A 60,948-nucleotide genomic window follows, 5' to 3' on the forward strand; every position below is an offset into this window, starting at 1 on the left:
TTAATTTGGTTTGAACCTATGGAATAACAAGGGAATAGAGATGAAATGTCTAAAAATATTGTGTCCTCTGTAGGTATGTAATAGTTATCATATCGTAAGTTAGATAAGATTGGAACAATAAAAACTATGAAAAGAGTTTATCGTCCAATATGTCATTTATCCTTTAGCATCAGTGAGTTAAGTTCATTTTCAAAGGTTACTTTTAGATTTTTAGTAGAATTTGTAAACCTATGTTCAGCTCAACTCCATTTTCCACCACTAAAAGGAGAATACCTCCCTCCCTGAATTCCAAACCATCCCACTTGGCTAACAACATGAGAGGCGAGTCTGGATATAGAACCTTAACATAATAAACGAGAGAGTCTAGAATCCTAACACATTATAGAGTCTAGAGAACTTATACTTTTGCGGAATTAGGGTTATATACCACTTATTTCGTGTACACCTATTCGTCGTGGGACTCTATCGCAACATGGCCTACTGTCGAGATTCACATAGAATGGGTGTTGTTGGGATTAATTGAGTATAATTAATTTATGCGCCCATAATGAGCTATAACAGAATGACGGTTATAGGAGGAAGGTTACCGGTGGTTATCAAAGAGAGATTACCAAAGCCGGTTATTTTGAATAAGAGATAAGTTTGAGGTGGGGAACGTAAGTCTGTTCCTAATGTCGGTTTCTCCCTCTCCAAAAAATCTCTTAAGAACAACGCTCTCGAAACTCCCTTGCACTAGTTTGGACGACTGATTCTCGCAAGACCGTTAGTCGGAGGCTCTTAATCTGTAGACATCGGGTACGTTCTCTTGTGTGATCGTACTCCGATCGGTGATACAAGTTATTGATTCATTGGGCATGTTATAGTATGTTTTCTACACGTGTTTCGTATAGAAACAAGGATTTAGTATCCTTCATTGGTATAAGACCGAGTTATACTTATTTTTCTGATCGTAATACATCGTATGAACTGAATTCATCAACTCTTGAGAACTTCGGTGGCTTCAGCTTCAAAAACTGCTCCACCAAATTATGCATTTAGTGACCACCATTCCCGCTTCTAGCCAAGAGGTCTTCATGTGCAGCGGCAGCAGCAGTAGTAGCTTGATTCCTTACTTGCTACCCTACGATATCTCTCAAGGACTCCAATGCCTACGAGAATCCCGTCCACTCGGGATCCTCCCGAGTTACCCTTCCTTTAGGCACTCTCGAATTACAATTTGTCATCCTGCGGGTACCTTACGGAGCTCTGCTCACTCTAGAGACAACACGTAATGAGAACTTAGGGCAACAACTAAAACTCAACTAACAAACACAAGCACGGAATTTTCATCCTCTAACTATCCCAAAACCCAGTGCACCTTATCACTCTAAATTATGACCAAATGAATTAGACTGACCTTGCTTTGATACCAATCTTGGGTAGGGTTGTCACGCCCCGATTTCCGAGTATGTAGCAACCCTACCAAAAGCCTCAAATCATTTAATGGCGACGTCCTAGACACGTTGTCGACCCATTCATTTTATCTTTGATTAAGCGCATGCGGAACGTTCTACTTCCCAGGACAACAATATAAACAATAGGGATAGAACAATAGGCAACCAAATCACAACATCAACAAAAGACCATTTATATTTATATATATTTGTTAACCCCTAGGAAGCAAATACATCTATAAACCCACTCTTCAGGGCTGCTTCTTACGACCACAAAAAAGATACTAGGTTAAGGTAGGGTCAACACTACATCCACGAACTCCAAAAGAGAAGCTAACGTCACCACCGTATTCAACTCCAACAAAAAGGGTCTCTACCTCTAATCTAATGCCTTGAAAACAATTAACAACAACTGGTGAAATATAAAATCTCCGGGAGTCAACGTCTAAGTCTGAACAGGGAGTTGATTCGCTCGAGACAGCCTAAACACACGGGTCAATGTTGATAACGGATCAATAGCGTGCGACTTTCGCAACGCTCTAGCTACTACATCAACAGGCACAATTAAATAGTCAACCATCAATCACATGCGAGCTTACCCCACCTTGGTTCACGAATTACACAGTACTCAATATGGCATTCAACCACACACCAATCAAGGCACACAACCGGAACACTCATCACAAACTTTCATGCACAATACATCACACGTGTTCCAATTATTAATGGCCACTCGGCCCACCACACTAGACAGTTATTGCTCTTCCTACATGACTGAGCTTCATCCCATTCCTTTGGCGACGAAGACCGATAAGCCATGTGAATTCAAACTCCCACCGACATGTACATATTAGACATTCTAATAAGGAGCGTCGGTCCGCAACTTGCCTTGGCCGGCATCCGATCACTCGTGTTATTCTGAACTCCCACCAAGTCTGATTGTCATGCATATAATAAGTAGTGTGATTCCGAGCTCCCGCCAGTACGGATATATCAGGCTCGACTCCAAATACCCAAGGGTGTCGACTTCATCACCAAGTTGAGCAATGGTAACCATCATGTGACCATACAAGTACGCCGGCCCATCAAGCTAGTTGATAGCTTTGCATTTAGTCTAATGCACACACCGTTGTGCTCAAAACTTGGCTCAATGCCATTTTTCATGCTTAAAATATAATGAGCGATTCACACATGGTCACATGAATATACATTATCCATCACACTTTGCATTTTAATAATGATGATTAATTGTCATATTCATATACATATATACACAATCAAGGCATATAGCAATCACCGGACAATCACCCAATAATAATTAATTTAAAATAATTAATTATTCCAACCAAAGTTAATTAGCATAACTGTAATTAATTAACCCAATTATAATTAATTAATTCCATCTTAATTAATTAATCCGACTATAACCAGTCAACTCATCTCAATTAATTTACCCGACCATAGTTTATTAGCACCATAATAATTAGCTAACTCAACCTTAATTGATTATTCCAATCACGATTAATTAAAGTAACGAAGATTAAATAAAGTAACTACGGTTAAACCAAAGTAACTATGGTTAATAATAAGATAACTACAGTTAATTAAAAGTAACCATGGTTACTGAAAAGTAATTATAGTTAGTTAACCCAATCAAGGTTAACTTTACCTAACCATGGTTAATTAATTTAACATAGTCACGGTTAATTAATTTAACCTAACCACGCTTAAACTAACCCAACCACCATTATTCTAAACTAACCACAATTAGCTTAAACCAATCTACTCTTAAATGTAATGAACGTCATAATCAGAGATTAAGGATTAACTCACAAACTCGACGGTCGGTGACGATGGCGGCGGCGGCGGCGATGATGCCGATGACGGCGGCAGCAGCAGCGACTTGGGTGTGACAATGACAGCGACTCGGGGGCGCGGCGATAGCACGGGGCTTACTGGTTTGTGGCTAGGGGTTCGGGTTGGCAGTGGTGCAGCGAAGGGGCAGCAGATCTCGAGCCGCTCGGCGGTTGGGGTGGCGAGAGCTACATGGAAGTCGGGCTAGTGGACAACTGAGGGTCGGGGGTGGATGACGTAGGTGATGGCTCGAGGGTGGCTGTAGGGCTGTCACGGGCGGTGGGTTACGCGGAGGGGCTCGGGTAGATGGCGGGTCTCTTGGGTGAGGGTGGTTTGGGTCGGGGATCCCCGTGGCGTCCCCGGTCACCACATTCTAACACGTTATAGTTTGTCCACGATTAGTCCAACTTAGAATAAAATAGTACATGTAGGATTTATAACATTTCTTGACCCGTCATCCGACCTATGTAAACTATATGGACTCAAAGCTAGAATTCAAAGTAAAAGGTTCTCTAGAAAAGTCCACTTCTATATCAGATTCATTTACAACAGTCATTATGACTTCCAAAAAAATCTTCAGCATAGCTGGGAGGTTTGGGATGACTACTCCTCTTTATTTACTTACTGTCGAACTCAAAAGACGTCATACGAACTATTTCCCTCCAGCACTAGTCCCCCTTCAAAGCATCTCCCTCGGAAGTGTCGCTTGCCTGCTCAAGGTTCCCTGGGTCAAGTGGTTCATCTACGTCGTCCGGAGCATAGTACGGGAACGGACCTATAAGCTGCCCGCCTATAGGTATGTAAACAACATGAAAAATGTAAGGAACTATGCCAGACACAAAGCCCCCGTCCACTCACAAGGTGAACTCATATACTACTAGCTTCGGTTCTGGCGCATCTAAGTGGATCATGTCTTAGTTCTTCACTTCGTATTCTAAGGGGACTCCGAAGTGACCTGCTGGAGGGGTTGCCATTGTTTTCTAATCTGAAAAGAGAAAATAACACAAGAGTGAGCTCTAGGCCCAGCAAGAAAAACGTCCAATCTCGTGTTGTTCCTAAGCTTATCCCTTAATAGCTAGATCAATTGACTCAAGGCGACAAGGTAACAAACATATTTATATGCAATTTTTCCAATAACAAACGAGTTATTTCAAATCCAAATAATGAATTTCATTGCACGAGAATCACTTGTAAAAAGTTATGCATATGTAGTCGAAATGAGTGATGAATATGTTTGTACATGATATCATGAACGCGAGTTCATCTCGACCGATCCCTTCACCATCCACAAAATTGATTTAGTGTTGTGACGCCTTCCTCCGAGGCAAACGCCTCCCTCCGAGGCCTTCTTGCAATGGCCACGGCATCCCCGCACACAGCTCGGGGTTAACACAACTCTTTTTCCAAGGCATTCCGAATTCCACGTAGAGATTACTCATGTCAACCAAATTGCTACTCTATGCCATGATATACGTGAATTTATAATGCGTGAGATATTTTAAATCCAGAACTTCTTTCCTTATGTTGCAATTTCTTCTTATGTTAGTCAACAAATTCAAACCATCTTCAACAATAGTAACGCAAGAACTAAAATCTAAGTTACCTTCTTATTTGTACATCCTTACCTAAGAGACTTATCGTACTGACCTGGTTCTTTGGTGCTCGATCAGCCCCTGAAGGTACATAGCTCTATTAGTTCCCCATACACGCATTCTTTTCTCCCCGAAGACCCTTGGAGGCGTTTTTAATTAATCAACCCGTATTCGGAAAGAACATCATAGCAATAAGAATAACCAACAATACAATACTACAAGCTGCTCAAAGCCTCAATCAATAATTTGTGCATTAGGATAGTAAGCAAGTCATTGGGTTCTATTTGTTTCCCCTAACTGCAGTTCACGGTCCACAATCGGTTATTGTCTATGGTTTCATAGTCCTCATTCACCAACAAGACAATTCCTCATTCCCTTAACCTCCACCGAACATCATTCCTCTCTAAGTCTTACCATTTCTAGCCAAATACTATTGTGGCATTCCCTAATCGGTTGCTCATCAAATCCTATGACTAAGGTCCGTAATCTTCCTCTCTCAATTTCATCCCAAATCAGTACCCTCCAAAACTCAAGCCCTTTAGCTACTTTTCGCCCAACTTAACATCATTTAATCTACTCTGTTCAAACCTCCTAGCAACACTACAAGACATGATTGAATGAGTTTCTTTCCTTAGTTTCAAGGATGAATAGGAACCAGCCGCTTAATCTTTCCTATCTTCTTCACGGTCACTTGCGTCGTCCAAGAGAGCGTCGACGGAGCTGCCCCAAACCCAGCGCTCTCTCCTCTCTCTTTCTCTCTCTCTCTCTCTCTCTCTCTCTCTCTCTCTCTCTCTCCCTCTCTTCCTTTTTCGAGTGGGTCTTCGACGTGAATGACAAGGAAGATGGGAAGGAGGACTCTTCCTTGTACATGTGTCCTTGTGCATGTAGTAGAGGTTTGGTGGCTAATTCCCCGATTGCCACACTCCTCCACTAATCTTCCTTCTCATTTGCCATAGATACCGCGTGTTTAAGGAAGGAGTAGCTCATTGGGATTAGCTACATGCTTTCCACGTCCCAAGAGGCATTGCCAATGTCATATATTATTTACATAGTCTTTTTAATAAAGTTTAATAACCAGCCCCTCCCAACTCTCGAGGAGTACTACCACTAAGGGTCTTTAATCTTTTGTACGAGCCCTTATAATATGATATGGATTCAGCTTTGCCGATACTGCATATCCTCGACGTTTGCACCTTTCCATCTAATTTTAGACCTTGCGCCACAATCCTTAGCTAGACTACTCTTGCATGCATAATCTGTTGACCCCAAACTAACCTTTATATACACATACCACGGACATTCTTCATAACTTTAATTTAGTCCCTTGCACTTGCCGAAATCCATCATCACGTGGCCGGATACGCAAGCCCCAAAATGCTCGATAATTGTAACATGGGGCTTCCCTTGCGTACGAACAAGTAATTGCACACGTATTCAAAGTTCCCTACCCTACACGGTTTGGGCGGCTACGTCCTCAACTCACTTCCCTCTTCACGTGAATTTCCTCATCACAAGTCAGCCTTCAACCTATTTCGGTTCTCTTGACCATTTGGAATCTATCAAAAGTGGGATGTCATAGTTCCTCCCACCCGATAAAATTTCGCCCTCGAAATTGGAGTATGATTATGAGATTGGAGGCTAGTAAGAAAATCTCTTCCCTCCGGATGAGTTTATTGTTGTATTAGCAGTGACTATCATGTCTGCTTTTTAAGGAAGTTCTTGTTCCCTCCTTATAGTAATTCCTCATAGGAGCTAATAAGGAGATACTGCAATGCCGAATCAACTATAGAAATGCACTAGTAGATCACCAACAATTTTTGTACTTAAACCAAGAGGATGAAAAAAGAAAGCATTGAAGTGATAATGCACCATGTCTAATCAAGAGTTAAAGGCCCGACTTATGATTCAAACAGATGAGGATATCGTTGTTTCATTGATTCTTCGAGTTCCCAGGTGGCTTCTTCCATGCCATGGTACCGCCACAATATCTTTACCAATGGGATGACTCGATTTCTTAAGACTTGCTCCTTACGATCTAGAACTTGTACTGGTTCCTTGATATACTTAACTTTTTTGTCCACTTCTATTGTCTCATAATCCAGCACATGGTTAGGATCAGGTTGGTACCTCCTTAACATAGATACATGGAAGACATCGTGTACATTGGATAGCTTTGGTGGCAAAGCTATTCGATAGGCCATATCTCCTACCCTTTCTAGGATCTCAAAAGGTCCAACATATATGGGACTTAACTTCCCCTTCTTCCCAAATCTTGATATGCCTCTGGTTGGCGAGACCTTCAAGAATACATGATCACCCATTGTGAATTCAAGAGGCCTTCGACGCTTGTTAGCGTAACTTTTCTCGACGGCTTTGGGCGTTTTGAGTTTATCTCGTACTACTTGTATCACCTCGGTCGTGACTTGCACAAGTTTTGGTTCCGTAATTTTTGGTTCTCCTACTTCATCCCAACATATAGGCGTTCGGCACCCCCATCCATACGGTGCTTCAAATGGTGCCATGTCAATGCTTTGTTGGTAACTATTGTTATAAGCAAATTCCGCCAAGTGTAACTTGTCATCCTAGTTACCTTTAAAATCCAATATGCACGCTCGTAACATATCTTCTAGGATTTGTATAACTCTTTTCGTCTGCCCATCTGTTTGAGGGTGAAAGGCTATACTAAACTGAAGTTTAGTTCCTAAGGCATCCTGAAGTCCTTTCCAGAGTTTTGTCGTAAATCTTGGATCCCCGTCCGAGGTGATGCTTACCGGTACTCCATACAATTTTACTATATACTGGACATACAAGTCTGCTAGTTTCTCTAAGGAGTAATTTATTCTTATGGCCAGGAAATGAGCGGATTTAGTTAAATGGTCGACCACAACCCAAATGGAATCATACCCTCTTGAAGTCCTTGGCAACCCTTGTATGAAATCCATGGTAACATGTTCCCATTTTCATTTGGGAATCTCTAGGGGTTTTAACATTCCTGCTATCTTAAGGTGTTCGACCTTCACTTGTCGACAAGTTAAACATTTAGAGACATATCTAGCAATATCTCTCTTCATTCCGTTCCACCAACAGTTTTCTCGGAGATTTCGATTCATCTTAGTACTTCCAGGGTGGATGCTGTAGTTACTTCGATGAGCTTCTACTAAGATTTCTTTCTTCAGATTTTCATCTGCAGGCATGCAGAGACGTCCTCGAAATTTAACAACTCCATCTTCCGACACATGAAAGTCTGGTTTCTTACCTTCTAATGCCTCATTTCGGATATTGGAGATCTCGGGATCTGATTGTTGTAACGTCCTAATTCTTTGCACTAATTCATGTTCGATTTTAAGCGTAGCAAAAATACCTATAAGTCCATCCACTTCAACCTTAAACTCTGAATTTGAGATCTCGCTTAATAATGTCCATTCCTTACCCATCATATTAGCCATATACAGTGTAGATTTCCTATTAAGAGCATCGACCACCTTGTTTGCCTTACTAGGGTGATATAAGATCTCACAATCATAGTCCTTTAATAACTCCATCCAGCGTCGCTGTCTCATGTTCAAGTCCTTCTGTGAAAATAAGTATTTTAGGCTCTTGTGATCTGTATAGATTTGCAATTTTTCTCCATATAGGTAGTGCCTCCACATTTTCAATGTGAAAATAACAGCCACCAGTTCCAAATCATGCATCGGGTAATTCAATTCATAGGGTATTAGTTGTTTCGAGGCATATGCAACCACTTTCCCGTGTTGCATCAAGACGTAGCCTAAACCTTTGTGTGATGCGTCACTATATACCACGAATCCTCCGGATCCCGATGGTATTGTTAATATTGGGGCAGAAGTTAACCTCTTCTTGAGTTCTTGAAAACTTTGCTCACACTTCTCTGTCCATTCAATCTTGACTCCTTTTCGTGTTAGTTGAGTCAATGGACCAGCGATACGAGAAAATCCTTCCACAAATCTTCGATAATATCCTGCGACCCCTAAGAAACTTTGGATTTCTGTAATCGTCGTTGGTCGAGGCCAATTCACTATTGCCTCTATCTTAGCCGGATCAACCGAGATTCCCTCTCCAATTATCATATGTCCGAGAAATATGACCCGATCCAGCCAAAATTCACACTTGCTAAATTTGGCATATAACTTGTGCTCCTTTAGCTTCGTAGCGCCATTCTCGAGGTGTTCCTCGTGTTCGTTAGGTCCTTTAGAATATACCAGTATATCGTCGACGAACACTATAACAAATTGATCCAGATAAGGCTTAAACACCATGTTCATTAGATCCATGAATGCAGCTGGAGCATTTGTTAGACCAAAAGGCATGACTACAAACTCATAGTGACTATATCTTGTCCGAAAAGCTGTCATAGGAATATCCTCTTCCTTAATTCCTAATTGATGATAGCTCGATCTCAAATCAATCTTCAAGAAGACCGAGGCTCCTTGCAACCGATCAAACAAGTCATCAATTCTCGGCAAAGGGTATTTATTCTTTATGGTCACTTGATTTAGTTGTCTGTAATCAATACAGAGACGAAGCATTCCGTCCTTTTTCTTGACAAACAACACCGGTGCACCCCATGGTGACATACTTGGCCTAATAAAACCTTTATCTAGTAATTCTTGCAATTGTACTTTTAATTCTTTAAGCTCCGCGAATGCCATCCAAGACGGAGCTTTAGAAATCGGTTCTGTTCTTGGAGCTAGTTCAATCGTGAATTCAACTTCTTGCTTAGGAGGTAAACCTGGCAATTCTTCGAGAAAGACAACTAAAAATTCCTGAACTATCAGAATATCTTCTATCTTGTCTTCCTTTAACACACGCCAGGTACCCTTGACACCCATCACCAAGGAGTTTACGGACTTCAATTACAGAAAGTAGAGGTACTGGCACCTTCGCTCCTCCTCCTAAGAATTCAAAGTTATTCTCGTTTGCGGGACTAAACCGAATCACCCTTTTAAAACAATCTACATTGGCTCGCATTTTACGTAGTCAATCCATACCTATGATAACATCGAAGTCAACTAGATCTATCATTACCAAGCCAATCATCTGGTCCTACCCTTCTATAACAATTTTACAATCCTGGCATACTAGAGTGGTTATCACCTTATCCCTCAGTGGAGTAGACACACTAAGCGGCACCTAAAGTAGTTTAGATTTTAATCCACATAACTCCACGAATTTGGTAGATACGAAAGAATGTGTCGCACCCGTATCGAATAGGACATATGCATTTCTATTGCATAAGGAGACCGTACCTGTGATTGTAGTCTTGGAGGTCTCTGCCTCCTCCCGAGTCATTGCCTGAATCCCGCCTTGAGTTGGGGGCCTTCGTTTACTTCTAGAAATTTGGTTCTACCTCCTTGGGGTTGTTGGGTCGATGCAGTATGCTGAAGCTGTTGCCTCCCTTGTGGGCAATCCTTTATCAAGTGTCCTACTTGTCCGCAACCAAAACATTCCCTTCCTATAGGACAAGGTGCATTACCATGTGTCTTGCCACATCGACGACAGGTTCCATTCGGGCGTGAAGCCTATCCTGTCTCTTGATTGCCTTTGGCCCCTCTATAATGTCCAAAGTTATTCCTCTTATTAGGACCATTGAATGTTCCGCCAAATAACCTTGGCCTCCTATTATCACGCCTCATATAATCCTGCGAGGTTTGGTGACTTGATCCCACCTTCTGTTCAGCCTCAGTCCTTTCTTTTAATAACACTTGCTCCACCAGCTGAGCTCGTTCATAGAGTTCGGGGTACTCTCGAATCCTCAAAGGAGCTAACCGCTTTTGGATCTCAATCTTTAGTCCATTCAAAAACCTCTTACACCGACGCTCTTGTGTCTCAATCAACTGAGGAGCAAACCTAGAAAGCTCAGAAAATTTTGCCTCATATTGAACCACAATCATGTCACTTTGAGTTAGATTCATAAATTCAACTATTTTTTTTTATCTCTAGCACAATCAGAAAAATATTGCCCATAGAAGGCATTGACAAAGACCTCCCAAGTTACCTCCACACCTTGGGAAAATACGGTGTCCTTGCTTGCATACCACCAATGTTGGGTGTTGTCCTCCAATTGATATTCGGCCAGAGCTACTCTGTCCACATAATTGCAATTTAGCAATCTAAAGATCTTTTCCATACTCTTAATCCACCTCTCGGCATCCTCGGGGTGTCCTAATCCTGTAAACTTTGGTGGTTTTAACTTTAAGAACTATTCCACTAAGCCCCGCAAACGGTATTCACCTCCTCCAACATTTGTAGCAGCTTGTGGTTGCTGCGCTTGAGCTCCTATCGCCGCGCCCAAATTAGCCAAAGCTTGCAAGACTTTGTCAATCCGGTTGTCTGCTCTTGCATTCCCGCCTCCACCTGTTGATGACCCTCCGGTCCTTACCATTGTGAACTTTTAGTCCTCTGCATATTGATCCATGCCCAATCATGGTTACTATGATAAGCCTTATAAGTAACATATGTTACTAAAGCCTATGAGTGACCTAATAGTTACTTATTTCGCAAACAAATACGACAATCACAAGCATTAGTGTTTTAATCGCACATGCGTCTTAGTACCCTAAATGCTTTCGTACCTTATCACTCCGGGTAAACCTATGCTCTGATACCAAAAGAGCTGTGGCGTCCCAGGTTGCCACATTCTAACACGTTATAGTTTATTCACGATTAGTCCAACTTAGGATAAAATAGTACATGTAGGATTTATAAAATTTCGTGACTTGTCATCCGACATATGTAAACTATATGGACTCAAAGCTAGAATTCAAAGTAAAAGGTTCTCTAGAAAAGTCCGCTTCTATATCATATTCATTTACAACAGTCATTATGACTTCCAAAAAAATCTTCGGCATAGTTGGGAGGTTTGGGATGACTACTCTTCTTTATTTACTTACCGCCGAACTCAAAAGACGTCATACGAACTATTTCCCTCCAGCACTAGTCCCCCTCCGAAGCATCTCCCTCAGAAGTGTCGCTTGCCCGCTCAAGGTTCCCCGGGTCAAGTGGTTAATCTACGTCACCCAGAGCATAGTACGGGAACGGCCTATAAGCTGCCCGCCTACGGGTATGTAAACAGCATGAAAAATGTGAGGAACTATGCCGGACACAAAGCCCTCGTCCACCCACAAGGTAAACTCATTTACTACTAGCTTCGGTTCCGGCGCATCTAAGTGGATCATGTCGTAGTTCTTCACTTCGTATTCTGAGGGGACTCCGAGGCGACCTGCTGGAGGGGTTGCCATTGTTTTCTAATCCGAAAAGAGAAAATAACACAAGAGTGAGCTCTAGGCCCAGCAAGAAAAACGTCCACTCTTGTGTTGTTCCTAAGCTCATCCCTTAATAGCTAAATCAATTGACTCAAGGCGACAAGATAACAAACATATTTATATGCAATTTTTCCAATAACAAACGAGTTATTTCAAATCCAAATAATGAATTTCATTGCGCGAGAATCACTTGTAAAAAGTTATGCATATGTAGTCGAAATGAGTGATGAATATGTTTGTACATGATATCATGAACGCGAGTTCATCTCGACCGATCCTTTCACCATCCACAAAATTGATTTAGCGTTGTGACGCCTCCCTCCGAGGCCTTCTTGCAGTGGCCACGGTATCCCCGCACACGCCTCGGGGTTAACGCAACTCTTTTTTCAAGGCATCCCGAATTCCATGTAGAGATTACTCATGTCAACCACATTGCTACTCTATGCCATGATATACGTGAATGTATAATGCGTGAGATATTTTAAATCCAGAACTTCTTTCCTTATGTTGCAATTTCTTCTTATGTTAGTCAACAAATTCAAACCAACTTCAACAATAGTAACGCAAGAACTAAAATCTAAGTTACCTTCTTATTTGTACATCCTTACCTAAGAGACTTATCGTATCGACCTGGTTCTTTGGTGCTCGATCAGCCCCCGAAGGTACATAGCTCTATTAGTTCCCCATACACGTATTCTTTTCTACCCGAAGACCCTTGGAGGCGTTTTTAATTAATCAGCCCGTATCCGGAAAGAACAGCATAGCAATAAGAATAACCAACAATACAATACTACAAGCTGCTCAAAGCCTCAATCAATAATTTGTGCATTAGGATAGTAAGCAAGTCATTGGGTTCTATTTGTTTCCCGTAATCGTAGTTCACGGTCCACAATCGGTTATTGTCTATGGTTTCATAGTCCTCATTCACCAACAAGACAATTCCTCGTTTCCTTAACCTCCACCAAACAGCATTCCTCTCTAAGTCTTACCATTTCTAGTCAAATACTATTGTGGCGTTCCCTAATCGGTTGCTCATCAAATCCTACGACTAAGGTCAGTAGTCTTTCTCTCTCAATTTCATCCCAAATCAGTACCCTCTAAAACTCAAGCCCTCTAGCTACTTTCCGCCCAACCTAACATCATTTAATCTACTCTGTTCAAACCTCCTAGCAACACTACAAGATAGTATTTAATGAGTTTCTTGCCTTAGTTTCAAGGATGAATAGAAGCCAGCTGCTTAATCTTTCCTATCTTCTTCACGGTCACTTGCGTCGTCCAAGAGAGTGTCGACGGAGCTGCCCCAAACCCAGCGTTCTCTCCTCTCTCTCTCTCTCTCTCTCTCTCTCTCTCTCTCTCTTTTCCTTTTTCGAGTGGGTCTTCGACGTGAATGACAAGGAAGATGGGAAGGAGGACTCTTCCCTATACATGTGTCCTTGTGCATTTAGTAGAGGTTTGGTGGCTAATTCCCCGATTGCCACACTCCTCCACTAATCTTCCTTCTCATTTGCCATGGATGCCACGTGTTTAAGGAGCAGCTCATTGGGATTAGCTACAAGCTTTCCACGTCCCAAGAGGCATTGCCAATGTCATATATTATTTACATAGTCTTTTTAATAAAGTTTAATAACCAGCCCCTCCCAACTCTCGAGGAGTACTACCACTAAGGTTTCTTTAATCTTTTGTACGAACCCTTATAATATGATATGGATTCAGCTTTGCCGATACTGCATATCCTCGACGTTTGCACCTTTCCATCTAATTTTAGACCTTGTGCCACAATCCTTAGCTAGACTACTCTTGCACGCATAATCTGTTGACCCCAAACTAACCTTTATATACACATACCACGGACATTCTTCATAACTTTAATTTAGTCCCTTGCACTTGCCGAAATCCATCATCACGTGGCCGGATACGCAAGCCCCAAAATGCTCGATAATTGTAACGTGGGGCTTCCCATGCGTATGAACAAGTAATTGCACACGTATTCAAAGTTCCTTACCTTACACGGTTTGGGCGGCTACGTCCTCAACTCACTTCCCTCTTCACGTGAATTTCCTCATCACAAGTCAGCCTTCAACCTATTTTGGTTCTCTTAACCATTTGGAATCTATCAAAAGTGGGATGTCACAATCCCAGCCTCGGCGAGGGGTGGCACGAGTGGAGGGCATGGGTGGCTTGGGAGATGGACGGTGGAAGAGCGACGGTGAACAACGTTCGGCGGAGCTTGAGGTGCGGTAACTGTGGAGGTTTTGGGGTGGAGGTAGTAATGGTGAGGGGTGGTTTGCCGAAAAAGAAAAGGGAAAGGAGAAGGGGGGTCGGCCATGGAGTGGGGGTGAGGGGGAAGGAGAGAGAAGAGAGAGAGAAAAGATGGTGATTTGAGGGGCATTAAGGAGGGTGTGATCCATTTATCAAGTCTACTAATGATTTTCGTCTTTTATGGATAATGTCAAGGGCATTTTGGTGATTTATTGGTGGAGGGTAGATTAGTCTTTTGGCACTAATGACTGAGGGTATTTTGGCTCTTTTACATCTAGGGTTCGATCGGGGCTAGGTTCGAGTGCGAAGGGTCTCTGTACAACGATGCGAAGGTCGATTACTCGGGCTTGATTTCTCTCGATCGATGTCTTAGAATAATCCAATATCCATTCCAAATGAATAAATCGACATTCAGTTATTGTCCCTTGATCCTAAAAAATCCAATATTATTTACTAGGCTGGAATTCATGGTTAAAATCCATTGAATCCAGTCATCTTACAAACATCAAAATTTCAGGATGTTACGGTGTTTGTTTATGCGATCAGAAACCTTTCTTAATTGGCAATCTATGCTTGACCATATCTCTACCCAACCCAGGTATTTCATTGCAATTCCAAGAGAAACAATCTTTATATTTTTTTAACAACTCCACAAATTACTCTTTGAAGCTGCTCTCTAATGAAGCACTTACATACAAAGACCAGTGGCATTGTTTGTCTCCCACATCGACTTCTTCCGATGGGTCTTGAACTTGAATGGCTTTGTCATCTTTTTTGATGGGTGAATCCTTAAACTTCGCTATGCAATTATGTCCTTTAACAGCTCAACATGCTCAACCCTATAGGGTGTATACCTCTCATCCATGTCTTTTAATAATGTAAGGCTTTCCATGTACAACCTCACTCAACTATCCCACCAATTCACTCTTGGGGTTCTATTCGATACCTCCCTCATCGAAACGGCAGAATGTTACATTTTTGGGGTTAACATTTGATGGCTTAATAATGTAGGTATTACTATGTGCCCGATTGCGCCGGCTTTGATTGACTCTGAGTATATGGGCCCAAGTAGCTTGTGTTTTTGTATTGGCTTTGACATATTCGACTTTATTGCCATTGCAAAAAGCTAACATCTAGTGTAGGGTCTTTACCCAAAAAAAAAATATATATCCGGTGTAGGGTAGACGGTATACATTGATTTTTGTGAATCCAATCTCTTTCGAGCGGCAAACTATATGATCCATCAACATCTACTATGCAATAAGGCTTTAGATGTCTTGGATCCTACGGTTAAATTTGCTACAAATATCCCTCTTGCTTCGTTGACTTCCCCTATGAAATCGATAAGTTGAATATTTGAAAGGATTATCTCAGCATCCTTTTTCCCCAACTTCTTGAAGTACTTGTAGGAAATGAGGTTCAAAGTAGAACCCCCATAAACTAACACCTTGATACAGGTCGGCCGTTGACTCTTGCATTGATGTTAAGAGCTCGGAGATGTCTTGAATCTTATATGGATGGCTTTTTGAACATCATCATTTCTTCATCACCAAACTGGGACTTCGTTCTGTTTTGTTTTTTTATCAGTGCCTGTGTTTGTTCCTAAATCAACTCTCATTGAAGATGCTTTGAAGTTTGAAGATAACTTGAACCATGCATGATGTTGCAGGGTACTCGATTGGGATGAGAGTGCCGGTTTAAATTTTGACTTGCGGTCAGCAGTAGACTCTATCACCTCTAACTCCTTTTCACTTTGGACAATCTCCTCTTCTTGGTTTTTTTTTTTTTCCTTTTTCCAAACCAAGTTTGGAGACCTAATCCTCTTGGGTATATGGGAGGTGACCAAAGCTAGTTGAACTTGGGTGATCTGTACCTGACCCACAAAACGTTGAAGTTCTGACATCTTCTTCTTCCTCAAGATCCTTCTTTTCTGGATCCTTTATGAAGTATCCTTGGTTTGAAGACTTCTCCTATCACGAGCCATTGATTTTTTGGTGGATCATGAAGCACCTTAACGGTCCTCTTTCAATCAAAGGTCTTCGAAAGGTATGCTTCTGTATGAGGTAATTCAATCACATCTTTACACCAATTTCGATGCCCATGCACTTCGTTGTCAAGCTTGTTCTTCTAGGGTTGCCTTCTAGGGTAAGTAATGATGCCCGGAAATTTCTCGTGCTAGAAAATTAAAAATAAAGTAATATTTCTTGACTTGACCAACAAATCACTTTGAAACTTCTTGAGTAAGCAACCTTTGTTTTAATGATTAAGCTAATTCATAACTTAATAAAGAAGTAATCCTATAGCTTGTCGAAGAAGTTTCCTTAGCTTAGTGAGGCAGAAATATTATGGCTTCTAGAAGAAGCTAATTCTCTAGCTTAACAAGTATGTAACCTCGTAGCGTCTCACGGAAGCTATCCGGTAGCTTCTCGAGTAAGCCATCCTCTACTTACTTAGGAAGTTAACTTAATGGTAGTTATAAATGAGATCATGAATTGATCGAGGATCGATCACGAGTTGACTGTAGACAGAACGAACGAATCGACGAATCGATTGAAGGAATCAACAAAGGATTAGGCGAGGATCGGGCAAAGAGCAATGACCGGGGTGTAAGGCACGCCTAGCCAGAGACTAACATGGATGGCGCTCGGCTAGTTCCCGCCTAGCTAGCGTGTAGCCAAGTCGAGATGCACCGGTAGGCCGCACTATATGGGGCAGCTGAGCCCGGCTCAAGTTGCCGCCCGAGGCGGTACCGTTTGGTTGGTACCGGCAACGGCCGGCACCTCCGACCGTCGCAATCCATCGAGATTCAACCCATCCAACTCCGCCGTCTACGATCGATTGTCCATCGTTTTTGGCTTTCGGATTATTCTAAAATATAGGATTGATTAGATATTTTTGAAGTAATCATTATGGTCTAAATATTTTATTAACAAATAATGATTACAATCAAGATATATAGTATGAACAAATCTTCTTATAACACATGAACCAATCAAATAAGGATATGAACCTACTCTAGAGATCTAGAGAACACTTTACCCGCATTAGGCCTTACACTTGGATCGATAGGGAATTGCCACAAACTTAATCTAGATTTCAGATAACACCTCACTAGATAAGGAGTTTCCTTATTTTAACATACTGCTCTTCCTTTCTCTCTCTGCCTATCCCTCATAGACTCTCTTTCTCTCTTTCTTGTTGCCTCTTCTAGCCGCTGCCTCATGCCTTACGCCTCACGCCATTGCCACTATCATTTCCTCCCTCTCGCCACACACTTCCATAGTAGGTTTGAACCTTTGTATTCGATTAAATGTAAATGGGTTTACTAGTTCTAAGATGGTAATGTCTATTTATTACTTCAATAAAGTGTTGCATTAATGTGTGACATTGAACGCGTGATTCCATGTGCGGATATGTGTTATTGCATTAAGTCACGTTGGTTAGACTTCTACGAAGGAGCAGAAAACGCCAAATGAGGACCAATTGAGGCAAAAGTCAAGCCGAGCAAGGCTAATTGGAACCGAAATCGGTTCGACAAAAATCTAGTTGGGACAAATTACCATCCTGGATTAGCCAGATCGGGTTTGACCCCTTTGGGTCTCATTCGGTTTGGTTCTAGGCTAATTGGTATTGGATGGCTTAGTCTGGGTGTCGCCTGGGCTGGTTTATTTGGACGGGAGGTAACTCGGGCGGCTTCTCACATGGTTTGATTCCGTTGATCCAACCTACATGGTACATATTAAAATAAAATAATAAATTGGCACATTCGCTTGTAGAGGTGCCACTATATGCAAAGACAAGAAATGATTAGATGCTTATTGTCACCTGAGGAACGATGTGATTGGAAGCCGGAGTGAGCTTGATTATGGACCCGGATTGGGATTTACTATGAGAAATGATTACGAGCTATCGTTCCCGTGAATGTAGCAATGGGGACGGGAGATTGCTCTTGAAGCGACATTAGGCCTACGAGAAAGCTTTCTTGGAAAACGATTATAAGATTATGAGAGTGAGCTTATGAGCTTACGACCTTCACAAGTAAAGAAGTTATATGATGAAATTATTGCACGTTGCATACTTAATTTATGTGATGCATGACATTTTCACAGTGGAATACGGGACGGCTTTGTCTGATATATTAACGACGCTACTGCATTGAGTACTAGGTAGGCATTCTCGCTTTAGGCCTAGTAATTTCATTTACTAGGCTATTTGTTCATTCCTTTATTTTTAGAAAATTGAGATGGATCTGTTGCACGCCCCATTATTTGGTCTATCGACCCACTAGTAGCTCTCATGCCCCACTATTTGGTCTATCGACCCATATGGAGCTCTCACCCAGCGAAAGTAACGGACGTAGAGATGGATGTTATATATGCAAGAATTAGTCGTATGGATAGATGTTGGAATGGGGCCACCAATTCCTCTTATCTTTGTTACCTGGCACTAGAACGTTGATGGTGTACTCGTTGACCCTCTACGTAACTTTGATGGGCCGCCGGGTTTCCAGGACGGGATGATGTCGCAGGATAATGATCAAGCTATGATGGAAGAGGTGTCTTAGAAGCATAACAGTAGTAAGGAGTGGTAATATGGTAGTCATCGGCGTTTCCTTCCAAAATTTTGAATGTACATAGTAAATGGAAGGTTAGGGTATATTGTAAGATATATGGTGCATATAATAAAATAGTTCGTGTCGTTAGAAATGTCTTAGAAGCTGTTATGTCTATTTGGTTGAGTTGCTTTTCCATAGCGCTTTCACGTTTCAGGAAATAGAAGAAAAGAAAAACGCGTTTGCGGGGTGATGTGCCTGGGACGTCACATAAGCCATCCTATTTAATACACTTGGACGATCCTTTGATCTTGGAACATAATAATTTTTGCCTGCGTGAAAGTTATCATGCATCCTAAATAGTTATCATGGTAGCCTTTTTCGGAATAGAGGATGATAAACCTTGCCAATCTTTTGCTTGCAATACAAATATAGGTTTTGATTAAACTCTCCAATTTCTCCTTGGTTGTGTCTTGCTGCAGGTCCTTCAAGAGCTGTTTTTGACCCTTTGGACATATGCGTTTGGTAAGTCCTTTTCTTGCCTGCTTGGTGGCTTAGAACACTATTACCTTCTCCAATGCTTACTCGGAGATCTTTTCGATGTTCATCCACTAAAACCGATCAACGGTTTCAAACAATTTCTCGTTTTGAACAGCAACATAAGCTCGGCTGGTGGAATTAGTTTTTTTGAGGCCCGATCGACACCATCCTTGTCTTCATATGAAATGGTTTAGCATCGATTCCCATGTACTCTCTTCTCTCTCTTCTGAAAACTTAATCTTGTTTTGCCCGATTGCTTTTCGTATGGTTTTCCTAAACACAATGCAATCAATTGCATTATGGCTTCACAATTGATCCCATTTGTAATGCTTCTTTCCAACCAGCTCTTCTTTGCTGGGAATGACTTGATTCTCTATAAGCTTTATCAACCCGTAGAACTGCGTATGCTTTGCCTTAAACATGATGCTTTCTTTGAACTTCTCTTTCCCTTTTACAGGCTTCAAAGTTTGACAGATATTAGGCCTGTTAATTACCATCCTGGCCACAACTACTTCAATGTAATATGGCTGGCCGAGCTCATCTCGATACTCATAAACATCAAAGAAATCCACATCATGCTTACTGTATTTTTTTCTCCTTTTTCCTTCAAAATTACTTCATGCTTAGAAGCAGTCAATACTAGTTGAAAGAGGTCGTTGAAATTTTAATCGGCTATCCTGTCTCACGGATTAGACTTGAGACCACTTAGAACGAGATCTGCAAATGTCATTTCAAGCAATGATACCAAACATTTGTTCTTAGGTTTCTTGAATCGAATAATGAAGTGATCTATCGATTCATTATTCTCTTGTTTCTTGGCCGCTAAGGATGCTACTATCACTTTGGATAGAACTCTTTGGAACCGACCATGAAACATCATTTCCATTTGAAGCCAGGTGTTTATTGAATTGGGCGCCAGTGAAGTGTACCAAGCAAAGGCCGTTTTCGATAATGACAATGGAAACAACCTTAACTTCCAAAGGTCAGCATGACCAGCATTGGTGCACATGGAAACAAACCTGTTCACGTGCTTCTATGTTGATTGATCATCTTTTCTTGTGAATAGAGTAAACTTGGGGATCTTAAATCCTATTAGATAACCAATCTCATCTGTTTATTATGATGGTTATGGTTTACGATACTCATTGATTCCATCTACTTCCATCCCACACCGCCTTGGTGCCGGAGCGTATATGGCTTGATTCTGATAAAGAGCTTGCACGACGGGCTATGGCATAGGCCGGACTCCATAACCCTATTAAATTATAGCAAGTTGCACATACAATCTCGGGCGTTGGGGTTGCTGTATGAAATTCTAGTACAAGTTCTGTGGATATGGTTGAGGGACTTGTTGAAAAATGTTATGAGGAGCGTTTTATGGGATAAGTTGTTAAATGTTTTGCGAGATAGCCTGTGGAATGGATTGTGGAAGGTTTTGTGGAATAAGTTGTGAAATGGATTGTTGAATGTTTTGTGGAATGGGCTTAGTAATTAGTGGTATTACGTTTTGATAGATGTTTTGGCCTGCTTGATTGTTTTTCCCATTACCATTCACACCAACTTGGACTCCAACAATTGGTGTTGCTCTCTCTATGGGTGTTGCGCCAATGGCTTCGCTTCTTTGGAGAATTCTTCTTGGAGAGACTGGAGGCACTATCTGAACAGGATTCCTATAAGTGGCTATAACATTAGCAAACTAAGGAACATAATTGGAGGTCATCGGCACATTGATGTGCTAACCATATATTGGGCCAGGGTAACTTGATGACTCTCGCCTTTGATTGCTTTCCATAGTCATGTTGATTATCAAGAGTTTGATCGTTTCTGTCACCTGTCCGATCACATAATTGGCCAACTTATTCTAAATCTCTTTGAATATCCTCCATATTAATAGTCGGATTTACATCCATTTGTACCCTATGGTCATTTGTAAGCTACCTCGGGGATATTGGTTTTGACAACTTGCACTTGGTCTACAAGTGGTTGAAGATTTGATGGCTTTGGTACACATACTCGATCACTAGGGGGTGATGGAGAAGTATCACGACCAAGGTTATCTGGATTTCTTTGATTTCCGGTACTCATTGACATACTCCTTGGATCAACCACATAGACCCACTAGGCGTGCTAAAAAGATGTTTCGCCAAAAAAAATTTGCGGCAAAATATCTTTCACCAAAATTCATTCTTCTACTTTAAAAAGTGATAAAGGATTCTATGACGACCTTAGACATCAGTGTTCTAGATAGTCAAAAAATCAACGCGTGAAGTTTGCAAAGATTCCGATGGAATTGCACAAACATAGACCAAACCAAAGTTTGACTCGATGGTCTAGCTTGGCAAGCACAATTCCCTCTAAAGGACAATGAACCAACGCACCCAAAACAGAGTTAGAGTTTGGCTCGATGGCAAAGCCTTGAACACACTTCGATAGTACACTAGAGTTTGACTCGATGGTGCAGTATCTAGAATAAAGATAAACACTGGAGGTTTGACTCAACGATGAGAATTTAAAAGCTACAATTAAGTAAAGTATTGCAGTATGATAAGTAAAGATAAGATAAATTTGTTGATTTTTTCGGAGGCTTCCTTTGTGATTACCTGGTGGTATTTATACTGGTTGGAGAAATAACTGCACTTCAACGGTCGTGGTTTTAGCGTGCCAAAAGCTGCCACGTCCTTTTTCTTCTTCAAATGCTTTAGACAGCGTCTTCAAGTAGTTATTTAAATTTAAATAATTGATGACATTAGTGCCTTAGTTTAACCCTTTTACCAAGGCCAGTCGTGCCATGTTCTCCACTTCTTGAGACTTTTAAGTAAAAAAATCCCATTAAATGTTGATAAGTACTCCTATTGGTCTTCTTTCGATCATGTGAGATATGTTCAAATCCTCCACGTTTCACGAACTTTTCACCGTATTCTTAGGGACTTATTCCAACTTTACTTGCCCAAAACTACTTTCCTGCCAAGGAATTCAACGGGGAAAACTTTCGTATTCTTTGGCACTCCTTGAAAAGATTTTGAATTTTTTGTGGGATTACTCCTCGCTGGTATCCACGTTAATAGCTAGCTTGACGCTCCTATCTATGGACAATTATTAGTCTCTTCACATGCTCCGTGCATGCCTTCTTCATCCCATGTCGAAACGTCTTCTCCACACGTGTCTATCACGTGTACCGATTCTTTGCATTTTCTACTTGAGTATCGTCTTCTCACGTGTTGACTCCTCATGTGTTTTGCATGTGTATCGATTTCTCACATGCACAACACGTGTTTTGGCGAGCGGATTATTTTGAGTGCTAACAGTTTAAATTTTATATCTTAAAAATCTTTGAAAAAATCATTTAAACTCTTAAATTATTAGAGGTATTTTACACATTTAAAATGCGAATATGTGTTTCGAGCATATGCGATCGATTCTATTGGATAGCTCGTAAATCGAACTGGACAAGTCGGTGCAGTTCTAAGAACCTTAGGTCTAGTCCCCAGTTCCATAAACTAGGAAATGGTCCCTTCAGTTCGGTTTGTCGCAACCCTAAAATTCGGTTGTATTCGGGTTAATGTATTATTAGGTTAATTAGATGAATTAACTAACCTAATACGGACTCTCCCAAGCCCTACCAATTCACAACTTAGGTTTTATTCGAATGTTTTTTAATTTAGGAGCCGCCACTAATCTTTTTTAGTAGATAGATTAGATTTCTAAATAAAGTATGAGAGAATACTTTGTTTTCTATAAACCAGAGATTTAGGTTCGGGGGCTTGATTATGCTAATTTTTCAATTAACACCATTTCGGTACCATTCTTGTGAAAAATTTTCTCGATTGGCCAATTCAATTGATTTTACTCGAAGACCATGGTGCAATTATTTTTTGGGGGTTTTCTTTATTAAATGCATGCCATGCAAGTGCAACTATATGACATGAATAATGATGACATTGGGAAAATGAGTTTTGATGCATATAAAATATGATTTCTAACTAAATGACAGATGAGAATGCCCTATGACATGCGAAAATCATGCTAATCTACGTGACAGTAAAAAATGATTTATCTAACGTAAACGCCATGGAAAAAACAATGCATGATAAAAATTGATTTTTGATGCAAAAGCAAATATGAGCTCAAATTATATGCAATATGGACCATACTAATTACATGAGAAATGCATGAATGACATATAAGAATGCATGATAAATTAAACTATATGGTATGGAAATGAGATGTCATAACTTTTAATGAATTTCTGGTTTTGATCATAGATTACCCCGACAATTAATACAAATCGATTAATTAAAATCCAATTTATATTAAGAGTCGTCTTTAAATGTAATTTTCAAAAAATTCATTTAGAGTATAATAAACCTTGAGAATAATACATCTTTATATTTGAAATTTTCGATGAATTCGCTACGTACCTTGGAGGTGGGGTCAGAAGGTAATTTATTCACGTCGTACCCCGTGGTGGGGTTAGATAGTGAATTTATGTATTATGAAATTTATTGGTCCGGTCCCAAAATTATGAGATAGGGTAGACAATTTTATTGTGCAGATGACGTCGTACTTCGGGGGTGAAATCAAATAGCCATCCATAATGCACATATTTCGAGGGACAAGGCACAAGGGAGTATGTATTAAACTCAAGGGAGATTATAAAAATATTAGATTTAGACTATACTATAAAAAGGAATGAATTTCTCGGCCAACTATGGGTAGGTGCCAAATTTTAAAGGATATAAGACCCTATCCACAAAGGATATCCATGTCTTTTAAACTTTGGAAGGTTATCTCTTGAAAATTTCAAAGTATATCAGATAATTCTCAAAGTTTTAAAGATATGATCAGATTTTCTAGAGGATGTCAATTCAAACCGCAAGAAAAACCTAAACATCCAAAGATATGCCACCTATTCAAGATAATATGCTCAAGATATGCACAATTTTGAAAATCATGTGGTAATATCAGAGAAAAAATTATCTTGGCTTATTTGTCAAATCTCAATTTTTTTTTGGATGAGGAGCATTATCTCACGGAGATTTCAAAAGATTAGGATAAATCCCAATTTAATTTGTGAACATATCAAATCTAATCGAAACCAACCCAAATAAGCAATTCACTCACAAATTTCGCGAGAACGCAAGGCATCTTACCAATTGAGTATTATTTTGTCCAAGCTCAAAATTATCCAGTTAACTTTTGAATCATGGAAACCAATTCATAAATTAACTAGGACAAGCAATTTCATGATAATGCGAGCATCAATTTAGGACAAATAATTCAATCAATCAAAATTCGCAAACAAATAATCATAATATCCAAGTTAGGTGATTTACCTTGATTGCGAACTTTGCGCTTTCCTCTCTCTTTCGAACTTAAGTGAAAATTACGTGCCCAATCTGAATCTTTGAGACCGACTGGTGAGGATTGCACAAAGAAAAAACTTTGGGACCAAATCAGCAACAAAGGCACGACAGGGCCTGTTCGTATGTCCCTTTTCGTGGACTGTGCGAAGTCACAAAACTCACAGTAGCTTTGTTAGGGGAGGACAACACCAAAAGAAGACAAAACCAGAATTTAAGCTTGATCGGTAGGAACTCCAGTTGCTTTCTTTCACCGAGAACTTCAAGGAGGTAAGGACACCACTTCATACATGTAGAACACTTGTGATAGTGGATGTCTGCAGTAAAATGCCAACAGCTCGTTGTGGGATATGAGCAAAAATCTCTGGGAAGCGACGAGATCCTGACGTTTATCTGCTGGGCGCCGAAGGACTGCTTTGTCGAGAAAGAACAGCTCGCAGGTCAGAGGGCTGGTGATGATGTTGCGATGCAGAACCAGTATAGATTTGCAGCACAATCTCGGGTCACAGGAGAGCTCCTCTGCCAAAGCTGTCACTCCTCTTCTCACGTGTATCGCTCTCTAATTTTCTGATTTTTCTGAATGAAAGTCCTCCCCCCAACCCTGGACAATGCTATGTATTTATAGATTGCAACTTTGCAAGTTGGGGCTTAAAGTTTTAAATTATCGCAAAATAAAGCCCCATAATAAAATATGACTTAAGATAACATCCCAAGGGTCCAATTTTACACAAATTTAGTGAAAAATGATCAGAAATTCGACTGGCCTTATTCCAAAGGCATTGCCGAATTCTGCTAGGCCCAGATGGGCTTGTCTCTTCCCTTTCTTTTCTTTTTTTAATCCTAATCCCCCCTTCCCCTTTTTAATTAGCTGATTTAGTAAAAAGCCTTCATGGTTAACACGAGTGGGCTGATTTGAACTTAAAACATGCCCCAATGGCCTCGTGATTTCGGAACCCTCCTCCTGGCCGAATTCTTCGTGATAGGTTCTCGTCCAATCACCTGTCATTTTAAGCTTAATTTTTCTGCCATCGGTGCAAATGAGTACTAATGTAATGCCTAAAAAATTGATTTGATTTTTTTTGTTTAGAACTAAAATTAGCTCTAATTTTTTATGCAAAAATAACTAAAAAGGAAAGTCAAAACTTATGTGTCAACAGCTCCCGGTGCCAAGGTAAAATCGGATCGGATCTTACCGAAAACCGATCAACCCTAGACACAAGGCGAATCTCTCCAGAAACTTTTTTAAAAAAAGGATCCCACGTGGAAATTAATTCAAATCAAATTAAAAATTCATCCATCGTGTTCTTCAATCTTTAGTTCGTATAACTAAATTAAATGTCATCATCTTAATTCTGATCAAAGGACGGGCTCGAGCATGTGACTTCATGTTGCGAGTTCCGTCCTCTTTGTCCGGCGAGTGCTGCCAATTCCTTGTGGGTAAGAACTTACCATTTCATTGTCCAAACTCGAAGTTATTTGTCCAAGACGGTAAGAGTTTATCAGGCTTGTTGATCAATTATGCACAACAAGAAAAAAGGCATTTTGAATTTTCATTTATTCCAAAAAGAGGAGGTGTATAATATAGCACATGAAGCATTACAAATCATAGCAAATTGACGCTTAATTATACCATGGTCTGTTCATTATCACGGACCATTACTATGGAGATGCCATAGACTCCCACAACATACCACTCGAATCAGCTTTATTACAACTAAAAAGCCAAAATACAAACATAGAGACCCCATGGATAAGTATACTATTAGTGCCATAACTTTTATATGGCATTCACTTAAGTGCCATAATTTTCAAAAATCGTTCACTTAAATAACATCACCGACATGGACGCCGAAAAGTTAACGTGCATGCCAGAAAAGTTGACGTGGCACGCTAGAAAGCTGATATGGTATACTGAAAAGTTGACGTGGCATGCCGGAAAAGATGACGTGGGCGCTGGAAAAGTTGACGTAGCACTCAAGTGAACGATTTTTGAAAGTTATGACACTTTTTGAAAATTATGGCACTCAAGTGAGCGCTGTACACAAGTTATGGTACTCACGATGTACTTATCCCGAGACCCCAAGCAAACCACAACCCAAGGATGACCCAAAACTCACGCTTTATTCTTATAAAAGGCAGTTATCATCTCGCGTTGAGCCTTGAAGAAGGCCACAATCATGTCCCTTGGAGGCAGACTCTCCTTGATGATCGGGCAGTTCCGAAACTCTTCTGCCCACTTGCACAGCACCGGGAACTTGTCCTTGTTTAGGACGTTGTCCCCGACCGCCTCTTGGATGGTTCCGACCCAGTGCCCGACAAAGCTGGCCACGATGTCGACAAACCCCACCGTGTCACCCCCGAAGAATTTCTTGCCCTTGAGCTCCCCTTCGAGAGTGCTCAAGAGGTCACACGCTTCCTCATATGCCTTCTCCCTTTCGGGCCCTGACCTCATGCAAGATTTCCAGAGAGTTGACATGCACTGTTTATAGTAGTACGAATAAATTTTTCTTGGTCAGTTGATCTTATGATCATGAATTAGATGATGATTGGTTCAGTGTTCCTCGACACGTGAACGACTTAATTAGTGAAATGGTTTTAAACAGTATTTGTTGACGTTTCTGGTGTTCACTTCAACTTTTGCATAATTAAGTGCTAACACAATCTAAAGGAGGGTGTTACAGAGGTATCAAACTCAACCTTACGATGAGATGATTACCTTTTCATCAAAGAACTTAGCCCAGAAACGGGCCATCGCTCTCTCGTAGGGATCTCGTGGCAATATCGGGTTGTCCTTCCATGTCTCGTCGATATACTCGAGAATCACCTGAGACTCTGCGATGGGTTTGCCGTTGTGGACGAGCACGGGCACCTTCTTGTGCACGGGGTTGTACTTGAGAAGCGAAGCGCCCTTGTTGTGGAATATGTCCTCCTCGGAGTACTCATACTCGACCCCCTTGAGCTTCAGAGCTATCTCGACTCGCCAGCTGAACGAGCTTCCCCACACACCCAACAGCTTCAATTCTTCACCCATATATCCGAACACGGTCGCGCCCTCCGCCACGCACTGAGAAACACTCGTCTTGGCCGCTGAGTAAGAACTTATGAGAGTCACTTGTTCTTTTGTTGGCTTCTTATGGAATTCAATTTTGGTGATGTTTCCTTGGCGCGTAAGACAGCCCATCGATATCCATGTTATTTAGTCAAAGACTTAAAGTCGATGCTACATAAATCTGGAGTTGGTGGTTGAAGACCTACTTAAGTTATTTAGACAGAGTCAATCCTGTGAAATGTTGTACCTCGCACACAGAGAAATCTTGAATTTAGAGATAGGGATTGTCGGATACGCTGCACAACGTGGACAGAATTAATAAAATAAACTGAGAATGTTTTATCATATGATGGCTTCTTTCAACTTAGATTAGGTATATGAAGTTCATTTTCAAAGACAACTACTCATTTCGAGTGGTACTCCACTTGCTCCGGCCGGCAGTTGGTGGCTTAGATGAGGTCAAGAAAGCTACTCAAGACACCATAAAATTAAAGGGATAACAACATTATGTTATCGATAAAAAAGCACTTGGTTTATTTCTGAGATGAAAAAGGAGTACTTATAGGCTTAGAGTTAAGCCTAATATAATTTTATATATAATCATGACTTGATAATATTCTACAACAATAAACCCAACACATTAGAAGCACAAAAAATTTCCTACGGTCCTCACTTTAGTACCAGAAGTTTTCACTGGCTTATTTAAGTGTCTCCGACGAGAAATTCTAACAAAACAAAATTATGCAGCATTTATAGTTGCAAGTTTTATTTGTGTGTGTGTGTTGTGTGTGTGTGGGGGGGGCGCGGCGGGGGGTGGGGGCAAAACACGTAGTGATGTCATTTTGGGCTATATATACTAACTGGGGATGCCAGTAAGTCACAAAAAAATTAATAATAAATGGCCACGTCATATTTTCGGTGATACATATTGGAGTTGGCACTTAGGTGATCATTTTTCTAAAGTGACACTTAAGTAATTCCAAAAAAACTTTTGGTACTAAACTGAGCGTCATACGAAACTTTTGACACTTCTATTGCCCTTATCCAATTAATTAAATGGTGGCTTTCGATTTCAGGTCAGTTTGTGTTGCAAAATGTTAGAATCGCAAAACGTTTTTCTAATTTTTTTATATTTGGATCACGATGGAAAATGAGAAAGTAGATTTTTTATCATGGTAATCGGAAAATTGATGATTAAAATAAAAAAAATGACTTTTTCTTGTAAAAACTATGTGAAGATATTTTTTATGATACGACTTGACCTCTGCCGCTATAAGCATCTGTAATGAGATAGATTTTGGGGCCGACTGACAGACTCTAATCCCGGCGCTTAGACTCACATTCCCGACTCTTGGACCAGGGACCTCGATGGGTATCCAACCTAGAACCTGGTGCTTGACGGGGAATAGAGGTGTTAAATGGGCAGGACAGGTCGGGTTTGAGTCGGATCGAATATAGTCTAATCCATATTTACCTGTCTAATCCATTTTGACCCATATTTAATGATCCATACCCGACCCAACCTACAACTAACTCATACCCGACCCGATCCATTTTGACCCATATTATCGAAACATACTAATATAAAACCTATAAGCCCACCCCCACCACCGCCCACCTCCGCCCTCCCCCGCCACCTCAAGGCCGCTGCCCATCACGGCCACCACGGCCCGCTGCCTGATTCCGACAGAAGTACCTTAAGTAAAGATTTTTCCATCCACACAACTACTCAAGCATCTTATGCAAACAGAGAAGTCATTCTCGAGATAATGATTCTATCAATTTCAACCACTCGAGAACACACGAGTCTATGACTACTATAGTTTCTCTCTATACTTATCTTCAATATCGGAAGGGCTCAATCGTGGAGTTTCGGAATTCAACGAGCCATTAGCATATATCTTCAATCTGAACACATCACCAAAATCAAAAGGTCATATGCCGATGTTAAAACCTCAGCCCGCATGACACGATTCCACATATTCATTCAATTACGGTCACATTTCCATTTTTTTTTTCTTTCTCTTTTTACGCCTGGTCTTCTAATCCATGACCCATAGAAGCCCCTCGGAGTTGTCTTCTTCACGACAGCTTCCACAGGAGCTCATCTTAGACATCCAAAAGGGGGGAAAACTTCGACAGATTTTTTTTTTTTATCACCAACTGCCACCAACGCCACCGGCGCCAGCCATCGAAGCTACCGCCGGACAGCCACCCACAACCACAAAAAAAAAAAAAAAGAACGTCCAACTCGACGAGATTCTAAGCGAGATACGACCCGACGACTATGGCTCAAGCCGAGGCATAAAATAGACAAGTAGACTTGCAAGAACTGCGCTACATGCAAACCAAACTGCAAACCACGGAATAAACACGCTCAAAGCTTTCGGATCCAGCTGGAGTTTTTTGTTTTTTTTGGTCTTACTCAAGCACATCACCGAACGGGCAGCGTATAGGATATAAAAAAACATTAAGAGAGCTCATCGTCGAGCCATTTGACGAAAGCCACAACATCCTCAATGCCCATGAACGTGGCTTCCTCGACATCCTCAATGCCCATGAATGGGGGCGGTGGCGGCGGTAGTGGGCCGCAAGTGACGGCGGGCGGTAGTGGGCGGCGGCGGCAGAGGCTTGGAAAATTATAACCCATAGGTCAAAAATGGGTTGAGCTAAAACCCATTAAAACCCATATTTGAATAGGCTTGGTAAGCTTTGATCCATATTTGACCCATTTTTTAAATTTAGTAAACCCATATATGACCCAAGTGTGTAAAAGTAAGTTAAAAAGTGGGTCAATGACCTGTATTGACACCACTAGCAGGGAGCGCGGTGCCCAAACACAGGATATCCGACAATGATTTCCTTTTTTTAAGAAAAGAAAAATATTTTTCCTCATATTTCCTCCCTCTATTTATTCACATTCCTTTTCCTTTTTAATTATTTAAAAAAATTGAATATTTTAATTATATATATTTTATTTGTCTTATTCCCTTCTTCTTGGTCAGGCGTTGGCCACAGCGACGGCCAACGAGCTTACACAAACCGGCAAGCCTCGAGCTAGGTCAAGCCTTGCTGTCCTATGGTAAGGCTTGAACTCACCTGCGATCGGCCGAAAAAGAAGGGACAAGGAAAAAGCTAAAAAAAAGAAAGAAAAGAAAAGAGATATAATAAAATATAAAAAAATCAAATTTATTAAAATGAAAAAGTAAATAAAAAGTAAATAGAAACACAAATAATTTTTTTAAAAGGAGTCCATATAGGAACAATCTTCCATACCGAACAGCGGAAACTATCTCCGGTTCATTTTTAGGTTTCAGCTGAGCAAAAATTACTTTTTGGAAAATACTTTTTAGAAACATTTCATTTTTCGCCAGGTTTTTCGCCAAACAACCTGGGCCTTTATTCTACTCGTTGGCCATGAAGCTCTTTTCAAAGGAGCTCTTTCATTTCTTTGGAATGAGAAGGGGAGCTCGTTATTATCCTCCAGCTCTTACTCTGCTTGGCCTTACCCGAGAACTTAGTCTAGAAATGAGCCATTCCTCTCTTGGACGCATCTTGTGGCAAGATTTGCTTGTCCTTCTGTGTCTGATCCATATGCTCGAGATTCACCTGAGGCTTCGCATGTATTTACTATTGTTGATGAGCATGGTATCTTCTTGCATATGGGTAAAATTGCCCAAGTCCTTGTCGCGTGACCTAAAATTTTCGTTTCCATAGGTGTTAACGTGGATAATTTTGGCAATTTTTTTAATTGTCTAACTTAAAAAAGTTCTAAATTATTTATGTATTTTCTTTTTTTTGCTGTTGGTGAGGGCCCAACCACCCTCGTCGGCCACCGGGCCAAGGCTTGCTCACCAGCTAGCAGTCGCTGGCGAAGGCTGTCTTACCTAGGTATGTTGCGACTCTCCCGCGTGCTATCGGGCGTAGAAGGCTTGTGGATTGCCGTCTTCTTTAGATAAGATAGAAGTATCTCTTTCTCACAATTGAAAATCAGACGGTCTTTTCAAGAAAGCCTTCATGAACTCAATCAAAAGTGCAATTCAAGAGGCAAGCTTCATGTTCTCTTGCTTGGAGACTAGGTGTAGAAATGGTTGAGGAAAGGGCTTTCCCTACTGAAACTAAAGGAGAAGGGAAAAAACTAGAAGATGAACAAGGGCACAGATCTTTCTTTTCTTGTCCAACTCTCGATGGATGGACTTCGGCATGAGCCCTCCTAAGGCCCATACTAAATTGTGACGGATGGGGTTTTTCATAAAATCGAGATCGACCTTAGTGTGGTCGGATAACATGTGATTAGTGTAAATGCTTATGGAGTTGCCACCCATCTTTTTTGGAGGGTAGATTGGAAATCCTACCGAGAGGTTGGGAGATTCCGTTCGGTTCTACGAAAATCAAAGTAGAGAGTCCGGGGACTTAGTTATGCTAATATTGCCATCTACGCCTTTTCGGTACCTAAGTTGGATGATTTTCCTAACTAAAATTTTCATACAAAAGTCTTGAGGTGAGGAAAGCTCCAACGTTTAAGGGTTCATGCAAATGAGAGTAACTAGCCTATCAATCACAATCATTAAAAATAAGTGCACAAATCAAGAAAAAATACATGTAGATAAATTGTACCAAACCATGACATGGCATGCATAGTGAATCCCTAAAAGCTTAGAGAATGCACTATTAAAGTTCGGGGTTGATTTGGAAAAATTTGGGATAAATTGTCCACAGGGGCAAAAAGGTCATTTCGAGGAGGTTCAGAAACCAAAATCAACAAAAATAGGTCAAACCAGTTGAATGTGGTCATTTCTCAAATTAAAATGGAGTTAAAATAAAAATATTGACTCAAATACCTTCCGTGTAAGCTTATGTCCAGACCAAATCACATTCTGTTTCTTGATATGAGAGAGACGGAAAGAGAGAAATTTACTTGAAGCTTACCTGTTGATCACCTGATTATTGCTGATTTGTATGCATTGGATGAATACCTAAGTATCCATTTTAAGAATACCTTGGGTGAGTTGAAATTTGTAGGTCGAACCATAGGATGACTTGCCCTAAAAAGATTTTTCAAAAGGATACCGTGTAGGAAAGGATTTTTTACTCAAAATATCTCGTATGGTGGGCTAAACAATAGAACGGTCCTAATGAAAGGATTTTAAAGATTAAAATGAACCTGTATGGTGGGTTAAACCATGAGGAAAATTGACTTTTAAGGACAGAGAAGGCCATTAAAATTGATTCTTAAGGACAAAGACATCCATTCAGTTGACTCTTAAGGACAGAGATAGCCATAGAATTGACTCTTAAGGATAGAGACAACCATAGAATTGACTTATCATAATAAAAGGATTTATCGAAAAAAATGCCTTTTGAATAAGGACTTTTAAAATCTTGAAGTTACCTTGAAAATTCCTTGGTGATTCCTTTTTGATTAGGATGATCCAATCTCTTTTAGTCGCAAACTCTTCTGTCGGGCCGCGAAGCAACATTAGAGAATTTCATGGTGAACCCTATCCCAAAGGGCGATCCTTTCCTTAGAAGTCCTTTTTTTTTGGCAGCCGGATAGAAGAGTTTGTGACTAAAGGAGATTGGATCATCCTAATCAAAAAAGAATCACCAAGGAATTTTTTAGGTAACTTCAAGATTTTAAAACAAAGGAATATGATCCTATGACTTAGGTAGACTAGGAATCATATGAGAACGTTGTTAAATTTGTCGTGAAGGAAGATGTCCTAACACATTGCAACATAACATGTTTGTTCAAAATTCCTTATCGGAAAGACCTTGAATCATATGACTTAAAATTTTCAAAGAGGTAGTTTTAAAAGATTCAATCGGACTCGTTCATCAAAGAGGACTTCTCACCATTTTCAAAGAGGTTTTTCAGTTCCACTTGCTGGGGAACACATTTTTTTGAAACACTCAAATTTCCTCACAAACCCTAAATCTAGAACGTCGGGACTATTCGCAGTGCATACAATCTGATTGTTCTAAAAAGGTCTTTTGAATGACCATAATTTAGGCTAGGTGAAAGGCTTTCGCAATGGATATGCACTTTGAGTTTTAGAGTGAAATATATCAATACCATCTACTACGGTTTTACAAATCAAAAATCTCAAAGATGAGATAAGACAAGATTCTACTTACTTTTTTGTGCAATAGCTTCGTGTGTGAATTCCCATGTTGACCCTAAACATCTTGATCAGAAAAGTCTTTGGGAAAGGTTGTAATGTTGGTTTAGGATAGGCTCAATGAAAGGCCATATTTTTAGGAAGAGGGGTATGGAGGGTTGGTGATTACCTGTGCATAATTACCCACTCTTGTATCCACTAGGGATATATTTGCAATCTTTTGAATTCATTATATGCTCATTCTTTTAAACTCGTGAGACTTGATCTTTTCTCTCTTATTTTGATCCGGCAATCTTTGCCTTTTGTGGGTTTTCTAATGCTCATAAACAAGTTTTTGATTCTCATGATTTTTCAATATAGGGCTCTGGCATTACTTTTACCAGATGCTTTGCTTTTCCTTGTCCTTGTATACAAATATTTGTTGCCTTATAACTCTTTTGTGTCTCGAGCTTTTGAGGACTTTCTTAAGACACATCAGTATTATTCAATCTTGTGGTAAATCATATGCATTGCCCCAGTATAGGGAGGTAATCACCAATGGGGATTAGAAAAGAGAATTCAAGGCTCAAATGGGCTTAATCAAAGGATGAAGTATTTGGGATAGAGAAATGGACTACTCTTCTTCACTTCAAGATGTTTCGAGCTTCCACGGGATATCATCTGAAACTATCATAAAAAGATTGATGCAAGTCAGCACAATAAAATCTTTCTCGATCATTTTCTCCGATATGTCAACTAATGAATCTCCATATATGCCCCAGTGTGGGATGGTTCTTGACAAGGTTGTTTTCAGAAATCTCCTTTTTGGCTCAGATGGGCTCGCAAAGGATTAGAAATGTGTTTGGGATAAGAAACGAATGCCTTTCGTCATTTCAATCCTTGTAATCACTGCGAATGATCCCTACGTCCATAGATGAAGGTTTTCTCTTAATCTTTTTCACTCATCTCTCAAGTGTATATAGGACGTGTTTGGAGATAAGACTTGCCTCTTTTCATTTGAGTTAACATCCTTTTGAAAATCCATTTAAGACAGCCCCCTTTGAAGAATTTACTTCATTTTCATCGAAATTCATTCTCCACGGGGAATTTGTCATGAAAAGCATATTCAAATATGCTTGGACTGCTTCAAAAGCTTTTTAGATATAGATGCAGATGAAGCAATTTTTGGAAATTGAGATGCTTTTCTAGAGATCTTGGATTCGAAAACTACTAAGCTCCGAGAAAGATTTTGATTTTCGGAATGTTTTACTTACATGTCGGGCTCTCGGTTTCTGTTTCCGTGGTGATAATCCCTAGGGCAATTAAAGAAATGAAGTTAGCAAAGACAATCGAGATTCAAAGAGTTTGGGTTAATACCAATTCATTCCTGCATGTGTTTCTTCCAATCTTGAGTGTTTATTTACGAAACGGAATTAACACTTTCCGTAAGCATATGATGCAAAAGTTTTATATTAGAATGAATACATTTCACATGATTTTATGAGCTTGTATAGGATTGATTCAAGGTCATCCTTCTTCTTCCGGAGTCTCCTTTGGAACCTGAAATTTCAGAAAGAAATGCACATGTATGCATGTATGTATGAGATGCATAAAATGATTTCAATGTGACTCGAATCCACTTGGGGAAAGAAATGCCAATCAAGCCTCTAATTTCCCTTCAAGGATAATACTTTTTGACCGCGTCTGTATTTAGAGGACTTGTCAACTCTTCTCCATCCCTATTTACAAGAATTAGGGCTCCACCAAGTGGAACTTTCTTGACTATATAAGGACCTTCGTAGTTTGGAGTGAATTTGCCCCCGGGATGCAAAGCGTTTGGAAGCGTCTTTTTCACAACCATATCTCTAATTTCAAAGCTTTTGGATTTAACTTTTTGATTGAATGACTTAGCAACGGTCTTCTAATAGTTTTGACTATGACAGATAACCCTTAGTCACTTTTCATCAATCAAATTTAACTACTCGTGCCTCTGCTGGATCCATTTGACCTCCGAGGGTTTAGTTTGAGATACAATGCATAATGATGGGATTTCAATTTCAACAGGCAAGACTACTTCAATGCCGTATACCAAAGAGTAGGGCGTTGCCCCTGTTGAGGTTCGGATTGAGGTACGATATGCCATTAACGCGTATGGTAACCTTTCATGTCAATCCCGATAGTTCTATGCTATTTTTGATAGTATCTTTTTAATGTTCTTGTTCGGCGCCTCTATAGCTCCATTCATTTGCTGGCGGTAGGGAGAAGAATTAAGATGTCGAATCTTAAAATGATACAATAGATCATTGACCACCTTATTGTTCAAGTTTGAACCATTATCGGTGATGATCGCTTGGGGAGTTCCGTATCTAGAGATGGCTTGATAAACTTTGGCACAATCTTTGTTGCAATATTGGCATATGAATTAGCTTCGAGCCACTTCGTAAATTAGTCGATTGCTACTAGAATAAAACGGTGTCCATTCAAAGCTTTTGGGTTGATCGGTTCGATCATGTCAATGCCCCACATAAAAAAGGGCTAAGCTTCGGACATCCGATGTAGTTCATTTGGGGGTGCATTGATTTTGTCCCCATATACCCGGCATTGGTGACAAGATCTTACATGCTAATTGCAGTCTGACTCCATGGTCAACCAATAGTAATTGAGTCCCATGATTTTCTTAGCAAGGACATGGTCATTTATATGCGGTTTGCATTCTCCTTCATGAATATCTTTCATGAGTAGATTAGCTTCCTTGGTGTCTATGCACCTCAATAAAGCCAAATCAAAGAACCTCTTATATAGGGTTTGACCGCTAAGGAAGAATTTGGAAGCCATCTTCGCTATGTAGTTTCTATCCCTTGCTTGAACACCTTGGGGGAATTCACTTTTCGGAAGGTAGGTTTTGATATTATGATACCATAGCTCATCATCGAATCCTTCTTCAATTGCCATGCAATAAGCTGGCTGGTTAATAATATCAATTCTCAATGGTTCTATGTCGAGGCCATTCATTACTTGCAGCATTGATGATAGTGTGGCTAAGGCATATGCAAAGTGATTCTAAGTTCTTGATAATTATTCGAAGGATATTTTATCAAACTGTTTAACCAGCTCCTCCAAAAACTTGTAATAGGGAATGAATTTAGAATCCTTCATTTTCCATTCTCATTGTGTTTGAAGAATGATAATCATGGAATCTCTATAAACTTATAATCTTCATACCCTCATGGAAATGGCCAGTTGTAAGTCAAGGGTGCAAGCTTCGTACTCTGAAATGTTATTGGTGCAAAGGAGCACCAGCTTTGCAGCGACCGAGTAATGTTGATTGTTTGGGGATATTAAGATTGCCTAAGTTCCTCATCTAGTCAAATTAATAGTATCATCAAAATGCATGGTCCATTTTTCTTCGGACAAGGTCAAAACATTGTCTCAACTATTTCCTTCATCGAGGATCTCATGTTCTTGAGGATTTTATGCTAACATATCAGCGATGGCTCTTCCCTTGATGGAGTTTTGAGATGAACTCCTGATGTCAAATTATAATAGGAGGATTTGCCGTTTAACCAATTTTTCAACTAAAGTTAGCTTCTCTAAAATGTATTTGATTGGGTCATTTTCTGTGACCAACTGGATGTGGTGATAAAGGGTATATTGCCTCAATCTTTGGAGCACCCACACTAGAGCAACGCAAGTCTTTTTAATTGTTGGGTAATTAGCTTCAAAGGTAGTGAACTTCTTGCTTAAGTAATAGATCGCCTGTTCTTTGCCATCTTCAAGACTTGTTTGGGCAAGCAAGGCTCCTAGCGAATCGTCATGGACTGTTAAGTACAAGGTCAAGGGAACATTAGGGATTGGAGGTACTGGGATTAGTGGTCACAAAAGGTATTCTCTGATCGTATTGAAAGCTTGTTGGCATTCAAAATCCCATTTGACCTTCATCCCTTTCTTCAATTTTAAAAAATGGTTCTGCTATTTTTGATAACTAGGATATGAATATGGCGATGTAATTTAGCCTTCACAATAAACTCCTTACTTCTTTAACAGTTGTCGGAGTTTCAATTCCTCATATGGCTTTGATTTAGGAGGGATCAATCTCAATGCTGTGATTGCTTACCATGAACTCCAGCAATTTTCCAAACCTGGCTCCAAATATGCACTTTGCTGGATTTAATTTTAGCTTATACTTCCGTAATCGTTCAAATAATTTCCTTAGCACAAGGTATGGTCTTCTCCTGATCTAGACTTCGTAATCATATCGTCCACACATACCTTGATTTCTTTATGCATCATATCATGGAATAATGCCACCATAGCTCTTTGGTAGGTCGCTCCGACATTTTTCTAATCGAAAGGCATAACCTTATAGCAAAAGGTGCCCCATAGTGTGATAAACAAAGTCTTGACCTTATCCTCTTCTTTTAGAAGGATTTGATTATATCCGGAGAATCCATCCATAAATGAGAATAATTCAAAAATCGGTTGTACTATCAACCAAAATGTCTATGTGCAATGGAGGGAAGTCATCCTTTGGACTCACCTTATTTAGGTCACGATAGTCCACACAGACTCTTACTCTCCCATCCTTCTTCATTACTAGGACAATGTTGACAATCCACTCAGGATAGGGGATAACTTCAATAAATCCCACTTTGAGGAGTTTCATCACTTCTTCCTCGATTTTCTTAGATAACTCCGGTTTGTCCGTTAAAGCTTATGTTTCTTTGGCGGAATGTTAGAGTCAACTAGCAGTGGGTGTTCTACAATATTTAGATTTAATCCCGGCATATTAGCATAGGACCATGCAAAGACAACTTGAAATTCCTTAAGAAGTTCGATCATTCTTAATGTTTCCAAAGAAGATAACCACTCTCCGATTTTTACTTTTTTTACTTTCTCATAATCCCCTAGATTGATTGTGATAGTGTTCTCTATGGTGAGGGGCTTAAACTCTTCAAAATAGTTCCAATCTCATTTAATATCAATTAGATCCTTGTCCTCTTCCTCGATCTCATATGAGTAATCATCTTGTGACGTCCCAGGACAATCCCCATCTATTTAGTTACAAAACCTGTATTTATTACGATGAAACTTTTTCATAAATTTGGCTAGCGGAGAAGGCTTAATCAAAACTTTGGGCAACACTCCTTTACCTGAGCCAAAGAACCCTTTTTATTTAATGCATCTACTATATTTACATTATAAAAGTTTTCCCTATAAAAAGACTACATCTGATCAAAAGATTGGGGAAAAAGAAAGGGGTCGGCTAACGCCATCTAACATACTCATATTCAAACCTATTATCAAATTACCCGGGCTATGACTCCATGGTAGCTCACTCATGAGCAGACGATTGTCCTTCCTGAAAACCCGAGGGTCCATTAAAATCTTGGATAGGCTCAACTAGATTACCGTCGACATTCAGAAACTAGGCTACAAACTGCATAGGAACTCACTCTATCCTACCCACATTGAGCCATACAATAAATTTAATCTTAATATACATAACATTGGAATTGATGTACACTATGTCCCTTTCTTGAATGTCCATACTCGTAACCATGCTGATACACAAGACTGACTGAGCTATGCTAGTTCCCTAAAAAATGAAGGGATGAGCACACAACCCAAGAGGAAAAAGCACTAGTCTCAAGATAGAGTAGAAGTTATAACATATGATGTTGTGAATCACAAAATTATCCCGTGATTCATTATTCAAAATTCATCGAGCACAACATTAGTCATAACGTCAATCATAAATTTAATGAATGCAACATACTTTTCTTTTCCCCTTTCGAGTTTTTATTTTTCGAACCTTTCATTTCTCTTAATAGCCTTGTACGACATTTATTATAATGCCAAGCGTAAACTCAATAAATGCAATAGACATTCTTTCTTTTCCAAAGCCTCTCATCGGGACTTAAGGTACCAAGCAACGTCATCATTGCACGTGTACGATGGCATTTTCACTTCATATCATCATTAGTTGAACGACGTCCGTGCCATCGCCTCAAGTAGTACTTTTAGCGAATGATGCAACTTTTATCCGTTGTCATGAGAACCGGTCAATAAAAATATGTCGATACCTCAAGCCACTACACCTTTGCTTTTCTCGCTAATAGTGGCGATCATCGTCTTTTAATGGCATTCATATGCTTGCCTACACATTATCCATTCATTTTCTTTAATTAAGATTATCATACCATCCACACATTCTAAGAACTGTGGAAACAAACCTGTTCATGTGCTCCTATGTCGGTTAGTCATATTCTCTTCTGAATAGAGTAACCTCGAGGATCTTAAATCCTCTTGGATAAGCAATCTCATCCATCCATGATGGATATGGTTTACGATACTCCATGATTTCATTTACTTCCACCCCATACTACCTTGGTACCCGAGTGTATATGGCTTGATTTTGATCAAGAGATTGAACGACGAGCTTTAGCATTATCGTGACCTAAAATTAGGCTATCGGATTATCAGGTTAATTAAATTAATTAACTCAATTCGAACTCTTCCAAGTCATACCAAATCGTAACTTAGTTTCAATTCATGAAAAATTCTTCGTTTGGAGCCGTCACTAATCATTTACGATAGGTGAATTAGAAATCCATATAAAATAGCGGGAGGACTATTTTATTCCTACGAACCAAAGAAAATGAGTCCAAGGACTTAGTTACACTAATCGGAAAAATTAACGTCATTTCGGTACCAATTTCATGAAAAAGCCTTTCCAATTGATCGATATAAGTTGAATGATTTTGATTTAGGAAAAATGTGACATGGGGACCATATATTATGCACCCAAAAGATGATTTTTTTTTTTTTGTATTTTTTGGATTAATTAAAGCACTCAAAAGCAATAAAAAAATTTGAACAAAAATAATAATAAAAATGTCCATAATATACCTTTAATTCAAAATTTTCAAAAAATTCACTCATTCCCAAAGATCCGAGCTAGAGAAGAATTTTATCTGCTACATCTTCGAAGATTCGAGCCGGTATGCGGATAGATGTATAGAATAACATCATCCCTTTTGCCAAAGGGCGGAACGCGAAATTCTATACTAAATCACCGTCCCATTCCATGAGATCATGGCTAAGGCATATGATTTATTTTTCTGACGAGACAATACACTTAGGGGAGCATATATTATGGACATGTTTATTTAAACTTGTGCAAACTTTATAACAATCAAGCATGACAAAAATAAAATAAAAATGACAATTAAATTTGAAAATTTTGAAAAAATGCAAGGGGTGGCCGAAATTGTGAAATTGAGGATCCACCTTTCCTCATCCAAAATTCAAATTTTAATTTAAGAAAATTATCTTTAAGATGGGATAAATAATTTTCAGATAATTCTCAAAAATCGGATATCATCCAATGAATTCAAACCTTATCTCAAGTCAAATAACTTCAGCTAAAATCTCAAGAGATATGATAAAATAAATATCAGATAAACACTCCAACCAATTCACATGTTAAAAATAACGATCAAGACCAAAAAGCTTATCCATAACGAATGTAACTATGAGCGCTATCCAAATTATAAGAGATAACATGAAACAACCGCAAGATAGAGCGACTCAACCAATCAAGATAAAAAAATCAATGCTCATCCACCAATGCATAGTTTGGCCAAGACAATGAGATTGTGTCGAAAATCAACTTTGTTCGCAAAAAAAAAAAAAAAAATTTCTGATCTGATTTTTTCGTCCAATTTGTTCTTAAAATCGTTGAATAGTTTGTTAATTTGAGAAGAGACATGGTGCCAGGTTTATCTTATCAATTCTCAAAAACAACATGGAATTCAACGAGTTCATGAACCAATTCAATTGTTTCTTTGAAAAAATCAGATCTTAGCAAGAACGTCAATTTTCGGTTCAAACATACGTTGATAGAAAAGATGCAATTTCTCAATTTTGATCACAAATCAACATATATTTATCAATATACATGAATATATATATATATATATATATATATATATATATATATATGCATGTTACCATCAAACAAGCATAGATTGATGATCAAAGTTGACAAAATGTTACCTTTTCCAGGTCCAATTCCCAGCGCACGCAGCTTGGAGTTTTCCGCCTGAACTTGCTCCTTTTGGAGCTTGATTTGTGGCCAAATCAACCCCGAATGAACTAACACACGTAGAGGAGGGATTACACTTTGACGTAATAATGAGACAAAGGCCAGAACACCTCAGATGGGGGCTGATCAGTAGCGATTTCTGGGCGGGACAGCAGCTCGGCGTCAGCGGTCTAGGCGAACGGCGGCAACTTCTCGGACTTGGGCGGGTTGCTCTAGGCGTTGGATCGTCGTGCCGTCAGCGGCTAGCAAGTAGATCGAAGTGTAAGGATCATCGTGGTGGTTGGCACGAGTCGTATGCAGCAAGAACGGTGACGCACGGTAGATTGGCGCAGGACTAGCGGGTGAGGAGTCTCTCCGCCGTGACTCCTTCTCTCTCTCTCCAAAGTGCCGAAAATCTTAAAGTTGCTGAATCAAAATAACGTGAGCGAAGCCATCTATATATATAGAGCTTGGTCCATTGAGTCCCAATAGTAGTAGGAGTCGTTGACGACCATTGGATTGGCTATCCTAACTTGAGTAGGATTCAGTGTCAACCGTTGGATCAAATTTTCTGAACCCAAAGAAGCCCCGATCTAACAAAACTCTCTGTTATTTTCAGCTACCTAAGGATAGAGTTTTGATTTCTTGGAATGACCATCAAATTTTATCTCGGAAGAGTCCTAGTTCCCCTAGGACACTCCAATTTTCGTCCTTGCAGGAGGGAATGTGATGGTGGCCAAAAAAGGCCTATCTCATAGGCTCATGACGCAATCCCGAGCCTAAACTGAATAAGACAATAATTAGCTAAGGACCTCGTATAGCTATATGATCAAAACGGGCTGAATTGAATTCGAATCAAGGTTAAAACCACCCATTGAATTCGGCACACCCTATGACAAGGCCTGACCGAATTTTTCAATCTGTTTTATGGGCTTGTCTTGAATTCTCGAGCTCAATTAAGGCCTTTTCTAAATAATGGACACTTAATTGTAAGCCTTATTCAAATTAAGTTCGAACAGAATAAAATTGGCTTTAAATTAAGTTTAATTTGCTTAAATAAATTTGGCACCACCCCTTTTGCCTTGGTTGAAAATCACAGACTAGATTTAGTCCGATCGCTTGTCAAATTGAAGCTCAGTTGCTCCAATCTAGCCTGAATGCAACAATATGCATGATTGACAAAAAATAAATATGCAATGCATGAGAAAATTATTTTTGGTGAGAATTGTAACTAATCCTCGTTTTAACACTTGAAATTAATGATTTTCTAAAAATCAAAATTTAGGTGTCAACAGGCATAGGTTGGACTCCATAACTTTGTTAAAGTATTGTGGTTGCACATACAGTCTCGGGGGTTGTGGTTGCTGCATGAAATTCTATTGTAAGTTCTGTGGATATGGTTGATGAACTTATTGAAACATGTTCTGAGGAGCATTCTGTGGGATAGGTTGTTGAATGGTTCGCTGAATAGGTTGTGGAATGGGTTGTGGAAGGTTTTGTGGAATAAGTTGTGAAATGGGTTGTTTGATGTTTTGTGGAATGGGCTCGGCAATTAGCACTATTACATTTTGATAGACGTTTGGCCTGCTTGATTGTTTTCCCCATTGCCATTCAGACCAATTGGGACTCCAACAATTGGTGTTGCTCTCTCTATGAGTGTGGCGGCAATGGTTTCGCTTCATTGGAGAATTCTTACTGGAGGGACTGGAGGTACTAGAGGTACCATCTAAACAGGATTCCCAAAAGTGGCTACAACATTAGCTAACCAAGGTACATACCTGGAGGTCATTGGCACGTTGGTGTGCTGACCATATGTTGGGCTAGGGTTACTTGATGACTCTCACCTTTGATCGCTCTTCATAATCATGTTAATTATCAAGGGTTTGATTGTTTTTGTCACCTGTCTAGTCACATAATTAGCCAACTCGTTCTGACTTCCTTCGAATATCCTCTGTATCAATAGCCGGATTTATCTCCATTTATACCCTTTGATCATTTGTAAGTTGCCTCGGGATATGAGTTTTAATAACTTGCACTTGGTCTGCAGCTGGATGAAGATTTGATAGCTTTGGTACACCAACTCGATCACCGGGGGGTAGTGGAGAAGTATCATGACCAAGGTTGTCTGGATTGAATTGATTTCTGATACTTGTGACATACTCCTAAGATCAACCATACAATCCCACTGGGCGGCCAAAAAGATGTTTTGCCGAAATTTCTCTGCAACAAAATATCTTTCACCGAAATTCATTCTTCGGCTTTTAAATGTGATAAAGGATTATGTGATGATCTTGGACATGAGTGTTCCAGATAGTCAAAAAATCAATGCATGAAATTTGCAAAGATTTTGATGGAATTACACAAACGTAGACCAAACCAGAGTTTGACTCGATGGTATGGCTTGACAAGCACAATTACCTCCAAGGGATAACAAACCAACGCACCCAAAACAATGTCAGAGTTTGACTCGATGACAAAGCCTTGAACACCCTTCGATAGTACACCGGAGTTTGATTTGTTGGTGTAATATCAAGGATAAAGATAAACGCTAGAGTTTGACTCAACGACGAGAATATGAAAGCTACAGCTAAAGAAAGTAAAATACAATCTAATAAATAAAGATAAGATAAATTTATTGATTTGTTTAAGGGGCTTCCTTTGTGGTTGCCGGATGGTATTTATACTAGTTGGAGAAATAACTGCTCTTCAGCGGTTGTGGTTTTAGTGCGCCAAAAGCTGCCACTTCCTTTGTCTTCTTCAAAACCTCTTGACTAGATCTTCAAGTAGTCTTTTAAATTTAAATAACTGATGGCATTAGCTCCTTAGTTTAACCCTTTTACCGAGGCCAGTTGTGCCCACGTTCTTCACTTCTTGAGGTTTTTAAGTGAAAAAATCCCATTAACTATTGATAAGTACTATTGACCTTCTTTCGAGCATGTGAGATATGTTCACATCCTCCACATTTCACGACCTTTTCACCGTATTCTTAGTGACTTATTCCAACTTTACTTCCCTAAAGCTGCTTTCTTGCCAAGGAATTCATGGGGAAACTTTAACATTCTTTGGCGCTCCTCGAAAAGATTTTGAACTTTTGACGGGATTACTCCTCGTTGGTATCCACGTTAGTAGCTGGCTTGACGTTCCTATCAATGGACACTTATTAGCCTCTTCACATGCTCTATGCATGCCTTCTTCATCCCTTGTCAAAACATCTTCTCCTCACGTGTTTATCACGCGTGTCGATTCTTCGCGTATTTTACATGAGTACTGACTTCTCACATGTTTTGCACATGTGTTGACTTCTCACGTGTTTTGCACGTGTATCAATTTCTCACATGCACAACACGTGTTTTGGCAAACGGGTTATTTTGAATGCTAACAATTTCAATTTTATATCTTCAAAATCTTTGAAAAAATCATTTAAACTCTTAAATTATTAGGTGTACCTCTACACGTTTAAAATGTGAATATGTGTTTCAAACATGTATGATTTGGTTCCATTGAACCGCTCGGAAATCGGATTGGACCAGTAGGTGTAGTTCGAAGAACCTTGAGTCCGGTCTCCGGTTCCAGAAACTAGGAACCAATCCCTTTGGTTTGGTTCCTGGTGCTGAGGTAGGATCGGATCGGATTGGAAACCGATCAACCCTAGACACAAGACGAATCTCTCCAAAAACTTTTTTTAAAAAAGGATCCCACGTGGCAATTAATTCAAATCAAATTAAAAATTCATGCATCGTGTTTTTCAATCTTTAGTTCGTATAACTAAATTAAATGTCATCATCTTAATTCTGATCAAAGGATGGGCTCGGGCATGCGACTTCATGTTGTGAGTTCCGTCCTCTTTGTCCGGCGAGTGCTACCAACTCCTTGTGGGTAAGAACTTACCATTTCATTGGCCAAACTCGAAGTCATTTGTCCAAGACGGTAAGAGTTTATCAGGCTTGTTGATCAATTATGCACAAGAAGAAAAAGAGCATTTTGAATTTTCATTTATTCCAAAAACAGGAGGTATATAGCACGTGAAACATAACAAATCACAGCAAATTGACGCTTAATTATACCACGGTCGTTTCATTATCACGGACCATCTGTATGGAGATGCCATAGACTCCTACAACATAACCCTCAAATCAGCTTTATTACCACCAAAAAGCCAGAACACGGACACAGAGACCCCAAGCAAACCACGACCGAAGGACGACCCAAAACTCACGCTTTGTTCTTATAAAAGGTAGTTATCGTCTCGCGTTGATCCCTGAAGTAGGCCACCATCCTGTCCCTTGGAGGCAGATTCTCCTTGATGACCGGGCAGTTTCGAAACTCTTCCGCCCACTTGCACAGCACGGGGAACTTGTCCTCGGTTAGGACATCGACCCCGACTGCCTCTTCGAGGACTCCGACCCAGTACCCGACAAAGTTGGCCATGATGTCGACAAACCCGACACTCTCGCCTCCGAAGAACTTCTTGCCCTTGAGCTCGCCTTCGAGAGTGTTCAACAGCTCATGTGCTTCCTCATGTGCCTTCTCCCTTTCAGGCCCTGCGCCCATTAAAGATTTCCAGAGAGCTGGCGCGCACTGTGGACAGTAGAAATAATAAAATTTTCCCGGTCAATAGATCTTGTGATCATGAATTAGATAAAAAGCTTAGACTTTGGTTTTGTTGCTCGACACGTGAACGACTTAATTGGTGAAATGGTTTAAACAATATTTGTTGACGTTTCGGTGTTCAATTCAACTTTGCATAATTAAGTGCTAACACAACCAAAAGGAGGATGTTACAGAAGTATCAAACTCAACTTTAAGATGAGATGATTACCTTTTCATCCACGAACTTAGCCCAGAAACGGGCCATCGCTCTCTCGTACGGATCTCGGGGCAATATCGGGTTGTCCTTCCATGTCTCGTCGATGTACTCGAGAATCACCTGAGACTCCACGATGGGTTTGCCGTTGTGGACGAGCACGGGCACCTTCTTGTGCACGGGATTGTACTTGAGAAGCGAGGCGCTCTTGTTGTGGAATATGTCCTCCTCCGAGTACTCATACTTGACCCCCTTGAGCTTCAGAGCTATCTCAACTCGCCGGCTGTACGGGCTCCCCCACACACCCAACAGCTTCAATTCTTCACCCATCTATCCGAACACGGTCGCGCGCTCCGCCACACACTGAGAAACACTCTTCTTGGGTGTTAGCTGAGTAAGAACTTGTGAGAGTCACTTGTTCTTTCGTTGGCTTCTTATAGAATTCGATTTTGGTGATGTTCCCTTGGCGCCTAAGACAGTCCATCGACATCCATGTTATTTAGTCAAAAGACTTAAAGTCGATGCTACATAAATCTGGCATTGGTGGCTGAAGACCTACTATTTTAAGCCATTTAGACAAAGTCAATACTGCGAAATGTTGTACCCCGCACGCAGAGAAATCTTGAATTTAGAGATAGGTATCGTCGGGCACACTGTTCAACGTGGACAGAATTACCAAAAACTGACAAAGTTTAATCATACGTGGCTTCAGTCAATTTAGATTGGACATGTGTCACTTGTTCTTTCGCGAGAAAATATTGCGTACAGATCAAGTAAAGCTGACCTGGTTTAAAGAACCATTTATTTTGCGACACGTATCCAACGTGGGTCCACCTCTTCTCTCTCTGCTCTCTCTCCTCCCGGCGAAGCTCTGAGGAAGAAGAAGGACTAAAGCTCCACGGCCATGGCGGCCGCAGGCCGTCGTCTCTATTTCCCGGCTGGGAAACTCCAGCCTAAGGCTCGCAGCCGCCATGGCCAAGGAGCTCGAGAGCTTGAGCCCACGGCACGCGGCAGCCATGGCCACGGACGTCGAGCTCCACAGCCATGGCGGCTGCGAGCTTTGCGGCCAGAGACGGGGAAGACGTCTGTGACGCCGATTTGTCCGATGGGGCCCACCTCTTTTTTCTGTTCAGCTCTCTCCCCTCTGCTCTCTCTCTCTCCTCCCACCGAAGCTCCGTCGCATCGGCAGAGCAAAGAAGCAACATCATCCCCTGCCCCCACGACAAGGCCCTATTCTAAGTCGACGGCGAGACGCTCATCCATGGCCGATGTTTTCTCCATCCCCGGCCGCAGAGCTCGTGCCACGACTCGCGGCCTCCATGGCCGCCGACGACTTCTCTGTCCTGGGCGCGGAGCTTGAGCCCACGGCTCGCGGCCGCCACGGCTGTGGAGCCTGCGGCCCGTGGCCATGGCGGCCCCGAGCCTTAGGCTAGAGTTTCGCGGTCGGGGAACGGAGAAGACGGTCTGCGGCCGCCACGGAGCTCGAGTCTTTCTTCTTCTTCCTCAGAGCTTCGGCTTCGGCGGGAGGAGAGAGATGACGAGAGAGAGAGCAGAGGAGAGAGCTGACCAGAGAGAGAAGAGGTGGACCCCCACGTTGGACACTTGTCGCAAAATAAATGATTTTTTGGACCACGTCAGCTTTACCTGGTCCGTACGCAATGTAATATTGTATACAGGAGAAAATATTAGGTGCTCCTAGAGTGCCACGTCATCTCTAAGACACCTCATTCAATGAACGACACGTGTTCAGCGGGGCTCACATTTCCGATTTTTTTAAAATCTGTTTTTCTCTCACATTTTTCTTTCCGTAAACACCCCCACGGTCCACACTCTCTCTCTCTCTCTCTCTCTCCAAGAATCTGCAAAAAGAAGAAGATGATGAAGATTACGAGGAAAATGAATGCGAAGCATAAGCAAAACCAGAAGCATTTCCAACGATGGCGACGGCCCACTCTCTCCCTCTTCAAGTGACAGGATCCCTCACCTTCATCTTCTTTTTTTTATTTTCGTGCCCGAATCTGTGGCCAGCGGCAAGGGAGTGGGCGGCGAGGGAGCCGGTGGCAAGGGAGCAGCGGGCTGAGCCACTGAGATGGCGGGAGGCAAGGCCGAGTACTTGAACAGAGATTAGAAGAGAGAGATCAGGGGCGGCGAGAAGAGATTTTGCAAAAACTTGGAGAGAGAAAGTGGGCCGTGAGCTGCAAACGGGCGCGAGGACCCCCGCCTCGGCCTCTCCGCCCCGCGTCCTCGCCGCCCGCGATCTCGGCCGCTCAGCTCGCGGCTCTCTCGTCGCCCGCCGCAGACGGGTGCAAGGTCGCTTCAGCCGCGATGAGCGGCGATCTCGAACGCGAAGCTCGCCCTCAACCACATCTTGACCCCCGCCGCCGCCTCCACCTCGGCCTCGCCGCCGCCGTGTCCTCGCCGCCCGCGATTTCGGCGGCTCAGCCCGCGGCTCCCTTGCGGCCGGCTGTTGGTTGAAGATGTGAAGATGAAGGTGAGGGGACTGATTAGTGTGAAGGAGGCTTTGCTCCCGGAGGGTGTCCTGGGTGGCCCGCCGTAGGCGGTGGTTGCCCCCCTCTCCGGTCGACGGCGGCGCCTATGATTTCACCGCCCAGAAATGCCGTCCTACGTTTTGCAGAAACTTGGAGAGAGGGGGGTGGCTGTGGGGGTGTTTACGGAAAGAAAAATGTGAGAGAAAAACAGATTTTAAAAAATCTGAAATGTGGGCTTCGCTGGACACGTGTCGATCATTAAATGGGGTGTTTTAGAGATGACGTGGCACTCCAGGAGCACCCAATATTTTCTCTTGTATACAGACCTGGGAAGTGACCTGGTAAGTCCGACGTGATCCAGCTCATCACTCATTGCGCGACACGTGGCGATTAGGCCCCACTTGCCAAAAATTCCTTTTTTCTCTTTCTGTCTTACCCCATCTCTCCTCCGCCTGACTCCGACGACTGGCGCACTGCTCGGGATGAGCAGCTGAAGGCTCATGCATCGCCGTCGTCGGCGTCGTTCGGGCAGATCAGATCGGCTCGGTTAGCGATGCCGGTGAGGGAGGACTGCTCGAGTCCTTGATGAAGTTGAGGGCGACGATAAGGGGAGGGACGAGTACTCTCAAGTTTGCAGGTGCCATGGCCTCTCGCGCTCGAGCTTTAGCTTTGGGTTCGTCGGCCACCGGCAAAGCTGTCTCGGCCATGGCTGCTCCAGCTCGACTCGCGGCCATCGCAGCCATGGCCGCTCGAGCTCGACTCGCGGCCATTGCAGCCATGGCTGCTCCAGCTCGGCTTTGGGCATCTTCGTGAGGCGCACGAAGGGATAGGGATCAATCGGCGGCGAGCCCGTTGCCGGAGACTCCGAATCATGCTTTCCGCCGCAGCCGGTAATGGCGATGGCTCGGGCTCGAGGTCGGAGAAGGGAAAAGGGATCAGGCGGAAGAAAGAGGAGGTAGGAGGTCGGAGAAGTCACGTGGAGGAGAGACGGGGAAGAGAGAGGAAAGTTTCTTTTTCTGAAAAGTGGGGCCATGGGACACGCGTCGCACGATGGATGGAGTGGGTATTTGCTGATGTGGTTCCCCGACGGTACCTAACATTTTCTCGTTTTGTCGTTCTGTCGTTGGCTTCTTCTCATGGAGTTCAATTACGGTGAAGTTTCCTTGGCGCCTAAGACAGCCCGTCAACATCCATGTGGTTTGGTCAAAGTCAATGCTATTTATTTCTGGAGCTGGGGTTGGAAGACTTATTGTGCTCGTTGGAAATTGATGATCCATTTTTGAAAAAGAAACCCCTAGTCCAATCTAGGCTGCTCTAGATGGACGTGAGCAGCAAGCAAAGTGATGTTCAACTTTAAGTACTTAATGGTGGTAAGGAGCACTAAAAAAAAAAAAACTCTATGTTCATGTAGCTAGACATGACCAAAATGAACTGGGGCTCGAAATCGACCCGTTGACCGGGCCCGCGGTTCCGATTCGAAATCGGAACCGGTTCCGGTTCCATAATTGTTGGAACCGGCCCGGTTTTGAAAAAAAAAGAAAAGAGGAAGCTCGGGAAAAAAGAGCCGTTGAGCCTAGGAACTGATGATTCCGAACCGGAATTTGAACCAGCCCAGTAACCGGTGGTTCCACCTTTTTAGGAACCGGAACTGGCCACGTATACATGTAGCTCTTCCACCAACACCTCCTTCAACTATTGTAATACTATTTTCATCAACCAATGAAATTATCCTTGTCCCATAAACATTGCTCAAAGTATCCTACACTTTGTCTGTCCTCTACCAAATACATACTACATGCGTTTACACTTGCAGATCATTAACTTCAAACTTTAATCCATGTCAATATCATGCTTCCGCATAATTTCAAAATTTCAACAGTGCTATTTAGATAAAGTACTACGAAATGTTTGGGGATTGGCTGAACTGAACTTTATCCATCGCACACAAACAGAAATATTGAATTAGAGACAGGGAACGTGGGATACGTTGTTTCTTGCTTTGGCCAGAGTCGGATGCACTGTACAACGTGGACAGAATTAATAAAAAGAACTGACAATGTTTTATCATGTGATGGCTTCTTTCAACTTGGATTAGGTATATGAAGTCCACTTTCAAAGACAACTACTCATTTCGAGTGGTACTCCACTTGCTCCGGCAGGCAATTGGTGGCTTAGATGGGGTCAAGAAAGCTACTCGAGAATCGATTGTTAATAAAATGGTCGAAAAATTTCAAATAAGAATCCGAAGTGCTTTTGTTTTCTCAAATAAGAATCTGAAGTGGATATTATTTTAATTAAGGGTTGAAGTGCTATCATTATTTCAAAGAATGGCCTAATCGATGGATTTTTTCGTCTTTTTATTTTTTATTTATTTTTTCTTTAATTTCATTTTGTGTTTTCCTCTTTTAATTTTCTTTTTTTTCCTTTTTCTTTTCCCTCTTCCACCCCCCTCCCCCCGCCAACGCCGGCATCGAGCGAGGGCCGTCTGCATTGTGCGAGGGTTGCCCTAGCAAAAAAAAAAAAAAAACAGACGCTACCACAAAACAGAGTCTTAGAGACCCATATATGCTATTGCTAAGCCAAGCTCTGCCTAGGGCTTTCTCCTCAAAAGGCTGTTGTTGCACTTCCTCTGTCCTGCCTCTTCCATCGTTTTCAACACGCCCTGCCTTCCTCTGTTCTCCAACCGCAAGCCTAATTTTGTCTCCCGTACTCACCCTCGAAGCGCTCCAGACTCGCCCTTGCTAAAGCCGATGACAACCTCGATGCGGTCCCCTCTGGCCACGAAGCAGCCTCCGCTAGCTCACCCTCCCCCGTTTGACGATGGTGACACCATCTTCGTTCGGGAGAGCGTTCCTCTCGAGAGTAGCACTTCAAACCTTTATTTGAAATAAGGTTCATTTTATGCCCTTATTTGAAACAGTCGCGGCCATTTTAGGCTCTTATTTGAAACAATGAGGGCACTTCGGACTCTTATTTGAAATAAGGACCACTTCAAGCCCTTATTTGAGAAAATGAGAATACTTAGGGTTCTTATTTGAAATTTTTCCTCAAGAAATTGACTTCCTCTTTTTATATAAAAAAAATCCGAGGTCATTTTTTTGGAATACGACTTTTGACCTCGGCCACTGCATGATCCTCTCTAACGAGTTAGACTGGGTTGCCGACCGACAGACTCTAACCCAGGTGCTTAGACCCACATTCTTGACTGTTGGACTAGGGACCTCATGGGAATTGGCTTGGGACATAGGTGCCCGGTGGAGGGCGGGGGTCCCCCGAACACGGGACACCGGTGCTACCCCTTAAAGAGGGTATGGACTAAAGGGTTACATGTACATCGTTATTACTATTTATAAACTTATAGTGTACTTTATGTTATTCCATATTATCATTATTATTGTGTAATTTTCCATGTTTACTGTTATTTTTTAGGTTAAAAAAGGAGTTTCGTTGTGATAAAATTACGTCATTCAATATGAATCGTAACATCATCACCGTAATCCCAAGCAGCTGGCTTCGCTTGTTAAGGGACATGACTCGAGCACGTGACGCCACGTAGCGAGTTGATCCCTTCTGCCCGTGTAGTCCTATCAATTCCTTTTGGGCCATCTACTCGGGCGAAACCCGTGAGTTAACAGGGTTATGGACTAATAGGGAATTCATTCCTAGGAAATCAATCCGTCCAAGCCCAAAACAACCCTGTCATCAGCATAAATAAAAAAAAAAGGGTCATTTTCTTTCTCAATCTGTCAATCAAGATCACGTGAAAATAGAGGATCAAGGGTTTGTTATTCGCTATGACTCAAACGAAAGAAACAAAACTCTCCACACATCGTTCTAGTGAAAATTGGAAGGTTGCTTTCTCAAAGTTAGTCTCTTTGTCGAAAGTTTTGCAACTTAAGCGACCCTAATTAATCGCGGTTGAAGAGAATTAAATTTGAATGAGAATAGCTGCGTAAAGTGAGTAAGTGACAGAAAGATAGTTTGTTTGAAGTGACTAGCACATGTAGGACAGATTCTTAACCATGTACTACACTGGGAAAATTTCAAAGAGCCCGAAAGTGAAGTGAGATTCAAAGTACCCTTAGAATGGTGCTTCCAAGTAGCCCCTGAAGTTGGTGAGTGTCTCAATTGACCCCCATTGCATTGGCGGCACAAATTTCCGCCAGACGACTATGTGCATGTCACGCCGTTATTCATGCGATGGACAGGGGCATTTTGTCTGAAATTGTTCAAACTCAATATCCAAATATCCCTAAATAAACCCTGATTTCCAAAGTCTATAAGCTAAACCCTAATCCACGAATTTCCTAAATTTTTGGACGATGGGGAATAGCCAAAGGGTTACACGATGGCGGACTTCCTAAGCAGGAGGGGCTGACGGGGAGGGAGCTCAATTCCGCGGGCCTACTGGTGAAGGCGGGGCGATGGTGGCGGAAAGATGGAGGGAGGAGGCGGAGGTGTTGAGGGAGGGGATTGGCGAGGTAAAGGAGGGGATGGTGACGAAGCTGTTTAGGGTTCTAAGGCCGATGGAGATAGACCTGGCGACGGTGAGAGCGATGGTCAAAGGAGGTGAGATGTTGGCCGCGAGGGTCGAGCAAGCGATGGCCAGGTGTCGGCAAGGCATCCTTGTCGCTAATTCCTTTTGACGCCGTTAAATCAAACAACGAGAATTTGATGTTTCTGGGATCAATTCTCTGGACAGAAGCTGAAACCACCATTGGCATTGTGATCAGAGCTGGAGTTTCTGGATAATTGACGTTGAAAGGATTATGACAATTTTTGGGGACTAGAGTTTAGTTTGGGAATTTTGGAAATTGAGTTCAGATGATCTCTCGCCCGAAAATGCCCCAGTCCATGGTGCGAATAATTAATGGCACGTGACACACTCGTGGTCGTAAAAGAGGCGGAATTGAACTAGGAAAATGAGCCCCAAAATGTGAACATACGAAGGCTAACAAATCACAGATTGTCCAAACTCCAAGAAAAAGGCTTTCGGAACTTTCAGTTCTCTTTATCATCACACGCGCGCGCGAAGAAATGGAACTCGATTTAACATGGTTCAAACAACCAGGATGAGAAACCTCCAATTCATCATATCACTTGAAGGAATTTCATTGTCTTGAGACAAAATACGCTTCATCTTGGGAGATAAACATTAATATTTATTAGAGATGGAAATACAATTGTTATTTCCGTCTTTGTTGACTTGAGCCAAATTTCCTATTAAATTTGGACTATGCTGACTAGTTTCCTTATCTTCTCAACATTCCCCCACGAGCGAGGTTGAAGATGTCATTCGAGATTAGCTTGGTCGTCACACACTACAAAGCTTTGGTGGAAAGCGGCTTAGTAAATTTATCAACCAAATTATGATGTATGGAGTTTCCATTGTCTTGTCTTGGACTTTTTTACGGATATAATAATAGTTGACCTCTATGTGCTTGGTCCTTACGTGAAAGACTGGCTTTGAAGCAATATAAATTGCTAATTGATTGATTAAACCGTCAAAGGTGGATTCACTTAAGATATTAAAGATGATACCTGGTGTTGTTGATTTTCAAATAAAATTGATAATGGATGAAACAATAAAAAAAAATTGAAATTAAATGGTTAATGCTCTTTGTGGAATTCTTTGAGCCGCATGATGAAGAAGAAAAATCAAAGTTGGTTGTGCTGGCCAAGAAAAATGTATAAGGAACCCCACACTTTTCGACTTTGCTCAAGAGATGAGAAAGAAGGGAAAGCCAATTGCCCTTCGTCTTCGTCAAGTCGGCAAACTCTTCCCCTATTACGCAGAGAAAAGCTTGGCGCGGATAACGACATTTCTAGAGTAGAAATTCGTTTGATAAGACAACTTCTATAACAAGAATCCGTTTAATTAGGCAACTTCATTTTTCTACTTCTAGAGCATTTTTTTGCTTTAGAAGTAATTTTGAAATCACATGAATAGGTAAAAAAAATTATTTCTCTTCGGAAATAGAAAAATCAACTTCTGCTTAGAAGTAAAAGTAGAAAAATCAACTTCTACTCAGAAGTAAAAGTAGAAAATCAACTTCTTGTAAGAAATTGATTTCTGAAACTTGTAAAATTCACTTATTATATAATAAACACTTTCTTGCTCGTGCCTTTAGTTGGTTCCTTATCATTCCTCTGCATCTTTATTGTGTTCCACGTGCATGCCTCCGCAAACCAACATATTTCAGCAAATACCATTAATATTGATAAGTGAAATGATAGGCATAGGTAGACCTGTTAAATGGGTGGGTTAGGTCAAGTATGAGTCAAGTCGTAAGTGATCCAACCCAAATTGATCTATTAACCCGTTTACTACCCATTTATGTGTAGTGTAAATTTATTGACCATACCCAACCTAATCCATACCCGATCCGATCCATATTACTAAAACGCTTCTATATTTAATCTAATCTAAGAAAACTTATTTCTTATAAATTTTTAAAAAAATAATATTACCAAATCATTGTGGACAACTTTTATAATTGAAAAAATATGATCTTTTTTTGTTTTTAACAATTTAAAAAATCTCAAATTTTTTTTTTAACATTTTTGTCTGATTTTTTTTAAAATTTTGATTTTTCAAATTTTTTAATATTTTATTTTCCCTTCTTTCTCCCTTTTTTTTTATATATTTTTTTCCCTCTAACTCCGGCAGGGTCACCGGCTGACCTTTAATTTTGGAAGCCAAGCTAGATTCTCCCAGGCATTTCAACAAACACTTCACATGCAACCAAACTATCCTCGTCTCGCTCTTTAACAACATGCATCAAACCATCAACTCTCTTGATTCAACCGCAGCAAACGAAATCGGGAATACAACTACCACAACACCACCGTTGCCGAAGATAGACGACAAAGCCAATCTACCCCTCACGGAGCTACGACCAAGGAAGGGGCTCACAGAACCGAAACCTTCGAACTCGACCCTCTAAACTTGAATCCCAGCAAGCTCAACCCAGTTTTTGGACGGTTGTGGTTCCTCTTGCAGCTCCTCATCAACATCGGACGGCGAAATGAAGAAGAAGAGGATGAAGATGATAACGAAGTGAGGAATTGTGATTCGGAGAGTAAATGGAAGGACGGAGGCAAAATAGGAGATGGGGTTCCTGTTCTTCGCAGGTCCAGAGTGGACGAGTACTGTAGGTGCGAGCCTCGGCCTCGACAGGTACCATGGCGTGGGGCTCTAGCACTAGCGGTAGAGGAGATACCTGTAGTGCTTGGCGACAAGACAAGGAAATTCGCGCCGTAGAATTTGGAATGGCAGTCCCAGCACAGATTTGCTTGGTCCGACTCGCAGCACATGGTCACAAGGCTGTTGCAGAGCTCACGCGATTCTCATATCTCTGTAGCTGGCTTGCTTATTTCAGTTTCAGTTCCAATGAAGAAGAAGATGAACACGAGTCACAAGAGTTCGTTAGGCCTTTCAGTGGAAAGGGTTAAAAGGGTTGTAAATGGATTCAGAAGGAACTCGTTTATAATTCATTTATTTTGGCCTTTTATTTTGCAAACCCATTACGAGCGACCTGCAAAATTTATCGTGGCCCATTTATTACCCACTTCAATAATATTAGGTCATTAAATAGATTTTGGACCCATTTTGATAGGTCTAGGCATAAATATTATATTTCAAGTTTTGGAGCACATGAGATAGTCAAATACCAATAATAATGTGGTTGTCAGTCTCAAAATCCATTAGCTTTTAAGTTAACTCCGAAATATACCTCTCAAGACAGATATCGAGCAACAAATCCCATCAAGAGTGTCCAAAGTCCAAACTCCCAAATTAATATTCTCCAATACAGTTGGCAAGAACTTATCGGACTTGTCGATCCACTCACCACGCACATGAAGAAAAAAGGCATTTGGATTTGCCTTGATTCCATGGGAAGGCCATGCATAGCACGTCGAGCACCCCAAATCACAGCAAAATGACGCTTAAATCAGCTTTATTACAACCAAAAAGCCACGATACAAACACCATTTATTGTTTCAATATTAGCTTCGTGGCCTTTCTCGGAAAGTTACCCAATCCTTAGCAAATACCAAAAAAGTTCAGGGACAAAATAAACATATGCAACAGTTACATTCTTACCACGTTCTATTTTTATAAAAGTTAGCTAACATCTCGGATTGAGCCTTGAAGAAGGCCAAGAGCCTGTCTCTAGGAGGCAGATTCTCCTTAATGACCGGGCAGTTCTTAAACTCTTCGGCCCACTTGCACAGTACGGGGAACTTGTCCTCGGTCAGGATGTCAACCCCGACCGCTTCTTGCATGACTCCAACCCAGTGCCCGACAAAGTTGGCCACGATGTCGACGAACCCAATGGTCTCGCCTCCAAAGAACTTCTTGCCCTTGAGCTCGTCTTCGAGAGTGCTCAAGAGCTCACGTGCTTCCTCATGTGCCTTTTCCCTTTCAGGCTCTGAGCTCATGCAAGATTTCCAGAAAGCTGGAAGGCACTATTTACAGTAGAAAGAACATATTTTTCTCGGGCAATTGATCTTCCGATCGGGAATTAGATCTAGCTAGAGACGTTGTGATCACCAATTGCAATTGAAAAACTTCTTTGGTGGGGATCAAAGTCTAAGCTTATTGTTATTGAAAGGAGGATTACATTGGAAATTCAAGTCCTAATGTAAACAAATCCTTGACCTTTTCTCTTTTCTCTATTGTAATCTCAATCTAATGAAGATGCAATACGGTCCTTTCAAGATTCTCATGTCGGAGAAGTCACCGAAGCCATTGCTACGAGGACTTGGCGTAACATCTAACCTTAATAAGATAAGCACCATTGCACTAATGAAGAAAGATTATGACTTGTTTACCTTTTTACCATCAATGGTCTACGACATCCGATATCATTACTTGGTTTCCGATGTATATTCATGATGTTAAGAAAATACAAATTTTTTTTTCCTTGTAAGCCAAATATTTACCAAGCAAATACAGGCACCACTAGTACTCGATCCTAAGATTCAGCTCAGCCTATCATAATTCACAGTTTCGAATCTCACACTTTCAATGTCTTCCATGCTAGTCAGTCAAAGTCAACCCACAGTTTATGCCGCAACTACATTACCATAATACGTGGCCGGTTTCCCTACTTTCACAAGCGACGAATTAATATTATCTTCCAGCTCTTGCTCTGCTTGACTCATTAAACCTCTGGTGTCCACTTCAACTTTTGCATATTAAGTGTAAACACAACCCAAATGAGTAGGTTATAGAGAGCGTCAAGCTCAATTTTAAGACGAGATGATTACCTTTTCATCGAAGAACTTAGCCCAGAAACGGGCCATCGCTCTCTCGTAGGGATCTCGTGGCAAGATCGGGTTGTCCTTCCATGTCTCGTCGATGTACTCGAGAATCACCTGAGACTCTACGATGGGTTTGCCATTATGGACGAGCACGGGCACCTTCTTGTGCACGGGGTTGTACTTGAGAAGCGAAGCGCTCTTGTTGTGGAATATGTCCTCCTCCGAATACTCATATTCGACCCCCTTGAGCTTAAGAGCTATCTCGACTCGCCGGCCGAACGGGCTCGCCCACGCACCCAACAGCTTCAGTTCTTCACCCATCTATCCGAACACGGATACCGCGCGCTCTGCCACACACTGAGAAACACTCTTCTTGGGTAGTAGCCAAGTAAGAAGTTGTGAGAGTCTCTTGTTCTTTCGTTGGCTTCTTATAGAGTTCAATTTTGGTGATCTTTCCATAGCGCCTAAGACAGCAGATCGACATCCATGTTATTTGGTCAAACTGGAGTTGGTGGTTCGAAGACTTCTTGTTCAATGTTATTTAGAAAAATCAGTTCTACGTAATGTTTGGGGATTAGCTGAACTGAATTCTATGCATCTCGCACAGGGAAGAGTGGTCGGATACAATGTTCAACGTGGACAGAATTATAAAAAAACCTGACAAAGTTTTATCAAATGATGGCTTCGTTCAATTTAGATTTTCATATATGAAGTCCATTTTCAAAGATAAATATGAATTGCCGAGTGGTACTCGACTTGCATCGACAGGCAGTTGGTGACTTAGATGGGGTCAAGAAAGCTACTCAAGACACGATAGTTAATTAAATGGTGGCTTTCGCTTTCAGGGTCAGTTTGTGTCGCTTTCACGTGAAAAAATGAGAAAGCAAAAAAATTTCACATAGGAAACGGAAAATTGATGCTTGTTGGGAAAATCCCCTATATTATTTGAAGAGGACAAAGACAATCAAAAGTTACTAACGTGTGTATTGATCAAATAATACTAGGTGATATATACACTAGCCGCAGTGTAAATGGTGCCTTAATGAGTATTTGTTATGATGTTGGGAATTGGGAATGCTCTACCAATATGGAAAGATCACTGTCAATATTTGAGGAGAAAAAGGTATTTGACGTGGAGATGTCTATAAGTTAGAAGGATCTCTACAAAGCTAAATAAGCTGGAAAAACTTTGATCAAGGGTAAACGAGCCGAGAAGAACGGAGATATTCGTGATGGTTTGGAAGGACTAAGATAAGGTGAATAGTTGGAAGGAACTTAATGGTGGTGAGCAAGCCTGGAATATAGATGAACCAATATGAATTGACAAAGGATATGAAGGGTCATTTGTTAATTTTGGATAATGGCATGAAAATTAAACATACCAACACCGAAGACAATTAGCTATGTAAATTGCAGTAAAATGAAGATAAAGATGCATTTGCAAGGCAGCGTTGAATTTTTTTAGTAATTGCAAGAAAGTTCAAAACGAATACACTTAAGGTATTTATAACCTTCTATAGACTGTTACATACAACGATTACTAAATTTTCAAAAATAAATAACTTTCTAATCATATATGTAGTTACAAGAAGTTAATCTGTAATCTTTCTAATATTAAGCAACACTTATCTCAATTGGCTTAGGAGAGCAACGTATTGAGCCGGATCGGAAAGTTTATGCCCGGTATGGTTCTTTCGATGGCGGTGTTAATGGCCATGAAGACGTGATCCTCATCGGTGGGACAGCTTGGTCGTTGGACTCGAGGTAGAGTTTGAGGCGACCGATATAAGGGGTTCTTTGGAGTCAACATGATGAGAGGGATTCACAGGCAAAAGCCCTGCCCCCGAGGCCGATTGATGCTCGCAAGGGACCGGAGGATGCTTGACTTGCCGAAGGATCAGTCATCGATGACAATGGCGGGGAGCTGCATTCCCTCATCCATGACGATAAGCTGTCGAAGCTTGTCGATTGCGACGGATTGTTTTAGGGGAGGGAGAGAGAAAGAGACAACTCAAGACATGGGATTAATTTGGGGGTTTATTTATTTTTTCTCTTCCACCACTCTCTCCCAAGATAAACTTCGTCAGAATGGTCACTCTTATCGGGTTTTTTTTCCAAATTAATTTTTTTTAAAATATTTACAAAATTATTTTTAAAAAATAAGTATTTACTAAATTGGGCCTCGCTCGGCAGCCCAGCTATCGAGCGGGCAGGTTTATTTATTTATTAAATTTCATATTTTTTATAATTATTGACACTTATAATATTTATTTTAT

General features: G+C 41.1%; 3 protein-coding genes across 4 annotated transcripts; all 3 read right to left on the reverse strand.

The window, feature by feature from the left end:
* Positions 1–26,476: 26,476 nt before the first annotated feature.
* On the reverse strand, positions 26,477–27,913 carry LOC115734653 (glutathione S-transferase U8-like). Its single transcript, XM_048281935.1, has 3 exons — positions 27,590–27,913; positions 26,952–27,352; positions 26,477–26,616 (listed from the first exon to the last, which is right to left on the reverse strand). The coding sequence occupies exons 1-2, from the start codon at positions 27,902–27,904 to the stop codon at positions 26,987–26,989; spliced, it is 681 nt and encodes a 226-aa protein (XP_048137892.1). The 5' UTR covers positions 27,905–27,913; the 3' UTR covers positions 26,477–26,616; positions 26,952–26,986.
* Positions 26,477–47,340, reverse strand: LOC115734652 (probable glutathione S-transferase). 2 transcript variants are annotated; one of them, XR_004014692.2, is made up of 3 exons: positions 46,929–47,340; positions 46,252–46,687; positions 26,477–26,586 (listed from the first exon to the last, which is right to left on the reverse strand). XR_004014692.2 is itself a non-coding variant. In XM_030665524.2 (2 exons), the coding sequence occupies exons 1-2, from the start codon at positions 47,241–47,243 to the stop codon at positions 46,322–46,324; spliced, it is 681 nt and encodes a 226-aa protein (XP_030521384.1). In that variant the 5' UTR covers positions 47,244–47,339; the 3' UTR covers positions 46,182–46,321. The 2 variants fall into 2 exon arrangements, 1 of the variants encoding a protein (XP_030521384.1); XM_030665524.2 differs by lacking the exon at positions 26,477–26,586 and having other exon boundaries at positions 46,182–46,687; positions 46,929–47,339.
* Positions 47,341–57,335: 9,995 nt separating this feature from the next.
* On the reverse strand, positions 57,336–59,096 carry LOC115734649 (glutathione S-transferase U8-like). The gene is made up of 2 exons (XM_030665522.2): positions 58,679–59,096; positions 57,336–57,874 (listed from the first exon to the last, which is right to left on the reverse strand). The coding sequence occupies exons 1-2, from the start codon at positions 58,991–58,993 to the stop codon at positions 57,506–57,508; spliced, it is 684 nt and encodes a 227-aa protein (XP_030521382.1). The 5' UTR covers positions 58,994–59,096; the 3' UTR covers positions 57,336–57,505.
* Positions 59,097–60,948: the final 1,852 nt, after the last annotated feature.

The sequence above is a fragment of the Rhodamnia argentea genome, chromosome 7, assembly GCF_020921035.1.
Source record: "Rhodamnia argentea isolate NSW1041297 chromosome 7, ASM2092103v1, whole genome shotgun sequence".
Taxonomy (NCBI): domain Eukaryota; kingdom Viridiplantae; phylum Streptophyta; class Magnoliopsida; order Myrtales; family Myrtaceae; genus Rhodamnia; species Rhodamnia argentea.

Coding starts and splice junctions, on each gene's coding strand:
- LOC115734653 (XM_048281935.1), bottom strand. CDS start 27,904: ATGGGTGAAGAATTGAAGCTGTTGGGTGTGTGGGGAAGCTCGTTCAGC. Junction 27,353..27,589: donor CTAAGTTCTTTGATGAAAAG/GTAATCATCTCA, acceptor TACTATAAACAG/TGCATGTCAACTCTCTGGAA.
- LOC115734652 (XM_030665524.2), bottom strand. CDS start 47,243: ATGGGTGAAGAATTGAAGCTGTTGGGTGTGTGGGGGAGCCCGTACAGC. Junction 46,688..46,928: donor CTAAGTTCGTGGATGAAAAG/GTAATCATCTCA, acceptor TACTGTCCACAG/TGCGCGCCAGCTCTCTGGAA.
- LOC115734649 (XM_030665522.2), bottom strand. CDS start 58,993: ATGGGTGAAGAACTGAAGCTGTTGGGTGCGTGGGCGAGCCCGTTCGGC. Junction 57,875..58,678: donor CTAAGTTCTTCGATGAAAAG/GTAATCATCTCG, acceptor TACTGTAAATAG/TGCCTTCCAGCTTTCTGGAA.